The sequence below is a fragment of the Hyaena hyaena genome, unplaced genomic scaffold, assembly GCF_003009895.1.
Source record: "Hyaena hyaena isolate Hyena2069 unplaced genomic scaffold, ASM300989v1 scaffold_107, whole genome shotgun sequence".
NCBI lineage: Eukaryota > Metazoa > Chordata > Mammalia > Carnivora > Hyaenidae > Hyaena > Hyaena hyaena.
The window spans coordinates 672,181-742,984 of NW_024080739.1; the positions used below are offsets into that span (position 1 = coordinate 672,181).

The 70,804-nt window shown below is 52.2% G+C and overlaps 1 protein-coding gene across 1 annotated transcript; it reads right to left on the minus strand.

Moving 5' to 3' along the window:
* Positions 1-27,251: 27,251 nt before the first annotated feature.
* Positions 27,252-50,229, minus strand: PCDH1 (protocadherin 1). The gene is made up of 5 exons (XM_039236224.1): positions 50,045-50,229; positions 41,036-41,898; positions 35,590-37,785; positions 30,348-30,567; positions 27,252-28,146 (listed from the first exon to the last, which is right to left on the minus strand). Exons 1-5 carry the CDS (start codon positions 50,082-50,084, stop codon positions 27,752-27,754), a joined length of 3,714 nt encoding a protein of 1,237 aa, XP_039092155.1. The 5' UTR covers positions 50,085-50,229; the 3' UTR covers positions 27,252-27,751.
* Between the last annotated feature and the right edge of the window lie 20,575 nt (positions 50,230-70,804).

Below are 70,804 nucleotides of genomic sequence, written 5' to 3' on the forward strand. Positions count from 1 at the left end.
GGGGCTTTACAGGAAGGTACGTCTTGGTGTGTGTGTGTGTGGTGTGTGCGTGCACATGTGTGTATGCTCAGTGTATGTGTTTCCATGTGTATGTTTAGGGATGGCAGACCTGCCCCTCCTTTCGAGGCAGCTTAGCCAGAAATGCCAGCGGCAGAGACAATTGTGAGGCTGGGGATGCTGAGCGCAGAGCCTGCGGAGCCCGTGGGCAGGCAGAGAAGCACCACACAAGAAATTGATTCCATTAAAAAGTAATCTTAAATTTAATAAAAGTTATGATTTGATTATAGCCACAGAACCTACAGGCAAGAGGGAATGGGGGGGGTGGATTCCAGTGATGGATAAACAGAAAGAAAAAAAAAAAACAAGAAGGGAGGCGGGAGGGGAGGAGAGAGAGATGCTTAGGTTTGGATGGATGAGAGGATGGAAAGACCTGGGGGTGGGGAATGAGACCATTTTCTCTCTCTCAGATGGAAGAAAAAAGCCTGCGGCTGGTTTCCAAAGAGGAAACAGAGTGAGGAGTAAGTGAAGAGACTCAAGGAGCTCTCGGGAATAGAGCAGTTGGAGGAGGCTGGGGCTTGGAGGCAAGGCCAGGAGAGGGGGTTGTGCAGGAGAGATGGCCCCGAGGGCTGGGAATGTAGGCGAGGACCACAAAGCACCAGTTTAGCCATCAGACAGGCAGTCCTGGGTTTAGATTCCAGGTCGGCCTCTTCCTAGCAGCACTACTTAACCTTTCAGACCCTCAGTGTCTTCATCTGCTAAGTGGGGCTATGGAGATAGCATTTACCTCACAAGGTGATCATGAGGATGACTAAAACCATGCAGGCACAGCATCTGGCATCTCCTCAGTGCTCAATAAAGCATCATTTGCTTCCTGTCTCTCCCCCCATCAGGGTCATTACTCCCACACTGTCCCCTCCCATTATTTGCAAGCATTAGTCAATCCTAATCCTTTAAAAAAAAGTTTATTTATTTTTTTTTTAGTAATCTCTACACCCATTGTAGGGCTCTTTTTTTTTTTTTTTTTTTTTTTACAAATAGTTTATTGTATAGGGCTCTTGATCTCGACCTGAGATCAAGAATTGCATACCTTCTGCCTGGGCCAGTCGGGTGCCCCAGTCCTATTCCTTTCTTAAAATTCTTTTTGCAATGGTAGGGCCTGAGTGGCCTTCATCTCTCACCTTGTTGTGGGGAGTTTGATCTCCTGGGCAGAGTCTCATACTTTGTCCTTTGCCCATCTCTCTAGAGCATGAGTAGGGCATGGGCAAAGCAGGAAGCCACATGTTCTAGAACCTACTTCCACTATGGGCTAAGGGACCTCCTGAAGGACACATCTCCCTGCCTAATCCCAAATGCCCCGCCCACTCAGCCCAGAATTATGTGTAGGCATAGCGCCAAAACCCTCTGGGCCCCTTGGGTGAAATGTTCCTTTGGTGAGACTGAGCAGGCGCAGCCCGCAGCCACCACAATCAGCTCCTGTTATGCACAACATTTGGCTTTTCATGCAAACCTCCTGCTAGTTCTTCCACAGAGCCTGGGCCCTGTCTTCAGTCTGGGCAGAGGGAGCCAGGGGCCCGCAGGGTCAGCACCAGCACCCGTGAGGGGGGGCCTGGGCAACCAGCCAGGACTTCACTGTGAAATGCTACGTGAGGAGAGAGCCAGAGATTCCAGCTACCCCAAGGTCCAGGAATTGGGAACCAGGAAATACAGTCATGGTAACAGGAGCCTCCAAGGGACGTAAGAAGTCATTCTGGAAATAACGTGACCAGTTCTGTTCAGTCATCTTCTCCCCTCTCAAGCTGTTTTTAGCAAAGTAGCACCATCTGAATTCTCTCTCACCCTTTGGCGTGTTAAAGACACCTGCTGGTTCAAGAGATTGAGGAAGGTAGGACTGGTGGTATCAGCTTCTCCATTTTACTGAGGAAGAAATTGAGGTCAGAAAGGGTAAGCCATTTCCCCTAGACCACACAGCTTGCAATAGATGGATCTGGAACTGAAAACCAAGTGTTCAGACTCTGATCACAGAGCTCATTCTTACCAGGCCTCCACAGCCTCCTCAACCAAGTCATCAGTCGTCATGACTCCATCTGCTGGAGCCCTTGTCACCATGGCTGTCACCAGGCTTCTCAGCTCCACCCCTTTTGCCAAAGTCACCCCTTTGGTCCCTAGTGAAGAAGTCTCTGGGCTTGCACACTCATCCTCTTCCGGGAAGAGCATCTCAGTCTTGGATTCCATGGCCCATGTAGTCTCCAGAAGGAAGAGCTGATGGCCCTGAAGCTTGGGAGAGAGTGCCTCAAGAGAGCAGAGCACAGCAACCTGGGGCTAAGGGGCCCTAAGATTGCTGGCATCTTACCAGGACTGTAGACACAATCTAGCCATTACCCCCAAACGATGGCCACGCTCACCCGCTTTCTAGACCCTTCACCGAACTACTTTGTCTTAACAGAGATGGATGGGCCACGTCCTGGACCAGGTCTCCAGTAGTAGGGTGGCCCTTCAGCTTTCTTCGAGTGTGCACCTTGGCTTCCCGAGACAGAAATCTCACTCTGCTGCCCGACCTCAGATCTGTCTGCTGTATGTGTCCTTGTTCTCTTCTCTGTGCACCTAGCATTCCACACCTCCTGTGATCGAATCCAGGCAGCCCTCTCTTTTTCTTGAGGAGGGTTTTCTTCCTGCTCCTCTGCAGAGACAGAACTTGGAGGGCTATGGCCGGGGTAAAGGGATCATTTAGTGAAAGGTTCTCCAGCAGATGATCCCCAGGCTGTGTTCTCAAAAGCAAGTCTTCATGCACTACTGGGAATGGCTCCTAGCTCCAAGTATTGCCTAGGTGACCTTTAGAAGGAGCCACCATGGAGTCCTGACTTCTGCGTGACATTCACTAATCACCTTCCCCAGCCTCTCCCCAGAGCTGGCCACCTGGGATGAATGAAGCTGGGGTCTGTTCAGGGAAAGGGTGCTAGCATTGCCCAAAAGCTTATTGTGTACCAGGCCCATACTAGAGGCTCTACCTAGAGGATGCCATCTGACCGTTACCTTGCTGCTGTGAAGCAGCTCTTGCAATCCCTCACTTTACAGTAAAGGAATCCATAGCTCAGATAAGTTAAGTGACTTACCCAAGGTCACACAGGAAGAAGATGACAGAGACAAGATTTGAACCTGAACATGTCTGATTTGAAAGCCCGTGCTCCTTCCACCCCAGGTGGCTTGATGCCTGGAGGGCTCCTTCACAGGCAAAAATCTCCAGTCCTACTTGGCAGTATCTTCCACAGTGAAAAACTCATACACACTTTGAGGCAGCATTCTCTCTCCTAGGGATGAATCCTCAAGAAACACTCATACATGTGCACGAGATGTATTAGGTGTTCACTGTACAAAATATATTCAATGTTTAGATTATATGTGCAACAGACAAAAATTCAAATCAGGGGTGCCTGGCTGGCTCTGTCTGAGGAAGGTGCAGCTCTTAACCTGGGGGTTGTGAGTTTAAGCCCCATGTCAGGTATAAGGTTAAATAAACTTAAAAAACAATTTAGGGGCACCTGGGTGGCTCAGTCGGTTGAGAATCCGACTTCGGCTCAGGTCATGATCTCACAGTTCGTGGGTTCAAGCCCCACGTTGGTCTCTGTGTTGACAGTTAGCTCAGAGCCTGGAGCCTGTTTCAGATTCTGTGTCTCCCTCTCTCTCTGACCCTCCCCTGCTCACGCTGTCTCTCTCTCTCTCTCAGAAATAAATGAAACATTTTTTTTAAATTTTAAAAATAATTTAAAAAATCATTTTAAAAATATCCAAAATGGACACCTGGGTGGCTTAGTCACTTAAGCGTATGACTTTGGCTCAGGTCATGATCTAGTGGTCTCTGAGTTCAAGTGCTGCCTCAGGCTCTGTGCTAACAGCTCAGAGCCTGGAGCCTGCTTTGGATTCTGTGTGTCTCCCCATCTCTTTGCCCCTCCTGCACTCATGCTCTGTCTCTCTCCATCTCTTACAAATGAATAAACGTTAAAAATTTTTTAATAACCAAAACAAACTCAATGTCTGTCAGTAAGGGAGTAGATAAATAAACAGAATTACTATGAAGCTAGAAGGAAGGATGAGTCAGACCTTAACTGGATAGGCATGGAAATCTCTCTAAAACAGCAAGTTAAGGGAGGGGAAAGACCACATTTGAAACTGTATATGTTTATACACATTTTATTTTATATATGCATAGGTATTACATATATGTATTTTGCTTGTATAGGTTTTTTTCTTAAGGCATTAGTTGTTTCCCAGTAAGGGGAAGTGAGAAATGGTGAGGAAGTGTAAAGATTTGCAAATAGTTTATTGTCAAATTAGTTTCTACATAACACTCAGTGCTCATCCCCAAAGTGCCCTCCTCCATGCCCATCCCCCCACCCCCCCACATCCATCAGTCCTCAGTTTTTGTCAGCATTCAAGAGTCTCTCATGGTTTGCCTCTCTCCCTTTCCCCCACCATTTCCCCCCTTCTTCTCCCCCTTGGTCCTCCGTCAAGTTCCTCCTAATCCTCCTATACGTGCAAACATATGATATTTGTCCTTCTCTGCCTGACTTATTTCGCTCAGCATAACACCCTCAAGGTCCATCCATGTTGCTGGAAGTGTAAAGATTTGAATAATAACTCCTGGGGCGCCTGGGTGGCTCAGTTGGTTAAGCATCTGACTCTTGGTTTTGGCTCAGGTCATGACCTCACAGCTCGTGGGATCAAGCCCTGCATCAGGCTCTGTGCTGACAGTGCAGAGCCTGCTTGGGAATCTCTTTCTTCCTCTCTCTCTCCTCCTCCCCCACTCATGCTCACGTTTGTGCTCTCTCCCTCTCTCTCTCTCTCAAAATAAATAAACATTAAAAAACTAAGAGATAAGTTAAATAACTCCCAGGCACCAGGAATCAGACCCTCCACCCTCTCTGTCTTTTTTAAGACTGTGTCCATCCTCTCACCCCAGAGGGTTCCCAGCACAGACATCCGTGTGCCTGTGACAAGGGAAGAGAGTTTCTTATCTGTGCTGGGCATGACTTCCTCCTGCCATCCCCATCCCCACCTGGCATCTCCTACTAGCAGTGCAGACGAGGCCCCAGGAAATCATCTTCTTAGGTTATAATCAATAGGGTTTCCATACATCTTGACCCTCCAGGGTGAGGGGGAAAGGTAGTCATCTGGTGATGTGGTGGAGCTGTGCAATGTGCCCCATGTATGAGCCAAGCTTGTGCCTTTGTTCCTCTGTCTCTTGTTCATCACTAAGTTTAATGTTCTGTAAGTTAGGTGAAATCTGGGGACATCTGATAAGGAAGGGGTTGGGAAGATACTGAGTGCATGTGATCAGCAAGGATTGGATGAATGTTTTCATTTGTCTTTAAATATCTGTCTTGGAATGAGGTTTACATCATAAGAGCTGGAAGCAGGGACATCCGTTGCACTTGGGTGCTGACTGTTAAGATAAACTCCCACCGACCATGCCTTCCTCCCCATGCTATGCAGATCCACACCCCATACACACTGGGGGTCAGAAGAACTTCTGTCATTACACAGACAGATAGCTTATGTAGCAGTACTAAAGTTTCTACCCCATCTCAGACTGGCCCACCTGGAGAATCAACTTTGGCTGTGTGTTCTTTACAATAAATTCTGGTAGCCTGCTTCACTGTTGAATATAGGTTCAGGGATCCTCATGCAGCCTCCCACCCCCACACGTACACCCCTGCCTTCCCGTCACACTCTGTCCTCATTCCTGCAATTGTCTCTTCCCCTTTCTTCTGTGTTTCTCTAGGCTTAGAGCCTCTTGGATAAAAATCCAACCCAAACTGGTTTAAGCTTTTTTATGCACATAACTGAAAAGCCCAGCTATAGACTTCAGGCATAGCTGGATCCAGGCACTTGGTCATTTGGCATCTGTCTCTCTCCAACTCTCAGGTCTGCTCTGCTTTGTGTTAGATTTACTTTCTGGTAGCTGTTCCCCAAGTGTTTTAAATAGCATCGGGCTTAAACCTACCAGTGTGGCAAGCCCCATAGAAAGCATACATCATAGTGGATCAACTTTTATTGAATCATGTGGTCCAGAGGTGCAAGGCACCAATGGGCCAGCTCACGTCCTGTGTCCCACCCTGATATCTCAGTTAGTCGGGGGTAAAGTCGGCCCTTTCTTTCTTTTCTTCTTCTTCTTCTTCTTTTTAATGTTTGATTTATTTCTGAGAGAGAGAGAAAGAGACAGCGTGAGCAGGGGAGGGTCAGAGAGAGAGGGAGACACCTTAATCTGAAACAGGCTCTAGGCTCTAAGCTGGCTGTCAGCATAGAGCCTGATGTTGGGCTCAAACCCACGAACCGTGAGATGATGATCTGAGCCGAAGTCAGAGGCTCAACCAACTGAGCCACCCAAGCACCCCAAAAGTCAGCCCTTTCTAAACCACATGGACAGAGATGGGGAAGGGGTGGTTTTGTAGGAAAAATGTGGGTGTGGGAAAGTGGCATAGCAAATCAATATGATGCTGACTTGGAGGAAGGCTTCACTTCTCTAGTTCTTAGTTGTCTCTCTTGAAAAACTGGGTGTGGCGTCCAGATGGATTCTCACAGCCTGGCTTCCTCTCACAGCCTTGGGCAGGCGACCTGGGTTAGAGCAGCTCACAGATCTTTCAACAGCATTACCATTCTTACCACTCCTTTTCCCTGCTTCTGCTCCCAGTGGAGACTCTGTGGTATAGAGCCAGGCAGGGAGGGAGGTAAGAGAAAGGAAGAGATAGGATGGAAAGGAAGAGAAGGGAAGAGGAATAGAGGCAGAGAAAGGAAGAGAGGCAGAAGCTCAAGAGCAAACTTACAAAGCGGTGCCAGTGCTGGGCACCTCAGCCCCCCTCCTCCTGCCTCCCACACCCCCAAGCCAGGGAGTGGTATGTCACGGCTTAACTGTGCCAGCACCCTGGACAGGCTGGGCTCCAAGCCCCCAGTGCTTTGTCAGGGTATCATTATTCCCATTCTGCAGCTTTTGTCACCTGGAGCTTCTTTCTTCTCCTCTGGCTCACACACCGAACCTGCACACATGTGCCTCTGTGTTTGTCTCCATCCTGGCTCCTCTTAATTGCTGCCACCTTCGGGGCCCTCTCCACGGCTGCACAGCTGGTGCCTTGGCCCCGATGTGTGCTCTCCCTGTCCCAAACCCTTCCCCCTCCTCGTCTCTTTCTCACTGGCTTCTCTAGGACTGGAGAGACAGCCAAGACCTCTGCTCCAGGGAGCCTACTTGTCCTCCCTGGGAGGGCAATGGTGGAGAAGCCAGCGTTCAGGGGAGGCACAGCCAGGCTTCCAGGCACATGCACCCAACTGACCACCCCGTGAGAACTGAGCATGCACCCAGTGTCTGGTCTGCGCTACCCACAGTCTTTTCTACAGCCTCAGATTAGCTGCTCCTTTACTGGTTATCCTATGCGGAGGACCCCCTGTCCCGGAGTCCCCTATCTCTGTCTAGCTGTGCAACTTTTCTTGGGGTTTAGGAGACAGCAAGGGCCCTGAGTGAGATCTGCCTCCAGTTCACTGTGGAAACCTTGGTCATGTCTCTTGCCCTCTGGGCTCCTCAGTTGCTCCATAGTGAAGAGGTTACAACTAGATCAGGGAAGTAAATTCTGGTACACATGCCACCATTTATAATCCAGTGCCCATGGCAGACATTGCTAATCAATAGTAGCACTGTGTTCTCAGGACATACTCCGGGCAGCTGCTACTCATCATTCAGCATTAACTCGTGACTTGAAACTTCTTTGCCACTCTGGGCTGGTTGATCTCTAAGGGCCCTTCCAACACTGACAGTCAAGGATGCTTTTGGCCTGGTTGAATCAATATCATTCCCCTCACTTCTCATTTCTCCCTCCAGCTCATTCTTTTGATCATCCCCATCCCTCCCTCTCTCTCTCTCTTCTTGCCTTATTTCTAAGTTCCTGCTGCTGAGTCCATGTAAACCCTAGATGATGTCTGGGTCTCCAAGGTTCTGTTTACTGTCACTCACTTGCAGGCTCCTTGAAAGTTACATTTTCCAGGCAGTCACACTTACACATGTTGGGTGGTTCCGTGGCATTGGCTCTGGGGAGGAAGGCAGTGATAGAGACACCAGAGATACTCAGAGGAGAAGCAGGAGTGACGTGACCAGAGAAATATTAAGAAAGAGATAAAGGGTGGGCAGACAGAGGGGCTAGAGTTAAATTTATGTATCAAGACCATACTGGTAATAATAGGGAGGGGCAGTTTGAATGGAATTTATCCTGGACCCCCAAGGTCACAGTGGGAGGGAGGATCAGGTAGAATCTAAAAGAGAAGGTGAAAGGAAGCATATAAATTAGTTGACAGACATGAAGTGGGCAAAGGGATTCTTTGATAAGAAGGCGCTATTAAGAATTGTGATAGGGGCACCTGGGTGGCTCAGTTGGTTGAGTGTGGGTCTTTGGCTCAGGTCATGATCTCATGGTTTGTGAGTTTGAGCCCCTCATTGGGCTCCATGCCAAAAGTGCAGAGCCTGCTTGGGATTCTCTCTCTCTCTCCTCTCTCTCTCTCTCTCTCTCTCTCTGCCCCTCCCCCATACGCTCCTTCTTTCTCTCTCTCAAAATAAATAAATAAGCTTAAAAAAAAAGAATTGTGATAATGATAGGGACTTTTGGTGGGCACTTCCTGCATATGAAAGCATTCACTAGTTATTGATCAGAAGAATTTGGTACAAGAAGGTGAGCTGGCCAGCAGCCAATTGGAGGCTTAAAGCAGAGCCTCACCTAAGTGGCAGGACATGTCTGTTCCATCAGAACTGCTTAGAGCAGTTTTAGAATTTCAGGAAGTGCCGCCCACTTTATCTGAGGAGCATGTGAACATGCACAAGGGCCAATGAGCCAGGAGCAGAGTGATCATAAGAAAATGGCGTATCTGCAGGCATGGGTTCAAATCCCAATTCGTTTACTTACTGTGAGATTATGGTCTCAGATTTCTCATCGATAAATTAAGGACAAGCAATATCTAACTCATAGGGTCATCGTAAATGTTAAATAAGAATGTGTGCTGGGGTGCCCAGCTGGCTCAGTCAGAGGAGTCAGCAACTCTTGATCTCAGGGTCATGAGTTCAAATCTGTAGAGATTACTTAAATAAATAAACTTAAAAAAAAAAACCCTTATGTTGAAGTCCTCAGCACAGTGTCAGGCTTGTGGCTGACAATAAACAGTAGCTGGTAAGTTGGTGATGCTAGCTAGCAGTATTATTATCGTAGGTGATGACGCATCTAAGGGGTCCCAGGAGTGACCGCCTACTCCACTCACTTTATATATGCCAGGTGCTGGCCTGTTTACCCGTGTTACCAACTTTACTGGTGTGATTCTCCCAGGCACACCATCTAATTCCCCTGTGACAGATAAATCTTGTCTAAACCAAAAAGGCTGCAATTCAAAATGCCTGCTCTAGGCTGGGGATTACAAATGGTGTAGGAAGAGCTGGACAGCTCCCCTCGGGCCAGAGAGACTTTTGCCTACCATGCAAAGACCAGGTGTGGAAAATAGCAACAGGGCTGGGTAGCTGGGGCTGGATAGGGGCCCCAAGATGCTCAAAAGAGGGGCAGCTTGTCAAGTTAGTCTTTGTCTCCTTTGCAGTCATGCTTTGGGCTTCCCAGTCCAGGCTGCCAGCCTGCTCAGCACCCCCTCCTTCATGAAAGGAAATGGGAAGGCAAACAGTTTCTGCTGCTGCCTGCGAGGCTGGCGCAGGAGTCCTCCTGGCTGGGGTTAGCAAAGGCCAGCCGGGCTGTGGGCCAGCAGTGGGGGTGCTGGAGACTGCGATCCCAGGATGAGGCTGACGGAGCAACTCCCCAGATCCCCCCAAGCTGACCTCTGCCGTTTTGCTGAGGCTTGAATTGAAGGTGGCAGGAATGGAATGAGCCAGGAATCACCTAACCCCGTGTGTTTTGTGCATGTCTTTGCCAATGAGCAAAAAGGAGGCCCAGGCCAGGTGGGAAGAAAGCCCAGCCTCCCAGCAGGCTTCTACCCGCAACATGTGAGTGGTGTCCGCTTGAGTCGCTTGAAGAGGCCCCGTAGGCAGGGCACCGCACCCTCAGGCCATGACACAGAGACAGAGAGGGAAAGCAAGAAGTCACACAGCCATGGGTTTGGGTCCCAGCTTTGCTATTTACTAGTGTGACCTGAGCTAGGGCCGGCTCTGTGAGCACCCTGTGCCTCAGTTTCCTCACCTATAAGTTAAGGGTGATAAAAATGGGCTCATGACAGGATTAAGTGAGAATGATGCATATGTAGTATTTGGCCCAGGTCCGGCACATAGCAAGTGCTTAAAAAATGTTAGCTATTATTCTTCTAATTATTACCATTGTTCATGAGGTCCTAAGATGTGCTGTTGTCCAGCAGTTACACAAATTCCCAGGAAGTTCATAAGACCCAGTGTGCGAGTGGATCTTACCAAATCCAGTGGAATTTGGTTCTGGTCCTTCTGCCATCCTGAGGAAGTGGCCAGGACCAGCCACACAGAGGCTGGAGTATCCCTGCAGGACACTGCAAAACCCCCTTTCCCATGGCCACCTGATCACACAGCTGGGAAAGAGAAAGAGATCTCAGATGATGCCACTCCTAGACCCCTTTGGCATTTGTCCTGGCCAGGTCCACGGGGAGGCCGAGGGGTGAAGAACAGACATCTCTGACCGGTGTTGCCCACAGCGTCTGTCTACCTGCTCCTTGGAAACAGAGCAGGGATTAGGACCCAAACCTCCTGGAATTTCCCCGGATTTCAGTCCTGACAGGATGTCAGAGCTGGCCATGGCAAGAGACAGCCCACTAGTTCTCCAAGCAATGAGAAAACAGGAGGAAAGCAATCGCTTATGATTTCAGGCAGAGGAGGCCATGAGGAGCCCCCACACCCTCTTTTAGAGCCCATCCTCCTCCTCTTGCCTTCCTTCTCTTTAGGAACAGACTGTGTTCCTGTGTTTACCTGAGGGGGCGGAGGGGGGGTTGCTGTGTCTGGGTCTTTCTCCACATGTGGGTCCTTCCTTGCAGCCCAGGCGGATGCCTGGGCTGGACTGTATATTTCCGGAGTTGCCTACTTGAATCCCAAGCTTTTATTTTTAGAAGATTACAAATGCGGGGGCTGGGAGGAGCGGCCTGGGGGCCCAGAGCTAGGGCGGGGGAAGAAGTCCAGGGGTCTGAATATAGTGACTGTGGGACAGAAGTGAAGTTAGGCATTAAGGGGAATCAGTGACATGGTGGGGGAAATGAGGTGAGGAAGTAGGGGGATCCCACTCTCCCAGTGCCCTGGAGCTATGATCAGAGTCTTTCTTTTTTGGCTGGGCGGGGTGGGGGGGGAGGGCAGAGGGGGATGGGTCAAGGGTCAGCTCTTAGGCATGTAGCTGGTTCCCCAGGGAGGCTGAGAAGCCTGGGAAAGAGACTGAGAAAGTTGCTCCCTTCCCCCTCCCCAGGCCTTGGGGACTGGGAGAGCAGCTTCCTGGACTGACTTCTCCTCAGGCCCCCCAGGCTGGGACAGGCTGGGGACAGCTTAACCCTTCTGGTGCTGGTATCAGGGAAAGCAGAAAGCAACAAGGATGTGCACACATCTTCTCACACGTGTGGCCCACACAGGTGTAGGCTTCCTCTTGTCGTCCTGTTCAATACATTCATCTCTGGGTCTTGACTCTAAAGCCCCAGATTGCCCAGAATTCAGGTGATTCTCTTTTCCCAGGGCACAGAGGGCAACAGGGGTGCCTACCCTAGGGATGGCTGGCATAGCATCTGCTTCTTCACCAGTGGGTGGCAGGTGGATGGCAGACAGAACTCAAAGCTTACAGGATTAGTGAGGCCTCAGCCTGCAATGAAGGGGAGGCCATGAGCTGAGATGAAACCTTAAGTCGGAGACCTGGTGTGTCTGCCTGTTTCTGTGTGACCTCAGGTAGTCATTTAACTGTGTGGGCTTTGGATGCAGCCTCTGAAAAACAGGAGGAAATCAGACCAGTATGGTCTTTCATTCCCTGGAGTTCCATGACCAAGGCAGTCCCAAGTTCCCAGACACGGAAGTTCAGGGCCTTCCTCTCCACCTGTTCCATGAAGGCAGGAAGCCATTTGCTTTCTTCTGCCCTGAATAAGCATGCCCTGAGTGGAGACTTGCACATACTCTCACAATGAGCCGTGATAAACAAATAAATAGATGAATGACCCACCCTCGACTTACAGACTTTTTCCACTGTCTCCTCAAGAGCATTAGGCTAGGAGTCAGCAAGACCTGGCCCAGTTCACATTCTGACTGTTATTCACCAGCTGTGAGGTTTGGGGCACAAGCCCTTCCCAGCCTCAAGTTTATATATCTCTAAAATAGGGGCCAGAAATAAAACATTTACCTTACAGACTTGTCAGAAAAAATCCAAAGAGCCTTTGTAAACTCTAAAGTGATTATACAAAAGCAAGAAGGATCGCCATCAGTAATATTGTTGTTAATCCTAGACCTGGTTCAGAGGTACTAAAAGGGATGATGGCTTTAGGCCTGAAGGATCTTGATAGCCAGGTAGGTGTCCAATCTCTCTAAGCCTCACTTTTCCCATCTGCAAATGGGGATTACGATAGTACCTACAGCAAAGGGTTGTTGTGAGTGTCGATGAGAGAGTACACACACACATGGTTTGCAGAGTCTCTGCAGGGTGGCCATCTCCATAAATACTGGCTGCTATTTTCACCTCCCCTCCCTATTAATTGTTGTAGCTTCTTCACTCCCAGCCTCCCACCTGGAGGAAGTGGATCTTTCATCCTTACCTTCTGTTCATGACTGCAGATAGTGGATAAAAACATCTAACAGAAGAAACTGCCTTCCTCACAGTCCTTAGAGGGGGCAGAGCAGGAGTGAGGGTTGCTGAGAGGCCAGAAGATGAAGGCAGTGTATGTGTGGAAGGGAGGAAGTGGGGGTCTGAGACCGTCCCAGCACCCTCACCAGCAGCCCAGGATTGAGGCCACTCCGCCTGCCAGGCTGGGCGGCAGGGATGTTGGGAGCTGCTTATCAGGTTAGAGTGGAGCTGCTGTCTCTGGCTGTCTCTGCACATTACCCAACCCATCCGTCCCGCTCTCCTGCGCGCCCTGCCTGCCCCCAGCTCTGCTGGCGCTAACTAGTTAATTGGATCTTGGCTAACCTGGTTATGGGCCAAGTCAGCCCAGCTCCTCTGCCTCCAGAAGCACAGGTGGGGGCAGGGCGGAGCCGCTGTGTTTATGTGTGTGCAAGCATTGTGTGCCTTCGGGTAGCAGCCTGTCTTGGAGCCCTTGTTCTAAGCCTTCCGGGATCCGCTGAGTCCTTGGAGATTGGATTTGGGTGCCTGAGGTGAGCCCAGAGCCCCCCAGTCTGCTGTGAGTGGTTGAGTGGCTGAGGGCGCGGGCACTGGGTCTTACCACCCTATTCCAAAGCCAGGCGCTGCCGCTGCTAACAGAATCTGTATGACTTCGAGGTAGCCGAGCCCCAGCTTCCTCCTTTGTAAATTGTATTATAAAATAATAGAATGTCCCACTGAAAGTGGTTGTGAAGATGAAGGGAAACAGAACATCCGCCTCGGTGCCTGGCACTGAGCAGGCACTCTGTCAATAACTGTGGTCACTGTCATTTTCATTCTCCCCATGAGTGGGGCTCCAGCCACGTCCCTCATCCTGGGGTGGGGTGGGAGGCATCTCAGAGTGGAGGCGGGAGAAGCTTTCATTCACTGTTGCTTGCAGGTGTTTCCTCTGAGGCGAGACTCCAATCTCCTCAATTGTTCCTTATGCAAATGTTATGCTAATGACACATCAGCACACCCCTGGGCCCAGCTTGGGGAAGGTGAAAGAGAAGGGGTTGATTCCCCTTGGTTCGCTTCTGTCCAGTCTGTCCCCTTCCAGCCCTCATCAGAGGAGGAGCAAATGTTGGTCCTCTGACAACACCAGTCCTCAGGGCAGAGAGAGAGAGAGAGAAAGGGAGACAGAAAGACCCCGATGGTGAGAGAAACAAAGAAAGGCCCCAGTCTTGGTAGGAGACGGACAGCATCATCATCGCCATAATCATCAACATCAAAAAGGCCTTTGGAAACGTCAGATTCTTCCCCGCCCTGTGCGGGCTACTCTACAATTACCGAGGCCCAGCTTAGGGCCCTGGGGAGCTGGGGAGGGGGGCGGTGAGGAGTTTGGAGGAGGGAGGGGGAGAACTAGGGTTTGCTAAGAGACAAGTGGCCATTCTCTTACTGTCCTTGAGGGTAGGGGCCTCACTTGGCCCCAGCGCCCCAGCTTCTGACAGAGGATAGGCTCACGAATAAAATAGAGGGACGCAAATAAGAAAGCGATCCTGAGTTGGCCGCATCGGGTTCTTGTCCTACCCTGCTTTCACTTTTTTGCCAGCTGTGTAGATTCACTTCTTTGTGTGGTTTCCCTGGCTATAAAATGGGCATCGACATTCCTGCTTCTCCAGGTCCTTGCAAGAATTAAATGAGATCTGGTAGGCCTCCACAGAAGATGATCCCGGGCAAACAGAGTGATAGCCAAGGAAAAGCCAGTGCCCATTCCCACCCCAAGGCCCCACATTGCAGTGGTCAGATGAACCTGGCCCCACCTTGCACCTGGCAATGTGATGTATGATCAGCTTTCTGAACCAAGAGAAATCATGAAATCAAATGGTGTGTGCCCTCCCCAACTAGGTGGGTTTGAGATTGGAGTGTCCACTGAGCATTAAACCTGCCACCTGAGTTAATGTTGGACAGGATTTACAGTTGAACTGTAGTCTTCTGCTGCTGTCCTCTGGATGGCCTAAAAACAGAGATGGGAGGGGCGCCTGGGTGGCTCACTTGGTTAAGCATCTGACTTCGGCTCAGGTCATGATCTCACGGTTCGTGGGTTCGAGCCCCGCATCGGGCTCTGTGTTGACAGCTAGCTCAGGGCCTGGAGCCTATTTCAGATTCTGCGTCTCCCTCTCTCTCTGACCCTCTGCTGCTCACGCTGTCTCTCTCTCTCTCTCAGAAATAAATTTAAAAAAACATTTTAAAAAAGTTTAGATAGATATGGGAGGGAATGTAAGGACTACCCTGTAGGCACAGCTACAGCAGCAGGCCAGGGGTGTTGACCAAGCCCATGTGGAACCAGCCTCTTCCCTGTGGGGAAGCCCCGTGGACATTGCTGTCGTTTTGCTGACATGTCCAGGCTTGTAGGCAGCTCCACCATGAACCCTCCCGTCCCTGTAGAGAGGAACTCCAGCACTTGGAGTCTTCGTGAGGGCAGACTCTGCCCTCAAGACATAATAGGTGCTCAATAAATACAAATTGGATGGACAGGGGAGACAGCCACGAGGATACTGCCAGATAAATACCAAACTGTGCAGGCAGCAGGCCATTGTAATTAGACCAAGGAGGATCGTCAGTTATTAATATCAGACACGAGGCAGAGTTAACAGCCACTGAGGGTGGATATAATGAAGAGAGAGTCACCTCCTGAGCCCTCAGGGCCTTCCCTCCATGATGGCCTCCTGAAGAGGGCTGAAAGGGGCTGGTCGGTACCAAGTGCCCTTGCTGCCTCAGGAGCTCCTGCTTTCTTAGTGTCCCAGATGGAGTCTGTCTTGGTGACCCACAATTAGGGCCCCTGCCTCTCCCATTCCTGCCCCCTTCCAGGAACCCCCAGAGCCTTTTATCTCTCCCTCTCTTATGATGCCTATCAGTACAGAGCCCAATTAGAGTTCTTTATTCCCAAGATTTATCTCCTCCATGGGATACTAAACTCCCTGGGGACAGGACTTATCCTGTGCCCATTTCTGTGTCCCCAGTGGTGGAAGCCAGCACACTGCCCACCAGACCACCACCCTCCTATAAGAAGGAGAGGGGGAGTGACAGAGAGAAGGTAGAGGAAGACACGAGGGAGAGGGAGGGCAGGCTATAGCTCCATGAAGGAGGGAAAGAGTGAGAAGCAGGGAGAAGGAAGGAAGAGGGAGAGAGCAAGGCAGCCATGTCTGTTCTCTGGATCAGGGGACACAAGCCGGGCCCAGCCTCTGGTGTCGATAGTCTTCTTGGAAAGATAAGGAGGCCCCCTGTCCTCCTGCCCTGTTGCGGGCACTGGCTCACATGTCCCTGGCCTGGACCTGCTCTCTCGGCCCGGCCAGTCCCGGTCCCCTCACTCCCTGGCTCCCCTTGGCAACCCGCCCCTGAGGAGGTGCTCCTGGGTGCCATCCAGCGTGTGGGGGCCGGGCAGGAACCACGCCAAGCCAGGGAGCACGGCCAGGAAGGAGTCGGCAAGGCAGATGCCGCCCCTCTCCTGCTGCCTTGATTAGAGAAATTGAGATGTTAATAATATTCCGAGATGCAAGGTGCTAATTAAAGTTAATTACTGTTTCCTTGTGAAGTAACCTCTCCTCGTGTTTACCAGGAGCAAGGCTGCCAGCCGCTCCCCTGGCTCGTGCCAATCACGATGCCCGCTGCTCGGTGTCCCCACACCCTCGCAGGTGCCCTCAGCCGCCCCAACACAGCCTAGGCGGGCACCACAGTCCGAGGTTCCCAGGTCCTGTCTCTTGGCATGGCACCGGAGCAGCCTTGCCGAGGAGCATGGGAGCACGTGAGTGAGCCTGAGTGTCCTATGGAGCCTGGGGACAGGACTTTGGCCTCAGTGGTTGCTACCCCGATCTTCTGCTCCTCCCCTCCTACAAAGTCTCTCCCTGTCTCTTTTCCAGCCCCTGGACTTGCAGCAATTTACTTAATCTCTTAGAATCTCAGTTTTCCTATCTGCAAATGGGGCTAATAATTCCTACCGTGTACAGTTGCTGTGAGGATCACATGAGCCACTGCCTATAAAATGCTCACCACAATCACATAGCTGGAATTTAATAAGCTCTCAATTAAGGTTAACTGTGATTATTGTTGTCTTTGTTAATAATCCTCTCCCTCCCAAATCCCTCTTCTGTGTGGTCTGGCTTTGGGGATGGGGGAGGGTTAGTGGAGTATACACATGTCCTCTACACAACTGGGACAGCCCTCAGGCACACTGCACGCAGTGTCCTACACCAACACACTTGGGAAGCACACACACCCCTTGTGGGGTGCCTCCCCCTCCCTGGCCTCAACACATCCTCTTCTCATGGCGCTGTCATGGCACTGTCCCTGGTCTCACCCGGCCTCACTCGGGGAAATAGAAGAGAGAGGAAGCTGACAGGGCTCGCTAAGAAGTAGAGTTCTGCAAAGCCCAGAGTGTGTGTGTGTGTGTGTGTGTGTGTGTGTGTGTGTGTGTGCGCACGCCCCCATGTGTCTCTGCTCTTGTGTTCCAGGCTGCACAGGGCTTTGGGGGAGAGGCCACCCTCTTGGGATCCAAGTCAGGTTGCTATGACAACCACTGCAGGTGTGCACCTCAGATCTCCTCTGCTCTCCCCATAACACACAGCCACTCTGGCCAATTCTGGGGGAGACACTATCTCTCTGATGGGTGTCTCCCTGTCCTGGCCCAGGCTACCACCACCATCCCTTGCCTGCCTTCCGGGCTGGACAGAGGGCCAAGGGACACGGCAGAGTCCTGAGTGAGAGAATTTGTCCTTCATCCCCAGCTTCCTGTGGGGGCTTAGAGCTAACCAGTGAATATTGCTGTCACCTTTGGTTTGGCAGGCTGGAGGCTTCTGAAGGGGCCTCTCTGAGTACACCAGGTAATCAAAGGGTTAAGGCCTCCCTGCTATTTACATGTGGTGCATGTACCACCACCCAGGAGTATCCCAGGCTCCTCCTCTGAGGGAAGCACTGGCCAGCCCATCCTGGGCCGTTTCCTGTGTATGGGCCTGGAGGGGTATGGGAAGGACAACTGAGGTGAGGCATCTGAGCCAGGTTTGGGGGTGATGGTGGGTCAATGTCAGAGGGCACCTGAAGGCCCTGGGAAACTGCCACGGCTCAGCCACTCCTGGTGGGCTCCTACACTCCACCCCTTTAGCCCCAGACCCCAATTCCAAGCCTGGCCTTGCTGAGAGCAGACCCTGTCCTTGGCCCCCTCTTCCAAGCTTGACTTCCTCCTGCCCCAAACCCCTGCCTCTGGCCCCTCTGGGACCTGGATGCCTCCCCCTAGATCCCTTGCCCCCAGGCTCTAGCTCCTCCACCTCCACCCCAGCTCTCTCCTCACACCCACCTCTTCCCCAGTCCCCCTCCCACCTCCAGGCCCCTCCTCCTTCCACCCTCCACACCTCCTTCCTGCTCTGTGCTCAGTCCTTCTGGCCTTTATCCTACTCAACTGTGGCCCACCTGCCCTCCCTCTTGCTCCCTTTTCTTGCTGCGATTCCTACAGAATCTCCAAGTAGATTTCCTCTCCACTCATTCATTCTTTCATTCAGTAAACATTTTGAGTAGTGATAAAGAAATGAAACAAGATTCTCGCCTCCTGCAAGCTTTTGTTGTGGTGGGAAGAGACAGAAATTGAACACATAAACAAATAAATGAAATGATGATAGACTGGGATAGGGTCAAGGAAAAGGACAAAGGGGAGCTATGACAGAGACCACAAGGGTACCTTCTAATTCCCTACTTAGACATGGAGTCAGGAGAAGGGTCCACCTGAAGGGAACAGGGGCCACCTGAAGGCAGAGGTTCGGCAGAGGTGGTCTCCCGGCTCATCTGTAAGCAGTGGACTCTGAAGCCAGGAGACCCTGCTGCTATCCACCCACTCCCACCTGCTGTAATGGACACCTTCCTCCTTGATCAACCTCCTCTGACCTCCCCCCTGTGATCCCCACCCCCGCCCCGCCCCTGCTCCCACCCCACCAGCTCTTTCCAGCTACTGGGCTCTCCTGATGATGCCTTGGGGTGAGGGGCAAGTGCACCCGTCCTTGGGGGGATCGAAAGGGGAAACTGAATGCGCAAGAAAAGCGTGGCCATGTCAAAATACAGCCTCAAACCTGAACAAACTACTACAGCTGTAAGAAATAAAATATGCATGTGCTGAGGGGATTTTGGAGGGATCATGGCCAGGAAAGGGTTCATCGGGTCAATTTTCTGTGGGCGCAGCACTTTGAGGGCTGGAGCACGTGCAGAGGGCACTGGGCATGTGGAAGAGCTCCAAGCCATGTGGAGTTGCGAGCACATTCACAAACACAGCTCAGGGACTTTGCCCTTCCCAGTGCTGCAGCCCCATGAAATATTTAGGTTTCTGGACATTGCTCATTCCTTCTTGTCCCCCTCAGCAAGTACACTCCCCCTACATCATTTATGGCTGTCCCCTTTCCTCCCCTTGGAGTAAAGCAGAGAAAGGAAGATCAGACCCCAAACTGGAGGAGGGTCTGTCCTAACCCTGTGGCAAGGGGCAAGATCCAAGCCTAACTTCTCAGACAGCACTCCCCACGCTGTGTAGCCCTGGGAGCAGGCAAGGAGGGTGAGTCTAGGAACTGAGAGGTCATTTGCAGCCTGAAAGACGGAGGAAGCAGAATAAGGAGACGCAGATGTCCTGGTTCCAGAAGGGAAAGGAAAGGAGTCTGGGAGTGATGAGAAAAGCCGCATTTATTGAGCGCTTACAATTTATTGGACTAAGCCAGTTACATGCACCATCGCCTTAAATCCACACAACAAATTTCGGATTTATTATCCCCATCTCATAGCTAAGAAACTGATGCTCAGAGAGGTTAAGTGACTTGTCCAAGGCAGTCCAGACAGTCCAGCTTCAGAAGCCAAGCTCCACATTCTCCAGCAAGGTCTCTCCTTCGTTAGGGCTGGGAAGGTGGGGGGAGGGGGGAGTCATGCCAGGCAGTGTCTGTCCCATTCCCTCTCCCTGAAGATGAGGCTGCTTTCTTTTTTTTTTCTTTCCTTAAATAGTTTATTGTCAAGTTGATTTCCGTATAACACCCAGTGCTCATCCCAACAAGTGCCCTCCTCCATGCACATCTCCCCCCTCCCCTACCCCCCACCCCCATCAGCCCTCAGTTTGTTCTCAGCATTCAAGAGTCTCTCATGGTTTGCCTCCCTCTCTGACGAGGCTGCTTTCAATATGATCCCCTCTCCCGCTCCCCCTGCCCCTGGTTGAACCCCAGCCAGAACTCCTAAACACTTCACCTGTTTATTAGACAAATATTGCTGGCCAGAGATTGGGAGACGCTGAGGAAAGGGGAAGAGGAAGGTGAGGAGATAACAAGGGAGACCAGAGGAAGAGGAAGAGCATGACACAGAGAGACAGGGGCACGAGCAGAAAGCAGGGGCGTTTGAAGGAGCACTGGTGACAGAAGGCCAGAATGTACAGTGACCTGCAACCTGGACAGTTAGAGCCCATCCACTGGCCAGTGATGGAATGGAGGGAAGGTGAAGGAGGGAACTCCTACTCCCCACCCCCAGCTCCATTTCCACCTACCCTTCCCCCTTCACACCTCTGCTTCTCCTTCCCCTCCCCCACCATCTTCTCGGGAACAATTCTAATTAGACTAAGTGACTAAGAGGTGGTTTCAGCCTGAACAGCCAATTAGGCCTGGAAGAAGGGAAGGGAGCTCCCTCAAGTCCCCCAGCTCCACCCAACCCCCTCATCTGTCTTTTACCTGGACCAAGTATTCTTAGCCAGGGACTCCAGAGTGTCATTCAAGTTTCCCTGCTCCTGCTCCTCCCTCACTGCCGCTGTGCCCCATTACCTGTTTCCACACAGCCCCCAGCCCTCTGCTTAGTCCCCACCTTGAGCCCCTCCATCCTCAGGCCCTGAATCCATTCAGGAGTCTCTGGCAGGGGGTGCAAGGGAAGAGTGGGATCCTCCTTGGGAGGCTGTCTTTCTGAGTCTCTTTATTTCTGATGTTTCTCCCCTGTCTCTCTCTCTCTCTTCCCTTCCTCTGGCACTTATTTCTAACATCCGTGGACCAGGCCTACTGGTTGCCATGGAGACGCAGTGTGCAGCTGGATGGTGAGTGTGTGAGAGGAGCTGTGTGCGCTCTGCAGCACGGCGTGCGGTGGGGGGGGGGGCTGCTGCGTGTGAAATGTATCCATGTGCAAGAAATCTTTCTTCGAGGCTTCCCTGAAGGGAGACCCAGACCAAGGGGGAGACTCCGAAAAGGCCCCTATGGTCCTAAAACACTTGGTGATATTCATCAGGGTCACATCCTCCCCGTCAGCCCCTGCAGGTCAGATACTAAATTCTGTTCAGTCCAGACTCTGGCCTGGCAGGTTCTGGAGGGGCCCCAACCTGCCCCTCCTGTCCAAGGAGAGGATTGGGAACGCTGGGAAAGGAGAGGAGTGGGCAGAGGACTTTCCTGTACAGAACAGCTGGAGTACAGATTAAGCTGTGCAGATGGACCTACTGATGAGGCCAGCAACCCCCCAACACCACTCCAGGGGCTGGGGGTGGGGAGGAGGTTGGCCCAGCAAGCTGGAAAATCCCCTCCATGTCTATTCACCTTACCCTGTATTTGTCCAGATGGTTGGGAGAGGTAAGAGACCTAGTTTCCTGCCCTCAGGAAGCTTAGCATCTTAGAGGCATCAGGCTAACTTCTTTTTTGTCTCCCACCCCAGGGTCTTGGCAGCTGCCCTTCGCTCCGCCTGGAATGCTCTCTTCTGAGGCCTACATCTTCAGGTTTCTTCAAAGAAGCTTCTCAGGCCACAGTGAGTAAGGCAGACCCTTCCTTTCCCCCACCTCCAGTTATCCTCTTTCATGTCCTACTGTTTGTTTCCTTCACGGCACTTTAACAGAATCTGTAATTATCTCATTTGTTTGTTTGTTTATTGTCTGTCTTCTCTACTGGAATGGAAGTTCCAAGAGACAGTAGGGATCATGCCTGTCTAATTCAGGGCTATAATGCCAGGACCTGGCACTGGGCTTACCACATAGTAGGTGTTAAATATATGTTCAATAAAAGAATGGACAAATGATCTCACTGAAGTGCCACAAGAATCCTCAGTGATGGTGAGCATTGTTACTCCCATTTTACAGATGAAGAAATGAAGGCTCAGTCACCTACCCAAGGTCAGACTACTAGGAAGCAGTACAGCCAGGTTTCTAACATAGTTCTGAATCCAGGTGTGAGGGAAGGAGGTAGGGACCATCTTTCCTAACCTTCAGTGCACCTGGCTCCTGCTTCTGTTTGTCTGTGGGTGTGTCTCCACTCCCAACCCAGGCATCCCCATAGAAACCTGTGCAGAGAAGCGAGGAGGGCAGAGAGAAAACCTATGAAGAATGTGAATTTGCCCCACCCCCACCCCCAGTGACTCAGTGGGTTAAGCGTCTGACTTTGCTCAGGTCATTATCTCATGGTTCGTGGGTTCAAGCTTCATGAGGGGCTCTGTGCTGACAGCACAGATTTGGACTCTGTGTCTCCGTCTCTCTTCCCTTCCCTGCCCTCTCTCAAAAACAAACGAACAAAGAATGTGAATCTGACCTTTTCTTTCAGAGGCTTAGGATCATCCCCCCCCCCCCCCCCCCCCCCCCCCCCCCGCCACTTAGGTCGACCAGCAGGCCCTTCTAGTTCTGCACCACCACCATCCCCCTTCCTTTTCAACTTTACCTTTACCTGCCCTCCTCAGTTACCCTCTCCTCCTACCCCAAGCCCTTTCACACACAACTCCCTCAGCTGGATCTGTCCAGCTGGGACCTCACCCCTTCCAGGAAGCCTTCCCCACTCTACTAGAGGAGACACCTCCTTTAGCATTCCAGCCTAAATTGACAGCTCAGGGCAGGGCTGAACACATGATGTGGTTATTATTTACCTGTCTGCCTTTCCCATAGACTGTGTGTCATTCTTGGGGTGTCCCAGTACCCTGTGCTGGGCTAGCGCAAGGGACAGGCTCAGGAAATGCTTACAGAATGAGTGAACAATCAGTGGCAGGATTCTAATATCCATGTCTCTTGACCCCTGACATCTTTTCCAGCGTTAGGCCTTAACAGGAGCTCCTTACCCCTGGCTGAGTCAGGGGTGGGGGTGTTGTGAGGTCCTCTTGTTGATTCACTGCTTCCTCTGATCCAGTGAAGCCTCAAGGTTAGGGTCACTCTAGCCAGGTAGAAGGAGGATGTGTGATTCTGTAACTGGAGAGATTGGTGGGGGGGCTGAGGGTTGCTCACTGAGCTGGAGAACTGATCTGATCCCTTGTGGACTCAGATGCCGCCCAAAGGGGCCTCAGCCCTTCCTGGCCTCCTCCCACCCCAGGCTCTGGAGCTCCTGGTCCAAGCCTGATTTTGATGGCGTCTTCTCCATCCCCCACACCAGCCAGTCCCTTCCCTCACAGCGATCCAGCCACTGGTCACTGAATGTAGTAAGGGGAACTGGGGTGGGCGCTAGGCCCCGCGAAGCCCTGCACATGGGAACGGATGAAGGAAGGGTCGCCTGCGACCTCCGCTGTACCCACAGTCGATCCGGGTTTACACGGAGGCTCATCCAGGATTAGTCCCTGCACTCGGCTAATCCCAGCCTCCCAGCCGCTGAACCGACCCCGGGGTCGAGGAGCCAGGCCCATTCAGCGCCAGCAGCAGGAGGGGGCTTGCGGGCGGGCGGAGCGGAAGCGCACGCGGAGGTGGGGCGGGGGGGAGAAGGGAGGGGCGCCCCGGGAGGTGGGGCCGGGAAACCGGCTGATCCGGTCTCTGTTCTTCGACCTCTTCGGAGCCAGTGTTTACCCGGGAGCCGGACGGAGGAGGCCGAAGCCGCTCGGGCCCGGAAGCGGGGGGAGGGGAGCGCAGTTGGAGACTGGGGCGAGACCTTTTCAGGTCCCCTAAATCGACCTCCAACCCTGGTTGCTGAGCGTGGGACGCAGCGACAGAAGATGTCTCTCGTCCCTTCTCCCATTCAGTTCCGCAATGCATACTTGTTACCCAATGAAAGGGGAATGGGAAAGGATACATGCCCCGTGAAAGAAGGCAGCACAGCCTGCGTGACCTTCCCCAGAGCTCTCGCCGCATCGCCCCCCACCCCCTTCCCTAGCCCTCACCTTAGCTCGCGGTGGGGCTGGGATTGCCTGGAGCGGGTCGGGCCGGCAGGTCGGGCCGGCGGATCGGTTGGGGGAGGGGGCACTTTGACAAGCACAGAGTGGATGTCTGTCCTCAGTCTGCGTCCTTTCGAGTGGCACCGATTAATCCCAGTGGGTCTCCGTCCCTCCTTTCGGCCGCGTCTCCTGGCCCCCTCAAAGGCTTCTAACCCAGACTTAGCCCCCAGTTTTCCCAGGACGCAGACCTGAGGGCCCGGAAGAAGCGAGGTGGGGTCCGGTTTTCACACTTTTATTGTAAAGCTCGGGAATAATTACACGGGTCTTCCATTGACAGCTCAGCAAACAAACCGGAAACGAACCGAACCGGAGGGGGTAGGGGCGGTGCCTGCGCATGCTCGCGGCGGGGGAGGGGAGGGAGGTCAGAGAAAGAGAAAGACAGAAAGAGACAGAAATCATTACAAATCAACGGGATTGTGCTCGCAGCGCCAGGGATGAGGGGCGAGTGAGGGCGGGGCGGGGGCCCTTCCCGGGAGGAGCGAGGCGGTGGGAAGTGGCACGAACCAAGAGAAACACGACCCCAGTGTGGGCACCCGATGAGCCCAAAACCCCCCTCCCCGAACCCCACCCCCCGACACACGAGAGAGACACGGCCCCCCTCCCCACTCAGATAACCCGAGGAGACACAGTCTCCCTCTCCCCACGGGCTTACACACCCGCCAGGGAGCCCCATGGGCGAGACACAGTACCCCCTCCCAGAGAAGTCCCGCGTGGAGACGCCCCCCAAGAGGCTTTCTCATGGCCAACAAAAGCCCTCCAACACCAGGAGACAGCCCGCACCCAGGGAAGAAATGGCTCCAGAGGCCGGGTCCTCAGGAGAGAGAGGTATCCCAGAGCCTCCAGGAGAAAAGACAACTCGGAGCTGCCCAATCTCGTCCCAAAGTGCTGCAGATCTGAGACACCCCCAGAGGAGAGATACAGGGAGGGCCAGAAACATCCCTTCCCAGACATGCTGCAGAGATAGCCCCCTTCCCTGGGAAGAGAGATGGCCCAAGACTGACATGCCTTAAGTGCTCCCAGGAACCCTGGGAGGAAAACAGGCTCCCCAGAGAGCCTGGGTAGGGGGGAGACATGCTCCCATGGTCCCCAGAGGGAATACATGTCCCTCCAGAGACTCCCAAAGGGAGAGATAGGGCCTAGGGAGCCCCCAGAGATGAGAGATGCCCCAGAGACCCTCCCCCAGGGATGTGGGACACGCTTCAGGGACCCGAGGAGAGAAATAGGTCCCCATATACCCTCCCCCTACCAAGAGACATGCTCTGAAGTAGGGGGCTGGGGACCAACTAGGTCCCCTCTAGGAAGACACTGACTGGGTCAGGCTGGGTTTGAGGGGGTCTCCTCTGGCCAAATGTCGCCTATTTGTACATAAAACTGTACGCGACACAAGGCATTGGGGAAGGGCTTCACACACCTAGGACCAATGGGGGTGATCCCCAGTGCTGTCACCCATCCCCTGCCCACCTTTGGTTTCACCTCTCGAGTGCCCAGGTGGTGAAAGACTCAGCACCCTGACCCCAACCAGGGGGCCGGGACTCTGTCTTGGCCTGTGGGAAGGGCTCCTCCTCTGTGCTTCTCAGCCCTCCCAGCCATCTGGGCTACCCCCTTCCTTCTGGCTTTTCCATTGTGCAAAATGCTCCTCTGCCCTTCCACTCAGTGCTCAGGGGTCTCCAAGACCAGGGCAGGGTGCCCAGGCCACTTGGGGCTTCCAGGGGAGTCCCCTGACTCCAGGAATGCCTCCTGTCTGGACCACCCTCTCCACCAAGCAAATGGGCCTCATACAATCTTCTTGCCAGAACCCTGACCTCCAGGACCCAGGACAGCCCTTGAGGCCACTGCCCCACCAGCTGGGCACCTCATGTTACCAACTCCACCACTATTGCACCTGCCCTGTTTGTGCAGGGGGAAGGGGGCTGTCTCTTTAATAAGCCCCCAGCCCACTTCTGGGCCTCCCCCAGGGAAAGGAGCCTTTGGCCAACCCCCAGACCTGGTGGCTGCCACCGCAGCCCACTCTACCCTCTGCCCTCAATAGAAGGGCTGTATATGCTGAGGCCACCAGCCTAACAATGCTCTCCTTCCCGGCACTGTTACCCCAAGCCAGGTTAGGGGCAAGGAGCAGAGAATAGGGTGATGCTTCAAGCCCCTGGCTTTTCTAAGGTGAAGATGGGGTCTCTGGGGTTACAGGAGTCAAGACCCCAGCAGCACAGCTCCTGAAGGCACCAGACGACCCAGCAGCCGGTAAGCACCCCCTCCCACCCTTGGGCCATCCCCCAAGCTTAGACTAGGTCAAGCAAGGGCCATACCCTGAGTCTCCAGCCTCCCAGCCTGGGCCCCTGGGGAGCTGGAGAGGTATGGGCCAAGGCAGTGGGGGTTTCTGGAAGGGAGAGGGACTGAGGCTTCGAGATGGCCACAGTGGGAGATGAGGGCTCTACAGGATGCCCCTCACACCCTGGCCCCCTGAGGTGCAGAAAGGAATCCCACCTCAACATGGCTGACTGGGCTTCTCTGCCCCCCAATCTCCCCTCCCCCTCCCCCATGGGACCCCTGACCCTGGCAAAGGGAAGCCCAACTGGAAGAAGGGGGCCTGGAGCCCAGGGTGCCCTGAGGCAGCCCTTCCCACCCCCTGAGATCAAGGCAATGGTGGTTTTACAGGCTGACGGGTCAGTCATGGCAGGGGCTGGGGGGTGGGGGGCAGGGAGGGGGCAGGGTGCAGGTTCCCCCTGCTGGGGGCAGCAACCAGCCACCCCTTGAGCAAACCTTCCTGCTCCCAACTCACCCAACCAGGCCAGAGGCACAGTCATCCCACCCCTGTCCAGCTGCCCCCCACAGCCTCAGGGCCCCTCTGTGATGCTCATCTGGATGTGGGGGGGCCAGCCTGAGCAGGGATTCCCCCCCCCCAGGGCACAGCGCAACAGTTCCAAAAAAATAGAGATTTGTATTTTTAAAAAAAATTAAATAAAAGCCCAGCTCTGCTGATAGGCGAATGTTCCCCCCATTCCCACCCCCACCCACCCATTGTTTCCCTGGCCTGCACCCCCATCCCACTACAGCCCCAGGGGTATTTACAACATGGAACAGTAGAGGCCTGGGGTGGGGGCACTGCGGCAGGGAGGAGGGGGCACAGGGCAGCCCCCCCTCCAAGGGGTCCCCCAAGACAACACAACATCAACAAGAAAAGTTGCAAATCAGGCAGAATGGGGACATCATTCCAAGGTCCTTATATACAGACACTGCATGACCAGCGGGGAAGGGGGGTGCCCAGATGAGATCAGCATGGGCATGTGGCAGGAAGGTGGGCCAGCCCAGGAGCAGTACAGGAAGACAGGCCTCTGCCCCACTCCCACCCCCATCCCCACCCCACCTTTGGTAACAAAAGCCCTTCAGGGAGCCCCTGGGGGTCAAGAGTTTCCTCGGGGAGTTCCCAGGGAGAGGGGCTCCCCAGTTCCACCCAGAAGCAGGGCCAGAATGGGGACACCCTGTCTCCACCCTGGTCGGCCATGTGGGAAACAATGAGTTAAAAGTGTGTTGCCCACCCTTGACTCCACCATCTGCCCGGAAATGAGGGGGTGCTCCCTGGAAGTGGAGAGAAGGGAGCCTAGACATTGTAGAGGAGCCCTCTTGGGCACCAGCTGAGGGGAGCCGCACAAAAGGGAAGAAGGGCTCCCAGGGGCTGGCGGATGAAGTGAGGAGAAAGGACCCGGACCCTGCATGGGGGAAGGGCCTGCGTGGTCATGAGGCCAGTACTCACCCCCACGTAGGGCCCTGGCCAGGAAGTCCACGCTGGAGGGGTCAGGAGCAGGGCCCTGGAATGGGCCCATCTGGGAGCTGGCCGGTGGCTGGGGGAGGGGCATGGCCACGGGCCAGAAGGGGGCTCACAGGTAGATCTCACGCTTGGCTGTCTGGGCAGATGCCAGTGTGGCTGCAGGTGGGAAGTCCGAGGTCTGGGTCAGGGGGATTTCCTCCAAGGTGGCCGAGTCCTTGCAGGAATCATGGCTACTGTGGGAGAAGGCACTGTAGGAGGGCAGGAGGCGCACAGGGGCCGTTTTGGTGTTCCGGTCTTCCGGGGGGCTGGGGCTGCCGGCGCCCACAGGCTCCTGCCCTCCTCGGTCCTGGTAAGGCACGAAGGTGGAGAGTTTGAGGGCGCTGCTCTTGGTCCGGCGGCTGGGAGATGACTGGCCAGGCATCCAGCACGTGTCGGAGTGGCCAAACTCGCTGCACTCCTGGGTACATGTGCCTGTCATGGCGACATCAGGCAAAGGGCGCAGGTCTACAGGAGAGAGTGGGGAGGACAGTCTTCAGGCAGAGAAACCTCGCAAAGCTCCACTCGATGGCTTCCCACAGGCGCCTACACCCTGCCTCAGAACAGCGGTGCACGCCCCTTTTGCCCACTGAGTTCACAGGCATACACACCTGCAAATAGACACACACCCTCCCACCATCCGCCGCATGCTCTTCTCTCTCTTTCTCATACGATCTATCCTTAAATAGATGCATTCCTCCATCCTCAGCCACCCCCCAGCTCTCCTGTCAGCACACCCACCAAATCTGCCCTCAGACAGGTGCACAAACATAGAACCCATCTACACACTCCACCATCTATCTCCAGACAGGCTTAAACAAGCAAATCTACCCTTAGGAGTGAGAAACCCCCATCCTCATTTAAAGGCATGATATCTGTCTCTGTCTGTCTGTCTGTATGTCTTCCTCTCTCTCTCTCTCTCTCTCACACGCACACACACACACCCCTTCAGATAGGCATGGACACACAGATCTACACTGGGCATCTCAATCCTCAGACCAAGGTGGGCACACGCCTTCTGAACCCCTTCAAACTCACCATGCTGCCAGCTGTCCTGGAACCCCACCCTTCCCCAGCATAGCAAGGCCCTGCTTTAAAGCCAGGGAGAGGGGATGAGCTTCTGTGTGGACAGTTCACACAGAAGCACACACCCAGGTACTCACAAGCACACTCATGCAACCCCTCCCCACCTCACTCCAGCCCCCTATGCCAACCACCACCCCTGGCCTAGCTCCGGCTCCCTGCCCAGAACACCCACGGGAACAGGAGTTGGCCGCCTGACATCAGTAGCCGGTGTGGTTGCTGGGCAGCGGGGGTCTCCATGGGAACGGCTGGGCCATGAGCACTTCCTGCCACAGTTGCCCTGTCCCGCCCTTGCTCAGGGACGGTACCAGGCGGTGACCCTCCCTCAGGGACATGACTGAGCAGCACTGCCTGGGGCAGGGGCTCCCTTGGTACCACCCACCCTGGCTTGGCCTCCAGCCAGTGCAAGGTGAGGAGGGGACAGCTCTGTTGTTAACCCTCAAAGCACCAAGGCTCTTCAGCTCAGGGCAGAGTTGCGAGACCCAACTTGGCAGAGCATGGGCACTGGGTGGGCGGAGCTGGGTGCTGGGCCAAGTCCCACAGACCCCAGACCCCAGAGCAGCTCCCACATACCTGGCACTCCGCCTCAGGGCCTGCTCCGGCCAGCCGGCTCTGCGCGGGCACAAAAAGGACGAGATGGGCATGAGATAGAGCATGGAGGGGCACAGTGGGGTGGGGGTGCTCGGAGACCTAGGGCCGGGGATGTCAGACAAGTGCCCTGTTCCTGAGAGGCTGGGAAATGGAACTTTTCATCATTTGCCGGGGCAGGGGGGAAGTGTGGACTGAGGGAGGGGACAAGACCCAAAGACAGCTACAAGCTGGAGAGGCTTTCAGTCCTAAGGGGAAGCTTATTCGGTCTCCCCTCACAAGCTACCATGGATGCCTTCACAGACACACACACACATACATTCGCACTGCACACACACACGCGTTTTGACAGCACACCACCATCTAGTCCCACGCTGACCTCTGCTCTGGCCCAGACCTCCCTCCTGCCATCACCCTTCAAAACCCTCCCAAACAAGCCCTTCCCATCCCCAGACCTCCCCGCTCCCTTTCCTCAGCCAAAGCCTCTCTGGCTCCTCCTCTCCGGGCATCATCATACCCTTTTCTGAGCTCTTTATAGCATCCAGGGTCCCCTCCCTTTTCTCAAGGCCCTCTGACCCCATTAAGGGACCCCCATTCCCTCAAGGTTCCCTCAAGTTTCCCTCACCACTGCCTGAGAACCTGTGGCCACTGTTCTCCCAGTCCCTGTTGCCAGGAAGGCAGTATAATGTGGTGCTGAATGCAAGGTCTTTGGAGTCAGAGAAGCCTGGGTTTGAATCCCTCCCAGCTCTGTCACTTCCTGCGTATTGCTGTGGGCAAGTGACTCAACCTCTCTGAGCCTCTCATTGCTCCACTGTAAAGAGAATAAGGTTCTCAGACCAGAGAGTAGTTGTGAAGATTAAATGAAGATGTGGCTGAAATCTCTCAGCACAGTGATTACTGCTGAACATACAACAAGCGCTCAATAAATGGAGGATGTCTTTGAAGTCTGGTTACCATTCTCAGCATCTACCCAATCCCGGGGTGCTGGTGCTCCTCACCATTCTCGGGGTGCTCCATCTCTCCGATGCTGCCATCGGGCGTGGTGCGCTCATAGTGATCCTCGGGCAGAGCCAGGGGACCGAGTCGGGGTCCCGAGGATGACTTGCTGGATGGCGTCTCAGACTCCTCCAGGCCACTGTCATAGTAACTGTGCTGGGATGGGTCCTGCAGCTCTTGGGCCTGACTGGTGGCGGAGAAGGTGACGCGGCGGTGAGGTAACTGCAGAGAGAAGGAGTGTCACTGCTGGCAGGCCGGCGGGCCCCAGGGGCCCACCACCACCACCCCTGCGAACCTCAGCGCCCCCCCCTCAGGCCCACCCCAGAGCTTCTGGTCCCCCAGGCCTCAGCAGCACCCGAGACGAGGCGCAGCCCCCCAGCACAGCAGAGCCCCCAAGAAAGCACAGATGCCAGTCAAGGACTTCCCCTTAATTCTAGAACAGCTCCCAGATAGCCAAGGCCACGCTGAAAGTCCCAACAGCAAAGGCCCCGGTGTTATTAGAGCCCCCAGGCCACCACAATAAGCCTAAACCAGTACAACCACTCACCACTGCACAGCTTCCCAGTACTGGCACAGCCTTTCATTCTAGAACAGCCCACACCAGAATAGCACAATACCAGCCAACTCCCCTAATTCCAGCATAGCCTTCAAACACGAGCAAGCTTCCAATTTCTAGAACAGCTTCCTCAAAGCCGTATGAACTCTTCGTTCTGAAAGAGCTAACCGATACCAGAACGGTACACCGAATAGCACCCCTGAACATCAGCTCCTCACCTGTCTCATTGCTCTGTAACTTCCCATTGCCTCCGTCCAAATGAGCTTGCAAGGTCTTTCTGATCCTCAGTTCCTACCCCTGCTGTGTGATGCTGCAGGTTGCTTCAGGACTCCCTGCTGCGTCCCCTCCCACTCAAGCCCCTCGTCCCCACTTCATCCCCATCCAGAGAGGCCTGGGAGTGGAAAAAGGTGGGAGGGACGAAGGAAGGGGAGCCTGATAACAAACCAGGGCCCCTTGGGGGTGGGGAAGCAGAACAATGGAAACTCCTCCATCCTCCAGTTCAGGAAACAGTATTAACTGTAGAGGGTAGGGCCCAGGAGGACCTGGGCATAGGGGGAGGGGCCTGACATCCATCAGGAATTAGGAAGGCCGGCTTCAAATGGAGTCTCCTTCTAGGAAATAGGAAGGAGCTTCTGGGAGGGGCTGTGGCTTGGTGGAGGCAGGACTTAGGAGCTTGGACTGGGGGTTGGGATAGGGGCAGTGGAACTGTGACAGGCTGCTCCCGGACGGCAGCCCTGTCTGCCTGCCACAGGTTAATGATCATCCCAGGAACCTGGCAACCTCAGCTTGGCGCTTGGCACCAGCAACCAGTCACCCAAACACCCACCTGGGACTGCCACTGATTCTCCTGCCAACCAGAAATCAGGAGTTGTGGAGGGCATAGACCCAGGGTCCCTGGAAGCCAGGGGTGGGATTAGCTCAGGCCAGGGCTCTCCAGGCTCCCTCCAATCCTCTAAGACTTGGCTGGTGCTTTGTGTTTATTCTAAAACCCTCAACAGGAACTTATCAAGAAGGCCAGAGGAAGGGGTCCTGAGTTTGCAGACCCACCCTCCTGACACCATGACACTCTCCATCCCATCCAAGGCAGTTGGGGTGGTGGGGGGAGCTGTCAGGACAAGGAGCCCTGAAGCTATTGGGAAGGCAGCTCAGAACTATCTTCCCATCTTGGCTCCCACCTCGCCATCAGGAATAGGCAACCCTTCTTGGGATCCATGTTGTTATCTAAAACACCAAATGGTCTGGGTGATGACAGGCGGGGTCCCCAAAATTGACCTGGACATTTGGGACTGGGATGTTGTAAAGGAGCATTGTCCACCTGGTGTTGAAGTGAACAGTCTACAGGAGGGGGTCTGTGAGGCACAGGGACATCTGGTTGTCAGATGCTTCTCCTTCTAGTTTTCTCCAAGACGACAGCCAGTAACCCTCCCTTCACAATCAAATCTTAAAAAGCCTAGATCCAAATTCTCTCTGACTCCAGTCCTGAAGTTCTAGACATTTGCTGGGTATTTCCTATTGGCCCTTCAAATTCAACAAGTCTGAAACCAAATTCTTTTTGTTCAACCAGCTTCTACATGGGCAGTGACTTCATCACTGTCCCATCACCCAGACATAGGAGGAGGATGTTTACCTAGGAATCCTGGTAGCTGTCATACTCATTCCCATCCCTACCCTATATCCAGTCATCCTGTGAGCCCAACAGGTTGTTTCTCCCTAAGTTTAGACAAATCCATCCATCCATTGTCCCCACTGCCACCATCTTAGTCCAGACCTTAGAGTTTTAATCCTGTACCTTCACCTTTACCCCCTTTATATCCATGATACATTCCACTGGACCTCCTAAAACTCAGTTCATCCAGAACTCATGAGCTTTTTCAGAGGCTCCCATTTCCTGTTCAGGAACTTCTGGCATGGCCTCTGTGTCCTCTACAAGCTACAATTCTTCCCGTCTCCTCTCTCAGCTCTCTCCTGTAGCCTCCACACCAGCCCGAATATTCCCCTTCCTGCCCTCTCCCTCTTCCTAACTTGGCCATGCTCACTGCTGCCTCAGGAGCTGGCTCCCTTGGTTAAACCTCCTGCCCAGCTCCTGCTCATCACTGAAGAGCTGGCTCAAGGTTGACATTTTCCTTCCAGGAGCCAACTCCCATGTCCTATGCAGGTTTTCCCATACTGTGTTCCTCAAAGAAAGGGAGGGGGCACTATGGTCAAATAAGTTTGGAAAACCCAGTTATACAAAGTGTAACAGGTTCCCCCCATTTGTCGCAAGATTGGCAGAGCGTTTAAGAGGTTAATGTGATAGTGCATCTCTTACTCCCCAAACTAACTTAATCATGGGACCCCTTTTGTATAGCATTACGGATTATAGCAGACTCTGGAAATCAGATTTCCTGATGCTCTCTGAATTCTGACTCCATCGCTAACTAGTTTTCACTTCTGGAAAATGAGCATTAGAATGACTTATGTCACAAAGAGTTATGAGCATTGAATGAGCTAATTCACTTAAAGTGCTGAGTAGGGTACATTGTACCTAGTATAATGTTAAAAAAAAATGGAAGCACCTAGTTGCAGAAGTTATAGTGGAACAAGATGGAAAAAGCTTTACTATGTCCCACTTGCCATTTAAGATTCTCAATTGCCTCATCTTTCCACTTGCACATGTCGTACAAATATGACCATTTCCCTTTAGGGTCTAGCACTACATGGATCACACAGTAGGAACTTGGCCTGTGTGTTTTGATGATGACAATGGTGTTGTGGTTTGGTTGTGTCTGAATGTTGGAAGATATTCAGTGTGGCTCCGTGGATGTGTTGGGTTGCAGCTGAGTAAGGGATAATCCCTCCGATGCTGGGAAAGAAAGAGATGAAGAAGCTAAAGGAAAAAGAGAAAGATCGACCTGGCAGCAGCAAGCATGGAAACAAAAGAGAAAGACTGTTTGGTCAGGAGTTGCTGGAGGTCCCCCTAGAGATGCTTATTTGTCCAGGAGAAATGACATGAAACTAGATTTCACTTGCCCATGCCCCACTCCTCCAAATCCCCCAGGAGTTTTTACTTTGGGGGTATCCCCAGGGCGTTAAGGGGATTGTGGACGGAATGAGGGTAGAGAGCTGGCGCCTTGGGCCTCCTGGGAGTGTCTCAAGGCTCTTCAGTCACCATGGAGACATGTTGCCTCTGGCCTCAGAGACTCTCCCAGGACCTGAGGCCCCTCACCCAGGCTTTAGCCCCTGTCCCCCTTGGGCACAGCCAGAGACAGGGCAGACCCAGGAGAGCAAGAAGTGAGAGACGGAGAGAGAGAGAGTGAGAGCCAGCAGCCCAGGGTGGCCAGAGCAAGGAGCTGAAGGAAAGGAAGGGTGGAGGGGTAGGATTAGGATACCTCAGTCTCAGTCAGAAGGGAGCACCCTAAGAGTGGGGATACAGAGCAGGCCAAGTGCAAAGAACCTCAGGATTCCCTCCCCTCTCCCTGGGCCCTCCTTCGCAGTAGTCCAGGCCGGTGATCGTGGTGCGGACACGCAGGGCAGGGCCAATAACTCTTGGGAACTGAGTGATGTTGGGATGAAGCAGCTGGGAGAGGCACCTGGGGAGACCATGCCCTGGGGGAAGGTGGCTGGTATAATCAAGGGCTTCTCGGCCTTCACCAGAGGTGGGCAGGCTGCACTCCACCCTCACCCGGTGCTCTGGCCTGCACTCTGTCAGGGGGTGCTCACTGTGCGCGGACTGGAATGGTCCAGTCTCAGCCAGTGGACAAAGGGCGGGATTTGGGTGCATCTCACTTGGGTGCAGCTGCCCTTTCTTGGTGCAGGGCGTCATTCCTAGGGAGAAGGCCTCACAAACATGGGGTGAAGGGACATGCTGTCAGATGTGGGGGTAGATGGGACGATGGTAAATTAAGATAGGGTTGGGGTAGAACACAGGCCGAGGAAGTGGGAAGGGGCAAAGAGAAGGGATGGGGAAATTGGGTAGAAACCTAAGGATAAAGGGCTGTTTCCAGTCTCTCTCACTCCTTCTCTCAGTTCCAGGAAAATAAGAAACCAAAACTCCAAAAATAGAGAACTTTATTGTCAGAGGTAAGTGTTTGGGTCTGGGGAAGGGGAGCTGGGGCCCAGCCACAGGAACGTGGGATGAGGAAGAGGCTGACACAGCACACCTAGAAGGCACAAATAGGGAGCCCCCCCTCCCTGACAGAGTCTCTACCCAGTTACCCCCGAGGACTCCTGGTTTCCCTGTTTCCCTTCTAGAAAAGCACCAATGGCAGGTCTGAGCTAGAGACCCAGGTTTGGAATAGACTTCTTTACTTCCCTCCTATACCTCTGCCTCCAAACCCCTCTGCTCACCCGCCCATTAGCCCCCACCAGCTAGACCAAGCAGCTGGCCTAGCGCCTCGAGATCTGACAATCATAGGCCTCTCCCAGTGGGGAGGGGGCAAAGAGGAGGATGCCACAGAGCACACCCTCCCTCTGTTTTCACTAAGCCTAACCCCCTGAGTGTGGGTGAGGTAGCAGTGTCATTCCCAAGGCCCCAGCACCCCCAGATCTTTGGCCCCACCGCCCACCACTGGCTCGGGTTGGCCCCTACGGGCTAGTGAGCACACAGGTCTGATATACCTGCTCTGTCACTCCCATACCTCGGTCCAGATGGCCCCGTGGTAGGGGTGGGGTAGGGGCTTGGGCGTGCTGAGCCGCAAAGGCTGGCCTACCTGCTTGCTGGGGTATTTGGGGGGGTTGGTGCGGTAGCTGTAGTCGGAGTACTGCTCAGAGCCCGTGGACGTGGTGTCACCTGTGCCCACGAATGTGTTTGCGGGTGGCAGGTCCTGCACCACCTGGTGCTTCTTGGAGGCCGAGGGTGACTGGGGCTGCAGCTGGATGGAAGGCAGTGGGGAGTTAGAGCGGTAGTGGCGGCCCAGGTCAGGGCTGCCTGGTGGATAGTTGAGGGGCAGGTGGATGCGGGGGCTGTCCCCAGGGGCATCGCTCATCAGGTTGAACTTGAGGGATTTCTGCAGCCCGGCTTCATCGTCATCTTCCACTGGCTTCACAGGCTTCGGGGACTTGCTCTTCTTGCCTTTGCTTTTGTTTCCCTTGGAGGCTTTGCTGCTGGGCTTGGGGGCATATAGGTCCTTGGTCTCCTTTTTACCAGCCTGGTAACCACTCTTGGCTTCCCGCTGCCGGCAATAGCGCACGAGCACTGCCAGGGCAATGAGCAAGGCCACAGCCACCACACCAGCCACCACACCAAAGAGGATGTTGCCCCGCTGCTTGGAGCGCTCGTATTCTGGATCTCCAGCGATGTCGATGTCCAGTGGCGTGTCCAGGCTGTGGCCCAGAAGGGTCTCTAGCAGGGTGCGGTTGGCCAGGGTCTCGTTGACATAAAGGTGGACCAAGGCTGTGCCATACCGTGGGGGCTTGCCACGGTCACTGACCTTTACCACTAGGCGGTGCAGCCCATGGTGGCGCCGCTCAATCTCCTTCTCGAGGGTGATAGCCCCTGAATGTGACCCAATCTGGAAGAGTCCGTAAGGGTTGCCACCAGCAATGCTGTAGGTCAACTCAGCATTGACACCAGAGTCAATGTCCTCAGCTGTTACCTGGCTGACCGTCTCACCAAGACGCGTCTGGGGGGTCAACAGCCGGTGGGAGGTGTTGGAAGGGGCAGTGATAAAAGGCGCATTGTCATTCTCATCCAGCACGTTGATGGTGACACCAACATAAGCTGAGCGAGGCGGGACGCCGCCATCCACTGCCTTCAGCTGGAAAGTATAGGTGCTTTGCTGTTCCCGGTCAAAGCTCAGGCTGGACAGGATGGTGCCTGTGCCATTCTGGATAACAAAGTCACCATTGTCCTGCTCCACCGTGAGCTGTACCCGGGCGTTCTCCCCCTTATCCCCATCAATGACAGTCACCATGCCAACTGGACTCAGGGCCGGCATGTTCTCCATCACTGAGAAGTTGTAGCCACTCAGCATAAACTTGGGGTCATTGTCATTGCAGTCCAGCACATTGACGAGGACGGTGGCTGTGCCCTGCAGGCTGGGGCTGCCCCGGTCGGCCGCCACCACCTTTAACTCATAACTGTCCCGCTGTTCCCGATCAAGGGAGGTCTTCACCCGGATCTCTCCAGTCTCGGGTGAGATGGTAAAGAGGCCCTTGGCGGCCGGCTCAGGCTCCAGAGAGTAAACCAGCTCAGCATTAGAGCCCGAGTCAGCATCACTGGCAGTGACTTCGGTGACCACTTCACCTGGCTTGTTGTTTTCGGGGAAAGCGACCTCAGTGACGCTCTGGGTGAATACAGGTGCATTGTCATTGACGTCTACCACCTGCACCTTGAGGGAGTTGGTACTAGAGAGTGGGGGGTTGCCAGAGTCCACAGCCACAATCTCTATGGTGTAGTCTTTGACCTTCTCATAGTCGAGAGGGGTGGTGGTCTGTAGGAAGTATTTCTTTTTGCTGTCACTTCCTGTCTCACTGGCCTGGCGTAGCTGGAAGGGCACATCACCTGCCACCACACAGGTGACCGCTGCATTCTCTCCCTCATCTCGGTCAGATACCTGTACCAGGGCTACAGCTGTCTCCTCTGCCACATCCTCTGAGATGTTCGCCATCCCGTCTTGATGGGTCACCAACCCTATGCCCCGGATCTCAATGGTGGGGGCATTATCGTTCATGTCCTTCACAGTCACCACCACTTGGGCGCGGGCACTCTTGGGGTTGGTGCCTCGGTCCTTGGCGAGCACTGAGAAGCGCAGGGTACTTACATCTTCACGGTCCACAGGGCCCTGCACAGTGATAAGTCCGGTGTTCCTGTCCAGTCGCAGAAGACGTCTCACCACTTCGGGCGCCTGGTGGAACGTGTAGTCAATCTCTGCGTTGGCACCTTGGTCCGAGTCATTGGCCTTCACCTGCAGGGCAGGGGAGAAAAGGGAAACAGGGATGAGTTAGTCTGGGGATAGCAAAGTCCAGGACACATGTGCTGCCTTTCCAATGAGCGTGGCAGATACAATTCATTGCATGTGGCACCATTTCCAAAAGCAGCACCTATACTGCCCTTTTTCCAACCCTGACACGGTGGCAGACACTACCGACCTATTTCCCTGAGGAGCACAGACGCAGCCTGCATATCCTCAGCAGTGTTACAGGCAACCAGAAGAGATGGGATGGGGCATAATTCAACGCTGCTTCCCATTCCTGTACAAGTGTGCCCAAATATGGGGATGAAGATCCAACTAGCACCTGGGGCAGCCCTTCCACCCAGTGAAACTGGCCTTCAACCCTTCTGAAGAGCTGGAAAGGTGTGAGTAGTAGAAGTGTCACGTATGCATGACATATGTGTGTAACATGCACACAAGCACACGCATGTGTTACGAACCTGGGATTATATGTTATTGCGTGAGAAGGTATGTGTTTGTGCGCTGTGTATTTGCACAGAGTAGGGCCCCACATGCCCTACCTGGAGGCCACAGGTGAGGGGATTTCTTTTGAAAGGAGCCAGGTAGGGATATGGGTCAGAGTGAGCCACGGCTCTCTCAAACCGGGGAAACCTGTTTCAGCAGCCTCTTCCCTCCTGGCGGGCGCTGGCTAGGCACCAACTTGAGGAATCTGGGCGGCCGAGCCTGCGGCCGAGAGGGAGGGGTCGGTGCAGGCCACAGAGCTTGCTGGCAGCGGGCTGGGATCCCAGCACCAAACAATGAACTGTCTGTCCCTTCGCAGTGGGCACGCCCTCCCACGCCAACGCCGACGCACACTCTGCCCAGCTCTATACAAATATGGGTGGTGATGGGGCAACAGGAACCTGGTGGGAATGGCCATGAGGTACCACTGGTTGGGGAGACACAGAGGATTGGAATTATGTCACAGCTGGACAGAATGTGATGGTCGTAGGGGTGTGGGTGGGGGGATAAGCGGGGAGAACAGGACAGGTATAACTTGGCAGAGTGTCTGAGGAGCACAGCACAACAGTCCTGGGTTCAAATCCCAGCTCCAGCACTCTCTGACAACTATGTGACCTTGGGCCAATTACTCAACCTCCTCCAGCCTCAGTCTACAAAATGTATAAAATGGGGATAATAATAGAACCTATTTCACGGGGCTGTGGTGAGAATTAAGTGAGAGAATACTTGTAAAATTGCCTAACACTGCTGGGCACGTGGCAAAAGCTCCCTAAATAGCATTTATCCCTCTTTTTTGTTTTGCTTTGTTTTGCTTTGTTTTGTTTTGTTTTAGAGAGAGGAAGAAGAGAGAGCATGAGCTGGGAGAGGGAGAGGGACAGAAGGAGAGAAAGAGAGAGAGAGAGAGAGAGAGAGAGAGAGATAAGTAGGCTCCATGCTCAGTGCAAAGCCCGACACAGGGCTCCATCCCATGACCTTGGGATTATGACCTGAGCCGAATTCAAGAGTCAAATCCTCAACCGACTGAGCCACCCAGGCACCCCAACATTCATCCCTCTTTTTGTCCATCCACCTGTCCATCTCAGAAAATTCGTGCTAACACAGTGCTGGACACTGCATCTAGTGGGCCCTCAAAGCATTGCCAGTCTCCTCTCCTTCCGGGGAGGAACCAGGACCCTTTCAGCAATGGAGACACCTGGGCAGGGCTTCCCAGATACTCTGGTATTTGCTAACCCCTGTGAGAGCCAACCTGTTTCTTCTCACCAGCCGCCCTGCCCCCGGTCTATCTGTCCCCTACCTTTTCATTATGATTTCCACTTCTCCCTGTCTCTAGACTGGTCACCCAGCTTCTTATCTGCCTCACTTGCCATCTTACCACCCTTTGTCTCTATGACTCTTCACTTCTGTCTCCGTTTCCCTCCCAACCTTGCTGAGTTCTTTCTGCCTCTTTCCCACTGCTGATTCTTTCCCACCCTCTCTTTTCTGCTCTTCCTCCAGCCCCATCTCTGCCCTGCTCTCCTGCTTCAGCCCACTGGATGCATAGGCTTTGAAGCCAGATTGCTGGATGAGGCCAGAGTGGGATGTGAACACATCAGCTGGGTGAGATAAGATGAGTTTCCAAATCTCTATAGGCTTGGTTTCCCATCAGTGAAATGGGGATGATGCTTACCTTATACTGTAAGGATTAAATGACATAACACACATAATGTGTTCGGAACACTGCCTGGCACCCAGGCTATTATTATTCGCCATCTCTGACGGTCTGTCTCCCTATCCTTCCTCAGTCTCTCTTCTACATGTTCAAGTCTACCAGCCTTAAAAAAAAAAAAAAAAAAAGGCTGAAATTCCTACTCATGCCCTGCTTCAGTTTAAGGATATAGAATGAAGGGTTTCCCAGGACGGTAACGGTATACAGGGCAGGCTGTGCCCTCCTCAGCTCCCTCACTTCAAAGACAGACAGCTTCAGCCCAGGGGGAAGGAGAAAGGAGCTGGGGCTGGCAGGAGGCCAGGGCTAAGATGACAGCGGGAGATACGCCCACCTGTCTGCAGGGACGCTTTCTTTGCTCCCTCCCAGGCCCTGGCTCCACCATGCTGCCCAAGCCCCTGGGGCAGTTCCCATGGAGAGGGTTGCTGAGAACTTCAATAGAAGCAGCTGCCCCCCCATGATACCATGGCACCCCATACTCAAGAGCACCCTGTACCAGGGAAGGAAGCGGGTGTACAGACAGACATCTGAGTGCAGTTTTCTAGAACTCTGAGGACTCACTTGGCTAAGATAATCTCACTGGACTGTCAGGGAGAGGCAAAGTAAGGCTGTGTCTTCTAGCTTCAGGAAAATCTCACGTGGCTAAAGGGGCACTGGTTGGGAAGATATTCTCATCTCTGGAAAGACTGTTCTTGTTCCAACTTGGCTCACTTGGTTGGGGAGGAAGGTATCATTTGACATGGGAGGGGATTTCACTTCTCAGAGGCTTCTCCAACTTGAGTTGGCCTTGGGAATGGGGGGGGATTGCTGTTCATATGCTATCTATGCTACGCTATGTCACTCTCACTAAATAGCTTGATAGAGGAAAATCATATCACTTACTGGGGTGGGGGGCAGGGGGCTTATAGGAAGATCTCATTGGATCAGGGCTAGGAAGAAGAGCTCTTACCACAGTACCCTGGCAGTTTCCCCTTAAGTAAAGGAAATACTCACCAGGTTGGGGTGGGCTCCCATTTCTAAAGGTGGGAACCCTAACAGTTAGATGGAGGGGCCTCTCACCTGGATGACTGAGTGGCCTATGGGGCTGTTCTCAGACAGCTCAGCCTCGTAGGAGGGCCGCTCGAACTTGGGGGCGTTGTCATTGGTGTCAAGCACAGTGACTCGAAGCAGGGCACTGCTGGCACGTGGGGGGCTGCCACCATCCTGCACCTTGATGGTGAGGTCATAGGAATCCCAGCGCTCCCGGTCCAGGTTGCCCATCACGATGAGCTGTGGCTGCTTCCCCTCCTGGTCCTCTGCCACCTGAAGCCCAAATAGCTCCTGGGCCTCGGGCCCGGCCTGCAGCTCATAGGACGCCACACCGTTGGGGCCAGCATCACGGTCAGAAGCCACCGGGATGGGGAAGAGTGAGCCGATGTTGGTGTTCTCAGGGATGGGTAACGTGATGACTGGCGAGGCGAAGTTGGGCGTGTTGTCATTGATGTCCTGTACCTCTATCTGGCCCTCTAACAGCCGGGGACTGCCATTCTGCACGAGGTCTGTAATAGACACCTCAAACTCCAGGATGCAGGGCTCACCAGGGAGCTGGTTCTGGCATTCACGGAGCCCCTCACGGTCGATAGAGGTCTCCGTGGTGAAGATGTCTCCTGTCTTGCCATCCACCCGCAGGTACGGGGCGCCTACCTCTAGTTTGTACAGGTGGCCCATATCTGGAAAACCGTAGTCAGCTGCGAGGCTCCCAATGAGGGTGTTGGGTGGCTGTTCCTCCAGCACCTTGTATACCACCCGAGTGGCATGGCCTGGGGACGCGGCCAGCAGAAGCAGCAGTGTCAGGAGCAAGGGAGGCAGCAGCAACCGTTGCCCCCCAGGGCCTGGGCTAGGCCTCAGGGGCCCCATCCTGGCAGGCTCTAGAATCAGGAGGGCTGAAAGGGGAAGAGACAAAACAGGAGGTCAGCTGGGAGGAGGAACCCAAGCCAACCCCTGACTCGCCCTCTGCCGCCTGTACGCTAGCCCATGAGGAGAGCTCAGCTCCAACCCAGAACCCTGATTCCAAAACCCAGAACCCCGAGTTTCACCCACGGCTGGGTGTAGCAGCAGTGTCTGCCCCAGCTGGAGGAGCCGGTAAGGGGCCTGGAACAAGTCTAGAACGGCTCCCGCCCATGGAACGCCCTGACCCTCCTGACACTCCCTCCTCCCTGTTCTCTGTGCTGTGCTTTGCCCAACACCTCCTTCTCACCAGCATCCTGCCTTAGTCACCCATGGTAATTACCCTGATACTGAGATACAGAGACAGCAAGTGGAAAGGAAGGCCTTAGGCACCCCCCCCCACATACATGGTAGAAAAGACACAGACACCCCTTACATTCCCTGGACCCCATGTGGAGGGCCACTCAGGATGGCTGGAGAGAGTGGGAAGAACATCTCATTTCTCTCCCTTTTGAGATGCCAGTCAGTATATGTGTATGAGATGTGACATGTCAAATGCCTTTTTTTTTAAAAATATTTACTTATTTTGAGAGAGAGTGAGAGAGAGAGAGCAAGCGGGGGAGGGGCAGGGAGAGAGGGAGACACAGAATCCAAAACAGGCTCCATACTGTGAGCAAAGCCCCACTCCAGGCTTGATCCCACAAACCGTGAGATCATGACCTGAGCTGGAGTCGGACGCTCAACCGACTGAGCCACCCAGGCGCCCCTCAAATGCCTCTTTTCTGACAATAATCACCCACGGTGCCCAATGCCTTCACCCCCATGGGTCGGGGGGAGGCAGCTGAAACTAGGCACCCATCAAGGCTTGGAGACAGCTGGAATTGAAGAGAAAGAGCTAGCCACCCACCCGCCCTCAGACACACACTGCCCCAGCCAGTTCCCAGGACTCCAGCTCCTCCCTCCATCCCTCCCCTGCTCCCAGAGCAGGCAGGCGAGACACCGACAGGTGTGTGGAACAGTGTAGAGGCTAACATTGGGGTCAGGACTGTGGTCAGGGCTGACTAGCCCTGGAATTGGCATTGGGAGCTGCCCTGGCCTGTCTTTAGCAACTGCGCGCCCAGCAGGTCTAACTGGGACAGAGTTGCCAACCACACCACCAGCCTCTCCGTGACCACTCCCCTCCAGGCCCTACTGAGTCTCTCAGTAAACATTTGGCTCCTATTTGACCCCTCTCCTCACGAACACCTGGCCCCTCCCCAGTCCAGTCGCGTCTCAGACCTGCTTCTCCATGCCGACCCCCAGATCCTTCCAAGCGGGGCCCCCGTATGTTGTAGCCAACCACAAGCTGCACTCCCATCGCCCCAATAACTCGCTTCTGCGCATCTACCCCAGCTTTGAGGCTATGCATTTGCAGACCCCAGCCGGACCCGCTACTATCCCAGTCTTGACCCTCTCTTCCTCTAGGAGGCCATGGTCATGGCCAGCCACTCTGTTCAAATCCAAAGTCCACCACTTCCAGCAGAGGGCTCAGGGTCACTCTCCTTCTATCACCTCCCCATTTGCACCTGAAATACCTGCCTCCCACCTGGAAATCCTACGCAGCCTGGCAGCGCAGCCTTATCTTAGACCGCACCTGCCCCACCGAAGGCTGACTCTAGTCACCCAAGAAGCCTTCCCAGGCCTCTCCAGCCCACGGTGACCTCTCCTTTTTCCAACTCACAGCCACTATTGTCTGCCCCAATCCTGTGACAATGAATCACTGAGCTCTCTAGGACACCGCCCTCCTGCCTGTGTTGTTCAACTACAGTACTGTGCACCTATTCCTGTGTTCTCTGGCTCTCCAGGCGAACGCCAAACTTCCTGACGCTAGGGCCAGGCTCCCTGCGTTCAACCCCCTCCCCCAACCCACGCACCTTCACGATGCTGGGCACCGTGCCTTCAACTAATGTTTACTGTGCACTTACAATGTGCCAGGCTCTGTCCAGGCACTGGGACTCCGCAGCATACAAGAGAGACTCAATCTGCTACCATGGAGCTCACAACAGTTCTAACTCAATGACTACTTGTCAGTTTTGTTTGGTTGTAAGCATTTGGCACATGGAAGGCAGCAGGGTGGAGAAGACATCACAATGTCTGGGGTGAAGCCTAACTGCCCATTTCCTGGCTGCTGAGCAGGAGGAAATGATTTAGGGCTTCAGTTTCCTTATCTGCAAAATGGGAATACTACTACCTATTGTCTAAGGAGTTTGAGATCTTATGGACTAAATGCCTAGCACACAGTAAATCCTCAACAAATGCTCCCTCAAAGCACCTACAATTGCAGTTATGTGGCTGTTTGGGAAATAATTTGTCAAATGTTCTTCCGACAGGACTGAGCATAGAGCAGGAGAGCCTCCGCTTCGTTTGCTTCTACATCCTCAGGACCCTGCGCTGGACCCAGCACACAGTAGGCCCTCAGAAAGAGCTCCTGAGTGACTATTTTAGCTCCCAGACATTGCCTACCCTGGTACTTTCTGGGTGGTGACTGCTTATTTCCTTGCACAATTCCCTTACTCCATCGAGAACCTACTGGGGTCAAATTTAATCCCTCTCTGTTTAGGTCCAGAGTAGACTCTCAGCAAAAGTTCACTGAATGCAGATTCCTTACACAAGTCAAACACTTGACTTCCTTCACAAAGCCTTCCCAAACCACACCCTCTCCCTCGTCACTCCTTGGCAGTTAAGGTGCTCAGAATGTGTGAGGCTGCTTTTCAGATTAGTGTGCATGCTTGTTCCGAGTTGCAATCTTAAACTCTTTAAAGGAAGGAGGAATTTATCTAATATTCCATGTGAATGCCTCCTCCAGTCACTTCCCCTCTAACTGCATGGATCTAGCACAAGGCTCATCTTACTTTCAAGCTCCAACCCAATCACACCTCCAGAGGACTGTCTCCAAAGAACCTCATTCCCTGCTGGGTGCCTGAGCTGGCCCTCCCCCCATAGCACGGCCCTCCCCCAATAGTGCGCAGGCACACACACGATGAAATCATCTTGCACACCAGTTCCATGCATAAATCTTGGGAAGGTGGGGGTTTTATGGGAATTACCCTAAACCTGACACAGAGGAGAAATAAGGCAGTGACTGCTTGCCTCCACTCACTCTCTTCAGAACAGGGATTCTTAACCTTTTTAGATCATAGCCCCCTTTATGAATTTTATGAAACTATGGTGCAGATTTTTCCAAGACAAATGAATGCTCACAAATTTTGGCCATAAATTCAGAAGTCTGTGGTCTGACAGAGTCAGGGTGATTTTGATGTGTAGCAGCTCCAATAGTTACAGATTAAGCCCTCCCTTCCCCCTCTCAGGGTCACAATACATGGCTCTAACTCCTCAGGCCTCCCAGGCAGCACAAACACAGTAACCCTCCCCCCCACATCTATTTTCTCTCTCTCACTCATTCACCCTGTCACCCTTAGGAGATCCCTTACCTCTATCCTGCAGAAGAGTCAGGAGAGGATTGGGGTATACAACTTCTGAGTTGGAAAGAGAACTACAGAGGAATATCCAAGGCCAGGAAGGTATGGATAAGAGGGTGTTTCTGGGAAGTAGGAATTTAGGGGAACATAGGTTTGGGGGTGTGGCTACACAGAGTGAGGGCAAGAGTTGAAGAAGGTTTAAGTCCCATGAAGTGCCTGGCAAGTTGCTTTAAAATGAGTATTACCTGCCCCCACCCCCAGGAATTTAGATTCTAGGGGAGAGACCTAGAGAACCCCCCAGGCAGCAAGGTGCAATATCAGGAAATGAATACACTAGGTCCCTGGAGTTAAGAAAGAAGTGCAAATTCTACAGTCACCTTTACCATCATCATCACTGTCATCACTATCATTATCATCCCAGCTAACACTCCCTGAGACTTTACTCCATTTGCATACATTATCTCATCTAATCCTCCCCACCCTCTGAAGCGGGTACTTTATTATTACCCGGCTCCCCATCCCCCATCGTACAGATGATAAAATTGAGGCTCAGAAAGAATAATGAACTGTCTCAGGTCACAGAAGAAGTAAGCGAAGAGTCAGGATCTGGGAAATTAAGAATGCCTCTTCACATCCCAGAGTCTGGGGGGAACAGAAAATCAACAAAGGTCACAGAAGCTAGAATATGTTTGCTATGTAGCATCTCCCCCCTCCCCGCCCTCCCCAGGCTACCAAACTTGCCTGGCCAGGACTCTTGGACTCTCCCGACCACAGGTCCGAGGGATGCAGGAGTCAGAGGAGCCAGGACCAGCAGTGAGGCAACCCTAACCCCGCCCCACCCCCCATCATCCCTGAACTTTGCTCAGGTGGTTGGTTATTGGGAGTCATTAGTCCCAGGCGGCAGCTTTGGAAGCGATTAGCGTCTTATCTGCCCTTCCCCAGGCACCGGCTGCCTTCCTGGCAGGGGTGTCCCCACCTCTGCCCAGTGACATAGGCACCCAGGACCCTGAGAAGCAGAGTGGCGGCACACACAGTGACTCATTCCTCTCAGGCCCGAGGAGCGCAGTAAAGTATGAGGGGGCAGAGTCCAGGGAAGGCCACGGAAAACGCCATCTGTGTCAACATCTGGGGAGGGAGGAGAAGAGCAGTGAGGGTTCACCTGCAACCTTCATTTTCAGCCCACCTCGGGGACCACAGCCCGCTTTCTGATGAATGCTAAAACACCTAGAGGCAGCCGTCGTCACTGGGACCAGGTCAGCTCTGAACATCCCTTCCTTTACCCCTGCACTGTTACACAACAGCCACTGCCACCGTGGGCAAACAAACAAACAAACAAAAAACAACAAAAACACAAAGGACTAAGCCAACCTCTGGGAGAGCTGGGTAAACAAGCAGGGCTGTGTGGGGTGGAGCTGTTCAGAGGCTTCCCACAGTGAACAAGTGCACAGCCCTCAGCTCCTCTCCCTTCTCTTTCACAACCCTCTATTAGCCTCTGCAGGGCTTCTAGGCACCTGCATTCTTGAGTCAGATTGTTGGGGTTCAAACCCTTGCTCCGCCACTTCCTAGCTATATGACCTTGGCCAGGTGACTTCACCTTTCTGAACCTATGTCCTTATCGTGGAATGGAAATAATACATTCTGCCTCCTGGAAGTTATCTGGGAGAATTAAATGAGATCTGTGGCATTGAGGTCAATATATTATACTGTAAAGGACAGGGGTATATATCAAAGAATTGAATAGAGCATTTTATTTCCAGCATCAGGCACACAGTAGGTGCTCACTGGTTCAGTAAATAAATGCACCCATCCTCTGCCAGTTGAGAAGACCTATGAAGACAAGGTTGGTGTGTATCTTACCACTAATATTGCATCCTGACCACCCACTATGGGCCCTGGCGGATCGCAGGTGCTCAATACATTGTTGAAAGAATCTCACTGCAGCACCAGCTATCCTTGCTCATGGTAGGGGCAGCTCTCTCCCCATATCAGAAGAGCCTCCTCGGTCTCCTCCCCGGCCCCAGGCCCTCTCCTGGTGCTCCCACCCCTCTCCTCCCAGCAGTAAGCTCACTATATCTGGCCCAGATCCCCTGACCAAGTAGCCGCAGCAGCAGCCCCCGTGCCAGGAAGATACCAGACTAGCAAGGCACCCTCTTCCAGTTGAAGTCCCTTACTGAATTGGGTTGGAGGAGAGAGGGCAAACAAGCGGCCAGAACTGCAACCAGATCTGCTCCCTCACTACACTCCCCCTTGGCTATCCCTGGAGGCCCTTCTCATCCTCTCTCCGATTCCACCCCACGCCCTGGGCTAGTTGTAATTACAGATTTCATTCCTCCTAGACCTCTAGTCAAGAAACTAGCCCCCACCCTCAGGTTGTCACAAACACCTTCGGGGAGCCCTCTTTCCTGGCAGCTACGGAAGGGTAGCCCAGAGCAGGTAATGGAGGCCCCCAGAGTCTTCCCGCAAGGCATCCTGGACTCCGCCACCGCCGGGGCAGCCCCCTGTCTACACCGCCGTGGTCAGCGGGCGCTCCCCGCACACACCCATAGGGCGGGCATCTCCTCCCAGAGGACGCAGTAGTGTGGTGTGTCGAGAGAGAGTGGGGGGGACAGCTGTTCCTCCACCATCCTCGGACTCAGGCCCCACCCCCACCCCAGCGACTCAGGACCTCCGGGAGCTCAAGGCGAGGCGGGGGAGGGGGGGGCGGTGAGAACGTGCGTCTGACGGCGGGCCCCTTGCGCCCCAAGCCCCAGCGACCGCCGCGGGGAACCCCTCCTCCTCCGCGTCTCGGCCCTCTGCCTAGGGTCCCCTGCAAGCGGGCGCCGGCGGGAGCCGAGCAGCGGGCGCCGGGAGGGGGCGGGGAGGGAGCCGGCGCCGAAATCACAAAGCGTGGCGAGCCAAGCCGGGTGGGGACATTCTCCGGAAAAGGACCCTCTCACGGCTAGCAAAAAGGGGTCTCTGCCCCGCACTCAGTCCTCATAGACCTCAACGCCTCACCAAATACTTCCAGCTAGAAGAAATAGTCGTCAATCACTGCTGGGGAAACTGAGGCCAGAAGCTGAGTCCTGAGCGTAACTGAGTCCACCTCGCCTACCAGTTTTGCTCCAGCGCATGCAGCGATCTCCCTTCGGGCCGCAGGGCCTTGCCAGCGCACACGACTCTGGCCTGTAGCCGGCACCCGGTGGAGGGGGCGTCCAGGTGTGAGAGGGACACAGGTGTGCAGGACCCAGGTGTGCTGGGGACCCAGGTGGCTCGCAGAACGCAGCTAAAAGGCCCGAAGAGGGTCGCAAACACCGCCGCAGGCCTGCACCCTCTGCGAAGGGACCTGGGGCCCTGAAGCCCAGGGGAGCCGGGATGGCGCGGCCTGCCAGTCCAGCCTGTTCCGGGAATACCCGGCCAGCCAGGCCCCAGAGTGGGGGCGGGGGAGACGCAGGCAGGGAAGCCGGTCCAGCCAGCCCCCAGGGTTCCCGCTGTGCTGATATTTGCAATAACAATGTCGTGATTAAGATGTAGGGGCGCTAGGGGTTCGCCTTACCGCCCAGCGGCTTCCCAGGACCGTATCTGGCCTCTGAGGGAAGAGGGACTCGTGTGTGTGTGTGTGTGTGTGTGTGTGTGTGTGTGTGTGTGTGTGTAGGGGGTGGCTGCAAGGTGTAATGTGACACTGTTGGTGTAAGGTGTGTGTGACACCCAGTGTTAAGATGTGTGAAGCGGTGGATTGTGTGTTTGCGCCCGTGAGGCGCCGCTGTAGGTTCTACTTTCTGTGTTAGGGTGTGTGCCGTCAAGGCGTGTACTGAGACACTAGGGTTGTGTGTTTATGTGGGTGCAGTTGAGGGGGGCAAGCGAGACCTGTGTTATCTATGTTCTGGCCAAGGAGTGGGTAACATATTTTATGGTAGGGTGTGTTCCTTAAAGGAATATGTATGTGCCAGGCTAAGTTTTGAGTGTTCATTTGGCGAGCCGTGGCTGTGACACTCGTACATGAGGGCACGGGATTGTGTTTGTGTGTCCATGTCGCCAAATGTCACACCCGGTTGTGTTCTGTTGCTCTGCTGTGGCCAAGGGTTGTGTGTCCGTGCTGCTGAGCGTGCAGACGCTGAAGCGGATTCTGAGCTAGTGACTGTGCCCCAGTGGGCGCTGGTGTGCGGGAGGTATGTCTGTGTGCACATATGTACGGATGTATGTATGCGTGTACATATGCCCGTGGTCTGGCCTTCTGGTTGCCCGCGGAGAGCTTGAAGCACCTAAGTGATCTGAGCTGGTGGCCCAACAAGTGTGTGTGTGCGTTGTGTATGAGGGTCCTTGCTTGCTTCGTCCTCGGGGAGCCCCGTTCCCCGCAAACTGGGGGCTGCGCGCTTCCCCCAACCACCTCCGTTCGGCGCGCTCCTAGAGTCGCCTTATTCCCCGCGGGTCCAAACGCGCAAGGGTGCGGTGCGGGACGCCGAGGCAAAGGTCCGGTTCAGCACCCCGTCTCCTCTCTCCGCTCCTCGCCGCGGACTTTGGAGGCCAGGGTGCCCCGGCCGCAACCCCCATACGAAGCTCCCAGCCGCCCCCACCTCAGCCCAGAGCGCCGAGCACAGCCTGGGCCCCCGTAGCCTCGCTCCGCTGAGCGCCCCTCCCTCAGCTCCCGCCGGCTATGGCCGCTCCCAGCCCGGAGCCGCCGCTGCATCCACCGCCACCGGATCCTTACCCGCCTCGGGGCACCGCCGGCCGCCGGCCCTGCTGTCCATGAGCCGCCACCGGCCCCGGCCCGGGCTGCGGCTCGGCACGGCTCGGGCTGGCGCTGCGGTTCAGGCTCCGGCTCCGGCTGGCTCTGGGCACAGCAGCCCCGGCGGCTTCGCGTCCGCGCCGCGCTCCCGCTCCCGGAGTGTGTGAGGCGGCGGCGGCGGCAGCGGCAGCGGCGGCGGCGGCGGCGGCGGAGCCAGCAGCGAGCGGAGCGCACAGCCCGGCCCGCCCCCTCCCTCCCCCTCCCTCCTGGCCTGCCCGCCCGCCTCCCGCCCGCCTCCCCGCCCTCCCCTCCCCCCCCCCGGCCGGGAGGTGGAGCTCGGGACCGCTCTGGTCCCTCCGGGAGGGGACCCCGAGCACTGCTCCCCAAAGCCACGACTCCCCTTCCCTGTCTCTCCACTACCCCGGGCTCGGATATACAGGCAGTACTCCTCCCTGGCTCTTCACCTTGCACTTATCCCACCCGAGCCCCCATCTGGGACCCCTCCTGAATTCCCTTCCTAACCTCACTCAAACACCTGTCCCCTACCCTGCCTCTTGGGAAGTCGGGGCAGAGGAAGTGTCCCCCCCCAGTGCCTTCTTCCCTGGAGGGCATCTGTTCCTCCATGTCCGCCTTCCCGACCAGACCCCCAGATCACCCCGTGTGGCCCTCCCTTCCCATTGCGCTCCGGGGAAGTCCACCCCTCCCCCTCTGGCCGAAGCCGCAGAGCGGTCAGCCTCCGCGGCCGCAGCAAGCCGTGGGGGTGGGGCTATGGAGGGGACCTTGGGAGGGGGAGGGTCATGAGACCTGGGGGCTCCTCTAGAATGACGATGGGGGATATGTACAAGAGTGAGAATGAGGTGAAGCGCCGGAGCTTGAGCTATTCGAGGGTCCCCCCATCACCTGCCCTCAGGGCAGGATGGAACTGTGGCCCCACATATTTACCAGTGACATATACGCATTCGCAGACTCACACGGGTCTCTGCCCCACGAGGCCGCGCAGTGTCACGGCCTGTATCACACGCCCTCGCAGTGCCACACGCTCCCTGTCACACTCACACTCACAGAGTCACACACGGTGTCACACGCAGTGTCTTACACACTCCTATTCCCGTTTCTCCCGCTCAGCTCTGGCTCTCTGGCGCCATCTAGAGGTCGCTGAGCAGCTTGGGAACTCCCTTTTCTGTGCTCAGGGTTTGATATCCCAGGCTCCAAAATGCTCCACTTCAGCATGACGTCCTGCCTTTTGCCACTTATAGGCCCAGGCAGGGTGTTCTAGGTCAAAAGAATGAGGAAGACTATCCCTGGCAAGGCCTGGCACTGGGTGTGGAAAGGCCTGTTATGGGATGACTGGTTGTTTGGCCTCTCTTCGCCATAGCCTCTGTCCCCTTCCTGTCCCTCATTTTCCCATCCCTACCACTTTTATTCCCTTTTTCCTCTTCCTTCCCCTCCCCCTCTCCATGTCTCTGTGGAATACTGTTCAGGGTAAGATGGGATCCCAGGACAGCTAAGAGGCCACGCAAGGCCTGCCAAAGATCTCTTTCAGAGCAGCCTCCCTCAATCAGCCTCCCTTTCTGGCCTGGGTTCTAGTCCCTACTCCCAGTCCTCAACCCCAGGAGCCCAGGTGGGAGGCTCTGGACGGGAGATCGGGTGAGCTAGTGAAAGGAGGATCTGTCCTGTAAGTAGATCTACCTCTGCCCCTGCGAAACTCACACTCTCCTCATCGTTGAGCACAGCTCCAAGGAAGGAATCAGTGGCCCAGAGAGAAGAAATCTTCCACAGAGGAGCTGCCCCAGCCTCCCTGCCCCCAGCATGTGCCCACTGCCCACTGCAGCAAACCCTCCCCAGTCGGCTTGCTGGGAGCCATTCAAAGGCTCCTCTGTTCTCATCCCTTGCTCAGGGCTGAACAAGATAGGCAGCCGCAGAGCTGGGCAGGAAATGCTAATTTCCCAGATGTTCTCCTCCATCCTCCCTGCTCCACCACCATCAAACCCAAATCCTGCACCAAGTGGTAGGAGCAGAACTGGGCCAGAGCAGCACAGGGTGTGCCTCCTCTTCTCCCTGCTCCCCATCCCCTCCTACCCCAGCTGCCAGGCTGGGCTCTGTGGGGCGGGGTGGGGGAATCTGAGCCTGGGGCAGTGTAGACATGGGGATGGTACTGTCTCGCCTAGAAAGGAGGCCAGCAAATGGCAGGGACTAGAAGGTGGCATCTGAAGAGGAGAGAAGCCAAGGCTCCTGGCCTCGTACCAAAGTGGGACCTGGCAGTAGAGCAAGTAGAGCACTGGGGGGCTCCTGACACTAATAGTGCCTGAGACTCCAGCTGACACCTTGCCAGGGGTTGGAGCCTATGGGATGGGATGCTAGGTGTGGATGGTTGGCATTCTTGTGGCCTAAGGCTCTTGCTGTGATATGAATGTACCTAGGATGGGCTATGGCTAAAAGGACTAGGGTGCTATAGGGTGTGGCACTGTAACAGAAAGGTTGCTGGTTTTTTTTTTTTTTAATGTTTATTTTTGAGAGAGAGAGAGAGAGAGCTAGTGGGGGGAGGGACAGAGAAAGAGGGAGACAGAGGATTTGAAGCAGGCTCTGTGCTGACAGCAGAGAGCCCAATGCAGTTCTTGAACTCACGAACCGTGAAATCATAACCTGAGCCAAAGACACACTTAACCGACTAAGCCACCCAGGCATCCCAGTTACTGTTTCTGATTGCAGCTCAAATACCGTTGCAATGCTGTGATGCTGGTATGCATAGGCTATAGCCAGAACAACACTGATTACCAGTGAAGAGTCTGTTGCCACACTGTGTGTGTGTGTGTGTGTGTGTGTGTGTGTGTTCATGTGCACATTTTGAGGGGAGAGCTGTAACTGAAATGCCATTGAGCCTGAAGCTATGGGTATAAGGCTGGCACACTGAGAATGGCTTTAGCAAAGAAGCAGTTCTCTGATAATATGACGTAGGTAGAGCTGTAGCTGGATCCATTGCCTAGGTCCTAGAAGATGAGAGGCTGTTGCTAGGAGCCTGTACCTGGGAGGAAGTCTGTTACCTGGGATAAGAGCAGAGCTACTGTTGTGTATAGGACTGTAGCTGGGATGCTATTGGTCCCGAAGCTATAGCTGTGATGACAGCATACCAGGGATTGGCTATAGCTAAGATGCTGTTGCCCAGGCTTGTGGCTGTGCTGTTACTGTGTGTGAGATTCTAGCTGAGATGCTCCTATGCCTGCAGTTATAGCTCTGAAGCTCAAGTGTAGCTGGGAGGCCATTTCTTAGTAATGTTGCTGGACCACTGTTGTGTGGGGGCCATAGCCCAGACTCTGTTGCCTAGGAGATGAGAAGCTGTTCCCTAGAATGCTGTTCTGGGAGGCAGCATGCAACCTGAGATGGGACTGATCTGCTGTTGGAGCTGATCTACCTGATCTACTGTTTTGCTTGGGATGGTTCTGTGTGTCTGTTGTTGCTCCTGTGGCTGGCCTGGTGGGGGAAGGCGAGTGAGTTCTGCCTTGAGGTCTGGGAGATGCCAGGAGCCTGAGGCTGGGCGGGGGCTGCCGCTCTGGGAGGCTTCAGCAGCTGCTCTGCTCTGGAGCTGGGAAGCCTGTTTTCATTACTGTTTTAACTCTTTTTTTAACCTTGTTTTTCTCTCGACTGCACTTTCGCTCACTCATTAATTTTGGTATTTTTCTCACGGTGCCTCAGCCCCTGTCACGGCTGCCATGGCAACAGGAGGCAGTGTGCACAGCGCCAAAATATCTGATCAAAAAATAACCAAAATAAGCAAACACCAAAATGGCTGTGCTGGGGGCTATAGCCAAGACAGAGCTCATGGCTCAGTTCCAGGAAACCCAAGGCTCCCAAGGGACCACTTTCACTTCCCGCTCATCTCCGGGGAAGCTTTGCTGAAACTCCTGATAACCTGAGAGGCCCCTTCCCAAAAGACCCCCACAACACATTCTCCCAGGACTCTGAGACTTCTAATGGTACTTGCCCAACAGGCAGCTTTGCTTGAGGTGGGAGCATGGAGAGGACGTGAGAGCTGGGGCTTATTTCCCAGAAGCTGACAGTCAAGCTTCTCAGAAGCTCCCTATTCATCCTAGCCACACACATGTGTACCTACCCAGCCACCCTTCTCCTGGCCACTCCTTCCTTAGGCTTCTTCCAGTTTCTCTGCTCCCAACTGCTAATAGGCCACCTCTACTTTCTTCTTTTCATGCCCCACCATCCTGAGGGGATGGAAGGATGGGGGGGAGCTGCAGCCTGCGGGCCCATTGCTCAGCTCCTCAGTGGGGTTGCTAGGGAGAGATGCCACAAAAGTATTTGACACTCTGAGGCCTCTGACCACCTCTAGGTCCAGCTGCCTAGGGGCAATTCCTGAACAGCCCTGAACACCCACACCCACTCCAATTTCCACTCCTATTTTCTGGGAGGCTTCTAGTTTCCTGAGGGCCTCCTCGCAAGTTCCCAGGAGAAGTAAAATGATAGAGCTTCATGTGAAATAGGAAGGGGCAGAGGTTTTGGTATCACCTGTCTCCCTTCCTTCTTCAACCACTCATTTCCCTTCTGAGGGGGCCTTCTGGATGTCTGGAGCACTGAGAACTGGAGAGGCAAGGAGCCCCTCGACGCTGCCTCAAATCACATCACCCAGTTATATCCCTGGCTGCTCTTCTTGATGTCTTTCCCCTAACAGTGAAAGTCTGGTTTCCAATAGGTTTCTCTCACCATCTGGGAATAGCTAATACTCACCTCCTGCTCCTTACTCTCAGTCCTATTCCCTGCCACTCCTACACCCCAAACCCCACCAGCAGTAGTGGCCTTGGCCTCCTGGCAGAGCCATCCTGGGCTTGTTTCCATAGAAACTGGGTAGTCTGTGCAGTGCAGAGAGGGATGGAAAGACAGGAGCAGGGAGGAGGGACCAGACCCCAGGGCCTGCCCCAGAAGGAGGGACAAAGGCACTAAGAGAAGGGAAAAAACAGCCTGTCCAATGGGAGGGTGGGATCTTGATATGGGGAGAGGAGAAAGGAGGTAGCAAAAGTTTGGTAGGTTCTGTCCTCATGCATCTTGCTCTGATGCCTCTTGAGGAGGGGACCCCAACTGCATCCTCTCCTGGTAAAGGGAGGGAGATTTCTCTCTACCCAATCCCCTAAAATCCTTCTTTAGCAAGAATTGCCTGATACGGGATGAAACTCTTCCCTAGAGCCACTACTCTCTCAGACAGGGACCAGAGGATACCTTGCTTCCCTTAAGAGCTAGCTCCAGCCTAGTGGCTCCGAGCTCTGGAGGCTGGGCAGCCCCGGGACTGGTGGCCGCTGCTGACCCCGTGGCGTTCCGCTCTCAAAGGCCTCATTCATCTCTGGGGGCTGAAGGCGCCATTGTCCCGGTAGGGGGGTGGTGGGGGCAGTGGGGGGTCTCGACTCAGAAGGAAGGAATGCGTCTGGAGAAGTTGCCTCCGGGGCTCAAGTCTCCAGATCGCCACCAGATCTCCATCGGGACCCCTTCACGACCCCGAGCCCTTTCCCCCGTTAGCTCCCAGCAGCCTTCACGCTTATCCTCTGAATGGGAACCGCGGAGTGCGCGGGAAGCCTCGCCCCACCCACCTCTTTTGCTGTGTTCTAAAGAACCTTTTCTGGGGCTGGGAGCTGTCCAGCATCTCGGGTCCTGACGGGCTTTAGACTTGCTTAGGTGCCATCGGGCAAGAGGGTGCTCAGGGCCGTGGGGGCTCGAGAGCTTTTCTCCACCCAGACCGTGACCACAAATCCTAACTTGCCTGGGTGGGCTTGGGTGCAGCTTTGGACATGGGGATCTATCAGTGCTGAAAAATGACCCCCGGAGCAACTTCATCCCGGCTCTATCTTAGCAGAATTGAAGGGTTAAGCGCCACCAGGCCACTCCCCTGGAATTCTGTTTCCAACTCAGCAAAAGAAAAAAACCATGAGAGGTCAGGCCCTGCTTTCCCTGCCCCCAGTCTCTCCCCATGCCTCTATTTCAGTTTTCCTCCCGCTTTCTCCCTCCTCCTCTCTTTCCCTCCCTGCTGGGTTGGGGGCTGCTGAATTATCATTTCTCAGCTCTGCTAATGTGCTTCCTGCTGCGGGGAGGGATCATAATTCTGGGAGATGATTAAGTTTCAAATTGTTTTTCTTTGTGTTGTTGTAGATGAGGCTTTAATATGGTCCCTCCTCAGACAGGGAGCCTGGCCTGGCCCCAGCCGCCTGCCCCCATCCCCTCCTTTGCTAGCCCTCTCCTCTCTTGTAGGCCAGGTTTGGGACCAAGTCCTTTGGGATCCCCTCTAAACTTTGAGGAGGTATGATGGACCTGCCTTGACATATGATGTAGTGGTGAGGAACTCTGGGTTTGAAGTCATACAGATTAGAATTCAAACCCTAACTCTGCCACTTACTACCTGTGTGACCTTGGATGAGGCACTTAAACTATCTGAGCCTCAGTTTATTCATCTATTAATTGGGGATAATTTAACAATTGCCTCATAGAGTGCTTGTGTGGATTTAAAATGATAATGCATTTAAAGTGCTTAGCAGAGGGCCTGGCTCATGGTAAAACTTGGTAAATGTTAATGGTTATTAAAAATCTTTTTAAATGTTAATTTATTTTTGAGAGAGGAGGAGAGAGAGAAGGAGACACAGAATCCAAAGCAGGCTCCAGGCTCGGAACTGTCAGTACGGAGCCCAGTGCAGGGCTTGAACTCATGAACCATGAGATCATGACCTTAGCCAAAGTTAGATGCTTAACTAACTGGGCCACCCAGGTGCCCCAATGTTAGTGGTTATTAATACGCACATACACTGTGTGATCCTGCCTCCTCCATCCTCCCTAATTTTATTCTTCAGAAAATGTATATCTAGTGCTTAGTATTTTCCAGGCACTTTGTAGTAAAGATTAAGTTATCCAGGAGTTAGGAAGTTGATTTGCTTGCTTATCTTCCCTAAAACACCCCTTCATTCACCTCCCTCCCTCCTTTCAATTCACTCTCAGTATATCCTCCCACCTACTTCTAGATCTTCCTTCATTATTCTTACTCCATTCTTGTTTCTTTCACTGCAGTCTTATCACTTCACCTTGATTCTTATCCTCCTAACACACATGCGTCTTTTACCTTCTCCATCATTCTTAATCCCATTTGGGGCCATAAGAGGGAATAAAGGGGTGGAATTTTCAAATAAGGAGAGACAATCTTGAGTTATACGCTGTGTATGTGTGTGTGTGTGTGTGTGTGTCTAAGGGTCACACACAAGTTCACATTCAGTGGTGGGTCTTTAGCAGACTTCTGAACTGTCATATTTGAACTGTGTGCTTATTTTTTCTCTACCTCCTATGTATAAGCCACACAACCCTTGAAATAAAAGTCTGCTTCTTTGCCTACCTACCTTCTTGCTTTGCCCCTGCCTCTGTCTTTGTTATACTCTAAATGGGAAAGCCTGCTGGGTGTCAGTAAGAGAAGCTGATTTATGATAATGTTTTTTTGTCTCTGCTTACCTGGCTTCCTACCCTTCACCATACTGGATATTTTGCCCAATTTCTCCAAGATGCACAACTCTGTGAGGACTTGGTTCAGTGCAAAAACAGAAGCTATTCTATGTATTTTATTTTATTTTACTTTTTGAGAGAGAGAGAGAGAGAGAGAGCATGAGTTGGGGAGAGGCAGACAGGGGGACAGAGGATCCAAAGTGAGCTCTGTGCTGACAGCACAGAACCTGATGCAGGGTTCCAACTCAAAACCATGAGATCATGACCTGAGCCAAGGTTGGACACTCAACCAACTGAGCCACCCAGGCACCCTAACTCTATGTATTTTAAACTGAAGGGAATTTAATATAGGGAATTAAGTTTACAGAAACAATGAAGGACTTGTGGAATAGACTCCAGTAACTGTACCAAGAGAGCTATGTATGTATGTCATGATCAGAAAGATGGGGACTCAAAATGTCATCACTGAAACCACTGAACTAAAGAGCACATTCAAGAGATTTGCCATCTAGGAATTAGAAGAGACAGGAAGTTGGAATGGCTGTTACAAGAGAACCCAGTGTCTACAGGATCCTGCCTGCCAGCAGAAAGCCCAAAATAGCAGAAAGAAGGCCTCTTCCTCCTTTTTGTCTTCCAGTCACACAGGAGCACCTAACTGTAAGGGAGTCAGGGAAATGTATTCTAGCTTTCTAGTCTCTGTAACACAGTAGAAGAAAGTAGGAATACAGGATGCATGCCAGTTGACCATTTTCAAATTAACTTGGATTGTGCCCTTTAGGAGGTCACAAGTAGAGGAAAGAACACCAGGATCAATGCAGATTGAAAGGAACCAGGAGCCAGAAAGTGTCTGCGACAGTCAAAATGTCAACCACATGAGGTCTGAGAACTTGGTAGTCTTAAACTAATTCCAGACCTAATTTGGAGCTATGGAGCTCAGTCTCTGCTAATCACTAGAGGAACTAAGCTAAAGATAGTGTACTAAGAAGAGGGGGAAAGGAGAGACCATTACCCAATGTCCAAGTCAGTTCTCACTTCCAACAAAGAGCTGTACATGGTAATTTAGGGCCCTGAGTGCATTCCCAAGAAAAGAGGACCCATGTTCAGTGGGCCCCTTTCCCAGTTCTCCTTTCTCCAAATCCTCTAGCTTCATTTCAATTTTATTGAACATATGCTATGTACCAGGCATCATGCCAGGCACTGGTGGTACAGTAAAGAACAGAGAGAAAGGCATTCCCTAGCCAATTGGAACTCTCGAATGGGGTCACGAACTATGCAAATACAATCACACAAATAATCAGTTAATTATAGTGTAAGAGGTACATCCAAGGAAAATGCCAGAAAATAAAGAGAGTGGATAATGGAGGAACTTAACTTCCCTTGTTAGTCTGGGGGAAGAGGGAGCCAGCAGAGAAGGCCAGATGAGACCTGAGGAATAAGAATCAGTTTTGGCTAATGGAGGGGGAGATGCCCTGGGGCAGAGTGACTTCCTGTCACAATGTTAGATGATAACCTTATGATGTGTTGTCTTGACCAGAGGTATTTGATTCTTAACTGGGGACTCCCAAAGGACTAAATATTTAATGGTGGGATTTTTGAGAGGCATGTGACCACCTGATAGGGTCGGGAGGCCTATTCAGCAGCATTCCAACCAAACCATGTGGCCAGGAGGCCTAGCTCTGGGTATGCAGCATGCATGCGTGTATGTGTGTATGTGTGTGTGTGTGTGTGTGTGTGTGTGTGTGTGTGTGTAGGAGTGTACATGCATGCTTGTGATTGTAAATGTAGGTGCGGGTATCTGTGGATAAATACAGAGCTATAACTAATAATTTTGACATCGGGGCCAAGTAACAGAAACATATCTTTAAATCCAGGGATATTCCAGCTCTTGGTGGAATTGGGGGAGAGCCGAGAAGGAAGACTGTGCCCCCATGTGCTTACAGGAGCCCCAACATTTAGGTTCCCTGCCCATGACTTTGGCCATCACAGATCATCCATCTCTGCCAATGTCTGGGACAAAATAGGCAGCCTTGTTAGGGAAGGATTGGCGTTGAAGGTGGGAGAGGAGGAGAGGCTTTAAATTTCCCTGCGCTTTTAGAAAGTCAGTATTTAGGGGCGCCTGGGTGGATTAGTCGGTTAAGCGTCTGACTTTCGCTTAGGTCATGATCTCGCGGTTCGTGGGTTCGAGCCCCGCATCGGGCTCTGTGCTGACTGCCAGCTCAGAGCCTGGAGCCTGTTTCAGTTTGTGACTCCCTCTCTCTCTGACTCTCCTCTGCTCACGCTCTCTCTCTCTCTAGAAATAAATAAAAAAATATTAAAAAAAAAAATCACATATATTCTTACCAAACAGAGATAACCAGCGCTAACACTTTGGTGTGCAATTCTTACCAGGCTTCCCAACTATTCTATTTTCTAAATGCCTATTGATAATATTTAGGAAAGCCATTCATCATTTTTTTTTTTTTTTNTGACTGCCAGCTCAGAGCCTGGAGCCTGTTTCAGAGTCTGTCACTCCCTCTCTCTCTGACCCTCCCCTGCTCACGCTGTCTCTCTCTCCTAGAAATAAATAAAAAACATTAAAAAAAAAAAAAAAAGAAAGTCAGTATTTAAAATGTTGGCACCCTCTATATTTTTGTTGCTGGGTTCCGGGTGGGCATAACTTTATTGAGACTTTGAATGTATATACGCATAAATATGTGTGTGAATGTTGTTGTATGTGCTTATGTGTGTATACATATATTATGTGTATGTGTATGAATCGGCATTTGGGAACTACAGTGGAAACTGTGATAACTAAAAGCCTCTGTGTGGTTGGGGGCAGCAGACACGTTCCTGCGCATCTTCCTTCCCACTATGCCTGTCTCCATAGGGGCTAGAATTATCTGCTGGTCAGGGCTGAGTGCCTTCATATTAACAACAGTTTGAAGATGTACTGACCACAACAAGGCAAACAGAAATAATATGCTCACATTCACCTCCATTCCATAAAGTAAGTGGAACCTGGGCCCATTGTAGTGAATGAGCTTCAATAATTCATCCCAGTTGTCAATGTGATATTGATATAAAGCTAATTTAACACTGGGGGAGCCAAGTGAGGTGAGGAGCAATTATGCCTTCACCTGCAGCACAGTCACTGCTAACTTCCTGGTGTCATGGTGGAAAGCAGAATCCCAGAATGGGAAATGGGCTGGAGAGGTCACTTGCCCCTTTCTTTCTTTGCAGGCAGCTGACTTTCTGAGGCTGTTAGAATTGTGTTCTGTTTTCTTATTGAGGATTTTTTTTTTTTTAAGATTTTAAGCAATCTTTACACCCAATGGGACTCAAATGTACAATCCCGAGGTCAAGAGTCACACATTCTTCCAACTGAGTGAGCCAGCCAAGTGCATTGATGATATTCTTGAATATAGACTTTCTCATCCCCATCTCAGGATTCAAAACTGCCAACAGGGAAGGAGATGTTTCTTAGATCAGATTAAGGTCTCTTCTGTATTTCCTTCCAAGGAATCAAAACCACCGGCACTTTCTATGGGGTATAAGGTTTTTGCCAGAGAGAGAGAGAGAGAGAGAGAATCTATACTTAATGTCTTAAATGACATCTCACAACCCACTTGATTTTCTTTCTCAAAAATAAAAATCACTCATTTAATGCTCCCCAAATGTCTGAGTTCCTATCTTTCCTCATTCAATAAATGTTTTCTAAGCACCTACCGGTATTGGTGAACCAAATAGTCTAGAATATTGCCTTCATGGGTTGACAGTTTAGTGGCAGAGAGAGACATTTAACAAATACACAGGGGTGCCTGAGTGGCTCAGTTGGTAAGGTGCCCGACTCTTGATTTCAGTTCAGGTCATGACCTCATGGTCCTGGGTTTGAGCTACAGGTTGGGCTCTGTGCTGAGCATGGAGACTGCTTGGAATTCTCTCTCTCTCTGCCCCTCCCCTGCTCTCTGTCTCTCTGTCTCTCTCTCAAAGTAAATTAATAAATTAAAAAAACAAATACACAAATAAGTATATAATTGCAAATTTTTCCCATTGCTACTTATTTTTATTCATGCATTAATTCAACCATCAATTCAATGGGATAGAATACCAGTAAGGAACAGCTTTAGAATGGGAGGACCTCTCTGGGCCCTAAAGAATGAATAGCCTGGGGAAGAATGTGGAAAGATTGGACCAGGCGCTGGAAAAGGCACATTTTGATGTTTTATGCCTTTTTCTTTTTTATGTTTATTTTTGAGAGAGAGAGAGCGTGTGTGTGATTCGTGGAGAGGCAGGGAGAGAGAGGGATACAGAGGTCCCGAAGCAGGCTCTACACTGACAGCAGAGAGCCCAATACAGGGCTCAAACTCAGGAAGGAACCATCAGGTCCTGATATGAGCTAAAGTCGGACGCTCAACTGATTGAGCTACCCAGGCACCGCTGATGTTTTGCTTCTTGTTGCAAGGATATGATTAAAATTTACTGGGGCCTGGTGGGATAAAAGAAATTGGAAAAGAAAGATCTGAGTTCAAATTCTGCCTTTCCCATCTTATAGCTGGATTGCCTTGGGCAAGTTACTTCTCTCCTTCAAGTCTCAGTTACCTCATCTATGAAATGGAAATGATAATGTTCCCACTTTATAGGACTGTTGTGAAAAAGTAAGTTAAATCATGTTCTAAAATGCTTACCATTTTGGCATATGGTGTCAATAAATTACAATTATTGCTATTTGGATTATCCTCAGATGCTCCAAGTTCATTATTAGCCCCAGGCATTGGCACAATTTGTTCTCTGTGCCTGGATCCACACCCCATTCCCTTTACTCACTCTTACTCATCTTTCTAATAATAACTAAAATGTATTCCCTGGGGGAACTTTCCTGACCCCTATATCAGTGGCTCTCAAACTTCAATGCATGTAAGAATCACTGTGTGTGTGTGTGTGTGTGTGTATGCGTGTGTGTGTGTGAGTGTGTGTGCACATGTTTATTATACAGCAGATTCCCAGTTTTAACAAACTACATGGCAATATAAGATGATAACATTATGGGAAATGGAAACTGAATGAAAGATGTATAGGAACTCTCTCTACTATCTTTGCAACTTTTCTGCAAATCTAGGATTATTCCAAGAAAACAGTTTATTTTTAAAAAGTAGATTCCTATGCAAATCAAAATAACAATGAGATGTAACCTCACACTGTAAGATAAACAACAGAAAATAACAAGTGTTGGCAAGGGAGTGGAGAAATTGAAACCTTTGTGTACCGTTGGTGGGAATATAAAATAGTATATAGTATGATGGTTTCTCAAAAAAATTAAAAGTAGAATTACTATATGATCCAGCAATTTCACTTCTGGTTATATACCTGGCAGAATTGAAAACAGGGTCTCAGAGATAATTGTACACCCATGTTCATAGCAGCACTGTTCACAGTAGCGAAAAAGGTAGAAACAAGTGTTCACCGATGGATGAATGACTAAAGAAAATGTGGTCTATACGTATGATGGAATATTATTCAATCTTGAAAAGAAAGGAAATTCTGACACATGCTACAACATGGATGAACCTTAAGGATATTATGCTAAGTGAAATAAACAAGTCACAGAACAACAAATTCTGTATGATATTATCCATAGGAGCTACAGAGAGTAGTCAAATTTATACAGACTGAGAATAGAATGCTGGTTGCCAGGGGTTGCAGAGAGAGAGAAATAGGGAGTTTTGCTTAGTGGGTACAGTTTCGGTTTTGCAAGATGAAAAAATTCTAAGGTTGTGGGGTGCCTGGTGGCTCAGTTGGTTAAGCATCCAACTTTGGTTTGATTATGAGCTCACCATTCATGGGTTCAAGCCCCGCATCGGACTCTGTGCTCACAGCTCAGAGCCTGAAGCCTGCTTTGGATTCTGCATCTGGCTCTCTCTCTGCCCCTGCCTCGCTCATGCTCCGTCTCTCTCTCTCTCTCAAAAAATGAATAAATATTAAAAACATTTTTTTAACTCTAAGGTTGCACATCACTGTGAATTTACTTAACATAATTGAACTGTAAACTTAAAAATGATTAATATCATAAATTTTATACATGTTTACCATAATAAAAAAATAAATTTAGACAGGCACCTGGCTGGCTCAGTCAGTGGCGTATGCAATTCTCGATCTTAGGCTTCTAAGTTCAAGCCCCATGTTGGGTGTAGAGATTACTTAAGAGAATAAAATATTTAAAAAATTTAAACAGCAGATTTCTGGTTTAGAGCTTTTACTCAGTGAAGAAATGGAAAGGCTGATCCTAAAACTGATGTAGAATTATAAGGGAGCCTCAATAGCCAAAACAATCTTGAAAAAGAACCAAGTCGGAGTATTTCCTATTTTCAAAACTTACTAGAAATCTACAGTCATCAAAATAGTGTGACACTGGCATAAAGATAGACATATAGATCCATGAAATAGAATTGAGAATCCAGAAATATACATCTACGGTCAACTGATTTCAACAAGACTGACAAGACCACCCAATGGGAAAAGAATAGTTTCTTCAACAAATAATGCTAGACAACTGGGTATTCACATGCCAAAACAAAGCAGAAAAACAAAAAAAGGAAGTTGGATCCCTACCTCACACTATATGTAAAAATTAGCTCCTTAACTCTATATGGATTGAAGACCTAAATGTAAGAGCTAAAACTATGAAACTCTTAAAATGAAACATGAAAGCAAATCTTTATAACCTTGGGTTTGGCGATGGCTTCTTAACTATGACATCAAAAGCACAATCAACAAAAGAAAAAAATGCATAAATTGGACTTTACCAAAATCAAAAACTTAAGTGCATCCAAGAATGTCATCAAAAAAGTGAAAAGACATTTTTGCTCCCTTCTTATCCTTCTTTCTTTCTCTTTCTTTCTTTCTCTCTCCCTCTTTAATCCCAAATCATATACCAATAAGATTCTCATATACAGAAAATATGAAGAACTCTTACAACTTAATGACAAAAAGACAATACAATTTAAAAATGGGCAAAAGACTTGAATAGACATTTCTCCGAAGAAGAAACACAAATGGCCAACAAGTACATGAAAAGACGCTAAGCATTATTAGTCATTAAAGAAATGCAAATCAGAACCACAGTGAGATACCAATTCACACCCACTAGAATAAATATCTATAATAAAAAATAATAAAGGTGCCTGGGACTGGCTCAATGAGTAGGGCATGTGACTCTTGATCTCAAGGTTGTAAATTCAACCCCACATTGAATGTATTACTTAAAAACAAAATCTTATAATAATAAGGGACACCTGGATGTTGTCCAACTCTTGGTTTTTGCTCAGGTCATGATTTCACGATTCGTGGGTTCACGGCTTGAGTTGGGCTCTGGCCTGACAATGTGAGGACTGCCTGGGATTCTCTCTCTCTCCCTCTCTTTCTGTCCCCTCCCTTGATCACACATACACTCTCTCTCAGGATAAATACACTTAAAAAGATAAAAGGAAAATAACAACTATTGGCAAGGATGTAACAATACTGGAGTCCTTGTACAATCCTGATCAGCATGTAAAACGGTATAGTTGCTGTGGAAAACAGTTTGGTGGTTCCTTAAAAAATTAAACATAGGGAGTCACCTGGGTGAGTGTTAAACCTCTGACTCTTGATTTCAGCTCAGGTTATGATCTCAAGGTTTGTGGGATCAAGCTTTGCAGTGGGCTCTCTGCACAGATAGTGCAGAGCCTGCGTAGGATTCTCTCTCTCCCTCTCTCTCTGCTCCTCCCCTGCTCATGCGAAATAAATAAAAATAAACTTAAAAAATTGAAGATAGAATTACCATATGATCCAGCAATTCCACTCCTAAATATATAGCCAAGAGAATTGAAAGCAGGTACTCAGGGGCATCCGACTTCAGCTCAGGTCATGATCTCACAGTTCGTGAGTTCGAGCCCTGAGTTGGGCTCTGTGCTGACAGCTTGGAGCCTGGAGCCTACTTTGCATTCTGTGTCTCCCTCTCTCTCTCTGCATCTTCCCTGCTCATACGTGGTCTCTCTCTAAAACAGAACAAAACAAAACAAAACAGGTACTCAAACAAATACTTGTACAAGAAGGTTCACAGTAGCAATATTCACAATAGTCAAAAGGTAGAAACAACACAAATCTCTACTGATGGATAAATGGGTAAACGAAATGTGGTATATCCATATAAGTGAATATTATTCATCAATGAGAAGTAATGAAGTACTGATGTATGCTACATAAATGAGCCTCAGAAACATTACACTAAGAGAAAGAAGGAAGACATAAAAGGTCATGTAGTATGATTTCATTCATATAAGATGTCCAGGATAGGTAAATCCATAGAGATAGAAAACAAATTAGTGGTTGCCAGATGTTGGGAGGGGGAATGAGGTGTGACTGCTTGATGGGTATGGGGTTTCATTGGGGGATGATGAAAATGTTTTGGAACTAGATAGAGGCAATGACAGCACAACACTGTGAATGTACCAAATGCCAGTGAAGTAAATATTCTTAAATGGCTAGTTGTATCTTAGTTTTACTTCAGATGATACAAGCAGATTCCTGGCCTCATTTTCAGAGCTTTTGACTTAGTACATCTGGCATGAGGGCTAGGAATCTGAATTTTGTACAAGTACCTCAGATACCTCTGATGCCGGTGGCCCAGGTACCATATGTTAAGAAACTTCACTAAACTATGTTAAACTTCCTTTGATCCTCTCCCATAGATCCCTGAGCCCCTCCTTTTGGAAGTCTCCCATAACTAATTATCCTGCACCTCTTTCCCCCTAAACTGTAACTCCTTGAAGCAGGGCCCATGTCTTCTTCATTCACCATAAGGTCCCCAGCATTTGAGAAGCACCTGGACATTGCATGCCCTCAGCAGATATAAGATGAATTGAATTACTGAATTGGATTAGCTAAGAGGGATGAGGGTAAAATGGAAAAATCCCAAGGTATCTCTAGCCCAGGAACCCATAGTCTGTGTAGGGAGTCCAATGTTTGAACTCCCTCCTCCCTAGGACTTCTACCATATGACAAAATGCATCAGACCCTGGTGTGGAAATCAGCATACTCTGGTTTGGAAAGGCCTTCCCCAGGGGCCTTCATGGGAGGTACATCTAGAGAGCTCATGGCCAAGCTTGGGCACAAGTCTCTGTTCTGAGACCTGTGGGCATGGTATTCAGAGGTGCACACCCCTGTAGGCATTTCTTGGCTGGAAGACCCTGGTCCAGGTTTTCTTGGCCTCCTGGCCAATCCCAGTGACTTTGGCTGGAGGACAGCTCTTATTCTTGGCTGCTTCCACGGTGCCTTGGAGCATACAGTCAGCAGAATGGCTTCCCTCACTGTCGCTGAAATGAGCCTGGGCCATCCTACTGTGTCGTGTGTTGACTTCCCAGGCTAAATCCACACCGCGGGAAGTGTGATGTAGCCAAGAGGGTGTCGGTGAGGCATCTCAGGGACTGGCTGGAGCCTCATGCCTGAGCCTCCCCCAGGGGGCCTGCACAAGTGTGATTTTCTCCTCACTGCTCTCATCCAGGTCCCCGGAGTCCCCCTCCCCTCTGTGACTTCTCTGACTCTGCACTAAGTTTATGACTTCAATCATATCTGCTTGCCACACATGGGAGTTCCAGAAAACAGCATGCATGGATGGGGGTTAAGGGCATGTGCATTTATAGGGTGAGCTTAGAACCAAATCACAGAATCCTAGCTATGCAGCCATACCCTGCCCTGCAAGGAGAGTCCCATGTAGCATGTGCGGAGAAGCTTGGACTGGATGGGATACACACCAGGAAGGAATGTGTATTTAGTACGTGCTTCCCAAAAGATGAAGCTCTGCAATAATCTCACACTTCGAGTAATCCTTCCATTCCACTTGGGACTGGAGTCTCGGTCTTAAGCCTCAGTCTTAGCAACAATAGGTCTTATGGGGCTTGCCTTGTGGCATCCATGGTTTCTTACATTCACGTGGTCCCATTCAATGGTCTGTGGGTCTCCTAATACCTAGAGGCATCCTCAAATAGAACAAGGGTGCCCTGTAAAGGGGTGAATTCTCTGCACCTATCAGGGAAGCCTGCAAGGATGCGGTAGGAGACCGGATGAGATGACCTTGTGGTCCTTTCCATATCTGGGCCTATGTTCTAAGTTTAAATGGATACTGTTCGAAGGTGCCAGACATTCTGAATCACTAATTGTGATGTCTTCTGCATCATGGGAAAGAAACTCCCCTCTCTCTGCCAGGCAGATGGCCTATCCTGGGAAACCCGAAGGAGCAGCTGGGCAGGGGGAGAAGGTGGGTAGGATGAGGATGACACAGACCTAGAAGTTTGTCCTGGTTTTTGTTGTTGTTGCTGTTTGTTTGTTTTAGAGAGAGAAAGCGCGCATGAGCCAGGGAGAGGGGCAGATGGAGAGAGAGAATCTTTTTTAAAAAATTATTTTTAACACTTATTTATTTTTGAGAGACAGAGAGAGACAGAGCACAAGTGGGGGAGGGGTAGAGAGGGAAGGAGACACAGAATCCCAAGCAGGCTCCAGGCTCTGAGCTGTCAGCACAGAGCCCAATGCGGGGCTTGAACCCACAAACTGTGAGATCATGACCTGAGCCGAAGTTGGACGCTTAACCGACTGAGCCACCCAGGTGCACCGAGAGAGAGAATCTTGAGCAGGCTCCAAGCTCAGCACCAGGTTCGATCCCAGGAACCTGGGATCATGACCTAAGTCGAAATCAAGAGTCAAGCACTCAACCAACTGAGCCACTCATGTGCCCCGGGGTCCTGGATTTGTTGCACTTGAGCAAACCTCTTGGCTATTCTCAGCCTCCGTTTCCTCATCTGTAAAATGTATGGGGAAAAGAAGTAATAACCATCCCCTTGGTATAGAGAGGAATCTGACACTCAGAAGCCAACTTGCTCAAGAATTCCTAGACCTTAGGATTCAGACTTAGGTAGTCTGACTCTAAAATAGAAGCTCTTCATTACTAGGAATTACCACTGGGGTGGGGGGTGGGGGGTGCAGGAGGAGTCCGGGGAGGAGGAGATACTGTAACGTATTTTACGCGGACATCCACTGTTCAATGTTTCCTGGTTTCCAAACTGTTAAACGGAGACTAAGTGTTTTAGCTTGAAGGGAACGCGGTGTTGTGGGGTGGGCAGGGAGGAAAAGGAACGGAGACTCAATGTGACTGTCTCAGGCTGTTTCTTTCTCGGGTTTCCAGCCTCAGGCAGGCCCCAAGCAGGGGAACAGTCACGTTAGCACGAGCCTAGGGCGCCTGTCCCCCAAGATGAGTACGTGAAGCAGGCCTTGCCTGCAAGGTGCCTGGGACTCTCCCTTCCCCCAGCAAGCCAGGGCTTGGAGGAGGGAGGATGGGGTGCAGCGGTTGCCACAGTTTATGCTCCTCCAGAGCTTTGGAGCAAGATTTCCCCAAAAAGCCATATTAAATAAATAAAAGGAAATTCAGCAGATGGGAACATGAATCAATGAAAACTCCCATATGAGTGCAAAGATTTATGTCAAAAAACAAAACATCAACATCTGGGAGCTGCCGCGTCTCCTCTTGGCTGCTCGTTTGGAATGGATTCTCAGTGTCGCTTTCCGCCTCTTTCTGGCCCTGGGAGAGGACAGAACGAAATAAAGAATGAAGCACATTTAAAAAATAGTCATTTTTAATCAGAAATGAACGCTGTTTTCCCCCTCAAGGCTGGAGGGAACGTGAGCGGGGCGGCGGGGCTGAGGCGCTCGGCCGGGGGGATCCCGGGGAGACAGAGCCCCCTGCCGGACGCGGAGGGGCGCCCCTCCCGCCCCGCCCCCGCGCCCCTCCCGCCCCGCCCCCGCGCCCCTCCCGCCGCGCTCCCCACCCCCACCCCCCATCCCCCGCATCCCCCGCCACCCCGCGCCTCTCTGGGGTCCGTTACCTCCAGATTTCACAGCTGTCAGGCCCCGCCAGCTCGCGCACGCCGGCGCCTTCCGCACTGCGGCCGCGCTTGGCGGTTCCGCGGCGCCGGCGCCCCAGCCCCTCGAGTCCGTAGGGCCGGGCGGGGGGCGAATCCGTGGCTGCCACCACTCGCGGCGCGGCCCGCTTCTCCTCTGGCCAAAGCAAACCTCTGCGAGGGTTTCTGGGGAGAAGGATCGGGGACAAGCTGTGCGGAGATAGAGGAAGCTAGGCCTGAGGAACATGTAGCTAAGCTCAGAGGCCACCACTCTTAGCTCTCAGAGGGGGCCTTGCAGGCATTAAGAGCTGTTGGATCCTGATATCCGAGTTCAAATCCCAGCTCTGCCATGCCAGCTGCGTGACCTTGAGCAATTTACTTCCTGGAGCCAAGGTTTCCTTATCTATAAAATGGGAATAATAGCACTAGCCTCCTAGGGGACTTGTGAAGAGAAAATGAGAAAATGTATGTGAAGTACTTAGCAGAGCACTCATACACATAAAATTGAATGCTCATTATTATCATTAGGATAAAGGCTCAAATTCTCATCATAGCCTGCAAAGCTCTGCATAACCCATGCTGGTAGCTCTGAGGCCTTCAAGTGGCCACTGTCCCCTTTCATTACTGAGCTTTGGCTGGGTGCATTAACCACCCAACAGCCTAGTCCCCTTCTGCCTCAGGACCTTTGCATGTACTGTTTCACCTGCTTGGAAGGCTCTTTTCCACCCTCCACCTCAAACCAGCCTGTCCTTTCTTTGAGCCTGAATTTAATTTTCGCATCATCTGGAACCGCTCCCTGAGTTTCCCCTCCCCCAAATGTAATCTCTGCCCTCTGTTCTTACAGCAGCCGGGCTTCTCCTTGCTAGCAGTGCTCCTAGATGGAATGTATAATAGTTTTGTTACGTTTTAATGCCCACCGCCCCCTGAACGGTTTGCTCCATGAGGCCAGGAGCCCATCCTATTGCACCCCCAAGCCCTGGAACAGTGACTGGCCTAGGACCTCTATTTGTTATGAATCACCCAGCAAGGCTGGTGGGACCCTGAGGCCAGAGGGAACCTTGAGTCTTCTGTACTGTTTCACCAGTTCCTTCCAACAGTGGCATTCACATAGGGGTGCATTCTGCTTTAGAGTCAGAGCTCTGCCCTCTTGGGTCACTCTGGCTTAGAGCAAACAGCTCTGAGGATGCCATCACTGCCCACGAATGCAGTAGAATGCTGCCACCCAGAAGCAGAGAGGCAGGTAGGAGCAAGGGGCTGAAGGGCGGGTGAAAGCTGTACACCCTGCTCCACACGTTGAGCTTAATGAGGAATGTTCACAAGGGTGGCAAAGGAGATCTGCAAAAGCTCAGCTAAAAACAGGAGTGCCTCTGGC

Bases quoted from the DNA above. Each gene is read 5' to 3' on its own strand.
- PCDH1 (XM_039236224.1), bottom strand. From the start codon at position 50,084: ATGGACAGCAGGGCCGGCGGCCGGCGGTGCCCCGAGGCGG. The intron at 41,899-50,044 runs GTAAGGATCCGG...TTCCCCTTTCAG, and splicing joins CCGGCGGTGCCCCGAGGCGG to CCCTCCTGATTCTAGAGCCT. The intron at 30,568-35,589 runs GTAGGCCAGCCT...TTCTCTCTGCAG, and splicing joins CCAAATACCCCAGCAAGCAG to TTACCTCACCGCCGCGTCAC.